Raw genomic sequence first — 72,089 nt, 5'->3', positions numbered from 1 at the left:
CCCGCTAGCTGTAGTAGTGTGACTACAAACTACTACAGTCGACGCCGGAACAGTGTGTACGGTGTGATTTGGCCAGTGTGATTACACACTCACAATCATTCCACCCACGCCGCGTGCTACGTTTCATACTACTCGCACGAACCCCCAATTTCTTTCTGTAAGCTGTAGTAGTGTGACTACAAAGTACTACAGCCGACGCCGGAACAGAGTGTTCTTATTTCTTATTTCGATCCCTGGACAGCGCTAGTTACCTCGGCGTTGTGACGGTTCATTACAAGTGGCGCCCGAGCAGGGCCCTACAAGTCAAGTGAAACTCAGTTTCCGAGTGGCATAAAAAACCCACTAGCAAGGTGTGATTTTGTAGTTTAAGTCGTTAAATTTCCGCGAGTGTTTCAAAGAAAAAAAAAATTTAATATTAGTGATCATGAGAGTGATAGCGACGCGTGCTCGCAGGAGATACCCAACCCTGGAGTTGGCGTGAAATGGATCTACTATCGTCGGCGCGAAGAACTAGAAGCATTGGCGCAGGAATTCAAGTTCTCGGTCGAAGGCAAAGTCGAGGACCTGCGGAAGGCGTTCTCGTCATTAATAACCTAAAGTAGGCTTGGAAAGAACGTCTGGGCTCTACTGGCCGAATTGGAAAGATTATACACGCGACCGCGCACTCCACAACCCGACGCGCATGCCACCACCTCTGGCTTGAGCCAGCAGTTTTTTTACACGCCCCGCCGTTTACCCAGCCCAAGACGGAAGCACGTACGACGTCTCACGTCCCGGTGTTAACTTCTACCCCTGCCACTTCAAGTCTACACAGGCCAATTCCCCCGGCACTCGTCGGCGAATCCCAGCCGAACCCGATCACTCCAACCCAAGCCCTTGGCCATACGGCACTCACCTGGATCGAATTCGGAAATGGGGAATCCAATTCGACGGTCTGGGTGATCCGTTGGCTTTTGTCGAGGCATTGGAGGAACGGGCTCAGGCATATGGGATCTCGGTCGATGCATTGCCAAGGAGTATGGCCGAAGGCTTGGTGGATCGTGCCGCGCGTTGGTTCCGAACCAGTGGGCTGGATCCAGTTGGCCACGGAGTTTGAATACATCCAGGATCGAATCCAGCCACGAACCTCACTGGACCACCCGAGGACAGGCCCCAGTGGGAGAATCGTGGCCAGGATCTAGATCGAAGGCATGCCCACCGAGGGAACTGTGGATACCGGTGCCACCACGAGTTTCATCAATGAAGAGTTGGCCGCACGACTTAGCACCCCCCGAGAACACATTGGCTAGGGATTCGCGAATTCGTCTCGCCGACGGCTCCGTTCGGGAGGTCACGAAGACGCTCACAGCGCGTGTCCGCCTGGAGAATCGAGAAGTTCGCATAGCCTTCCTAGTCCTGCCACATAATCTTGAGCCCGTGATACTGGGCCTAGATTTCCTCTGCTCCACAGAGACAACGATTTGCTGCGGTACAGCCCAGATTCGTTTAGATACCTCGTTAGCACCGATGAAAACACCTTTGTGCCATCAAGCTTCGCACTCCGAGCCTATCCTGGCGACACCCCCTTCTCCAGTTCCACGGAAACGAACATGCGTAGAGGCAGATCCAATGCCCCGACCGACTCCTAGACCCCGTCCCCGGCTTACAAGGCACAGCCCCGCTGCCTCAATTCCGCACCCGGTCACCTTGTACAGTGTAATTCCTGCCGTTCCGGACACAAGGGGACCGAGTGTCTATGACACGACCCATCTCCAGGACTTTCGACTTCAAACGTCCTCTCCAGCCCTCGAGATGGGGTCCGACCCAGACGAACAAGGACCTTCCCCATGGCCTGCAGACATTGCGCCAAGCATTCAAGGATTCCTACAAGAGGAACTCCCCAAGTTTGACGGGATGACTGGAGTAACCTCAATCGCGGAACATATTATAACGCTGCGCGACGAGCGGCCTATCAAACAGCGTTATTTTGCTAAGAACCCAGCCATGCGAAGGATCATCGACGAACAGGTCGATCAATTGCTGGAGGATGGGCTAATCGAGCCTTCCTATAGTCCCCACAGTGCCCCAATCGTACTAGTAAAGAAGAAGAATGGGCAATGGCGGATGTGCGTGGACTACCGACAACTCAACGAGCGATCAGTTCCTGATGCATACCCCCTTCCGAGGATTACCTACATCCTGGAACGCCTAAGACACGCAAAATTCATATCCACGTTGGACCTTAAGAACGGCTACTGGAAGATACCGATGGCGACGGGAAGTCGAGAGGCCACCGCTTTCACCGTGCCAGGACGCGGCCTGTATCAATCAACCTTGGACTCCGTGATCGGAGTCGACATGGAACCTTTTTGCCTTCGCATACATGGACGACATTGTGGTGGTCGGGAACTCCCTAGAGGAACACACTAAACACCTTAGAGAAGTGTTCAAAAGGCTCCGGCGGGCGAACTTACGTATAAACCAGGAAAAGTGTGCATTCTTTCAGCGGAAAATAACCTACTTAGGGCATGTGATCAGTGAGGAGGGGATTCACACGGATCCCAGCAAGGTTGCAGCTGTCCGCGAATTAATTCCCCCCGTCGAACTTGAAAGAATTACGCCAGTGCATCGGCATGGCGTCTTGGTACCGCAGATTTGTTCCTAACTTTGCTACGGTGGTGCAACCCATGTCACAACTCCTCAAAAAGGGGCGAAAGTGGACATGGGGCGAAGAGCAGCAGGCCGCGTTCGACGAACCAAAAACTCTTTTGACCACTGCCCCTGTGCTAGCGTGCCCGGACTGCCACGTGCAGTTCGTGCTACAAACTGACGCTAGCAACGTAGGAATCGGAGCAGTCCTGACCCAAGAAATCGACGGTCAAGAACGTGTGATATCCAACGTTAGCCGACGGCTCAACAAAGCGGAGGAGAACTACTCCGCCACCGAGAAGGAGTGGGCCATAAGGAAACTTCGTTGTTATCTGGAGGGTTACCGATTCGAGGTCGTCACCGACCATCTGGCACTCAAGTGGTTAAACTCACTTGAGTCACCACATGGACATGTGGCACGTTGGGCTTTAGAGCTGCAACAATATCAATACGACGTGCGATATCGACCCGGAAAGCAGAACGTAGTCGCCGACGTCCTTTCTCGACAACCCCTTACCAGGCTGGCCATGTTAAAGGAGGAGGCCCAACCTTGTTCTTGGTTATCCCGGCGCATTCAACAGGTGAGTGAGGAACCACAACGCTACCCGGATTATACCATCAGGGACGGGCAACTGTTCCGGCACATCGTGCATCGGTCCGATGACTTCGACGACGTTACATGGAAGTTGTGCGTACCCCGGGCCTTGCGACCTCGCGTTCTCCACGAGTGTCATGGCCAACCACCTGACGGCCACTTAGGAGTACGTAAGACTATTCTTCGAATCAGTCAGCAGTACTACTGGCCAGGGATGCATCGGGACGTCAAGAAGCACGTCTGACAATGCTTGAGCTGTCAAAAATTCAAGACATCACAGCAGAAGCCTGCCGGACCCATGCATACCCGGTCCGCAGAAGAACCCTTCGCCGTCATTGGAGCCGATTTCGTCGGCCCACTTCCTCGTTCCAAGCAAGGTAACACTATGCTCCTCGTTTTCTTTGACTTGTCTTGCAACTAGTGCCACTACGACGTGCCACTATTGCGAGCCTTCAGCGTGCGTTCCGAGAACGTATCATCGCTCATTTCGGGGTCCGCGACGTTTCGTATGTGACAATGGGACGCAATTCACTAGCCGGTCCTTCAAGGCATTCCTAAAAACCGCCGGAGTAGACCTACAACACACTGCTCCCTTTTCGCCACATGAGAACCCAACGGAACGAGCCAACCGGACAGTTAAGACCATGATCTCGCAACTAATCGACGGACCAGAACCAATGGGATGAGTTACTTCCAGAGATCACACTAGCTATCAATTCCAGCGTCTCCGAGTCCACCGGCTACAGTCCAGCTTTCCTAGTACAGGGTAGGGAGCCACGACTTCCCGGAGGATTATATGACGAGGTGACACCAGAGGCCCCCGGCGAACTAGAAGACCCCGACAATAAGTCAAAAAGACTGCAGGAGATCAATCGTACGAGGAAACCTGAACCAAGCGAGCCATGACCAGAGTCGGCATTACAATCTACGCCGGAGGCAAAGGGGACCTACTTTGGGCGGAAAGGTGCTTTTGCGGCAGCACCATCTCTCCAACGCTGCCGACGGTTTCGCAGCAAAGCTAGCTCCGAAATTCGATGGCCCGTACGTAGTAAAGAAGTTCATTGCAGCAAACATCGTCCGCTTACAACACACAACCAAAGAAGAGTAGCTAACATTGCCGATCTCCGGGAGTTCCAGGAGTAGAGACCCGAGTCCGAGGCCGAAAACTACGAGAACCGTACGTCGAGAACCGCGATCAAACCCTGATCCTATCCCTCCGACCACAACTTCCTCCGTCGCTCCACCAATAATCTCACTACTTTTCTTAATCATTACAGAACATGGAAGAGATCGATTTCACCCTTTCTTCTCCGCCACGCGACTACGCTGGCAATGCACCCCGGATGACGCCTGATCGTGCGGAGCCACACTATTCCCCGTGCCCCGAGGATGCACCCCGGATGACGCCTGATAGTGGGGAGCTGTACTACTGCCCGTGGCCCGAAGATGACCCTCTGTACTTGGCTGGCCTACGAGCTACGTACAACCCCGCCAGCGAGGGGGAATCGGAGGAGGAGAGGCCCTACGAGGAGGACGATGCATCCGAACAGGAGGAGAGCAGCGAGGCGGAAGAGCTTTTTTCTCGGCTCCCACCAGGCGCTTGGTCACCCAGGCCCAGACAACGCCGCGACCCGCGACTAGGGCGTGGGGTGTATGGTCTAGAGGTGGGCACGGGCCGGGCTTTTTTTCGTGGCCCGCGGGCTTACACAGCCCCGGAGCGGGTTCGGGCGGGCCCGGGCCTTAAAATTAAGATTCGTACGGGCTTTGTGCGGGCCCGGGCTTTAGAAAAATGGCCCGGCCCGTTAAAGCCCGAAATAGGCCCGAAAAAAATTTTGATTTGATCGAATTGGAACCGTCATTAATCGCATTTTAATTGCTTATCGATGCTACTATCGATTTGCTAATACAATATTTTACTTGTTTGCACACCACTAATTAAAAATTGGCGGTGAAATTACAATTGTGGTGAAATTACAAAATCTGTGAAAATTAAAATATGTCGCGACAAACAATTCAGGACGCTGTAAATAAAAAAAGTGAATGTGTAAAGCTTATTCAAAATGAAAAGGGCAGGAGTGAAGTTTGGAAGCTTTTCTATTGCATTAATTATAATGGCAATAATGTAGATTTTGTGTGCTGCCGGAGCTGTAAGACTGTGCTGGTGCATAATTCGAAACAAGGCACGGGCACCCTCAGCCGCCATAAGTGCATGTCTCAACAAGACGAGTCACAGCCCAAATTGGACATTTTTACCAAAAAAGTTGTTTCGACGCGATTTCGGGATTCTTTAGCTCGAAAGCAGCTAGCCTTAGTTGCAAAAGACTTGCACCCTTTCAATATTACCGAAGGTAAGTTCTATTCCCATTACACGTGCTTTTTTTGTGAATTGGTAGGTAGCGGCTTCCGGGAATATAGCCAAGCGCTTCTCAACATAGGAGCAGAATTTGGAAGGCAATCTTTTGATGATTTGGTTATATCCCGTAAAGTGTTAAGCACTACCAACATGGAGAAAAAGTACGAAACGTTGAAGACTCAACTTATCATAAGTTTGAAAGACCAACAACTGGCATACACGACCGACATGTGGAGTGACGACTATACGCAGCGAAATTTCATATCGCTGACTGCTCACTATGTGGATGATAGCTTCCGACTGAACGTCGCTCTTTTAGGTACTAATATAAATCAAATTTTATAATATATTTTTGTTTACGATTACATATAATGTACATGTTCATACTTACATATTTCTTTAATAATGTTTATGAAGCATTTAACTTACTTGTGTACCTTTTACAGGTATCAGGGAGTTCTTGGACGAGAAGAAAACTGGAGAAAATATTCTCAAAAATGTTCAGGAAATTTTGCATGATTTCAGCAGACTTGAAACTATGGATCGAACTCTGTTTGTTACTGACAATGGTGCAAATGTCGTTGCGGCATTTAAAAGCTTCAAGCGCCTATCTTGTGCTTGTCACAATCTAAACCTGGTCATGGATGACGTGATTGAGAAAAATCCTATTTTAGAAGTGAAGGCCTTAGTAGATTGCTGTAAATCTTTAGTTAAATATTTTAAACATTCTCAGCTTAACAGTAAGCTTTCCAAAACGCTGAAACAGCAAGTTAAAACACGCTGGAACTCTAAATTTTTTATGCTCTTGAGTATATTTGATGTAAAAGAGGAAATGAAAACTCTTTTACTTAAAAAAGATGAGCTACAGCGGATTAGTAGTTTGGATTTTGCATTACTTTTAGGCTTCTTAAAACCTTTTAAGGACTGCTCTGAAGCACTTAGTTCTGACAAAGAACCAACAATGCAAATATTTGCATTGTGGTCTGAAAAACTATGTAAACTTTGCAGAACTAGCTCACTTGATTCCCAAATAATAAGTGAGCTTAAAACAATGACCCTTAGCGCATTAGAAGTCAGGTTTCTTCCGGCAATCGCTCATTTGGTTGGGCTTTACTTGAACCCTCCTTATAAGGAGATGAATTTCCTCTCAGAGGAAAAAAAAAGAAAATGTCTTAGCTACGGTGAGAGCAATGCTCTCCGAATTTGTAGGAGATCATAAAAATAGTAGCCTTGATGACATGATGACTAATAACATAAACCCAAATAATTCTGAAAGTGGACTCTTTGCTGAATTTTTAGACTTAAGTTATGTAAAAAAACGAAAAGTTGAGAAAAAAAAAGCGATATTGACATAGAGCTTGATAAATATTTGGCCTATCCAGTAGCTCCTGGCACCCATATTTTAGAATTCTGGAAAAATGCAAGGGATTTGAAATACCTTTCCAAATTAGCTAGGACCATTCTGGCTATTCCAGCCAGTTCGTCAACGAGCGAAAGGCTTTTCTCAAAAACGCACTAGGCTAAAGAGCAAAAATTTAGACAAAATTTTATTTTTAAATAAAAATATGAATTAATTTGTTTTTTATTAAATACATAACAATAATAATAATAAATACATAACAATAAATACCTTAATAAATATATATATGTATATATAAATTACATGTCTTTTGAATTTCCTTATATGTGTAAATAAGTTTCGTGTTCGGCCGGGCCGGGCCTCTCAAAAAAAGAGTTTGTTTTCGTGCGGGCCCGGGCCTCAAAATACAGGCCCGCGCCCACCTCTAAGTGACTACTATCCAGAGCTTGCAAATAACTGTCGACCGTTTCTCGTTGTTCGCAAATATGTGTCTCTCTCTGACTCTTTACGAAAAGACTCAGAGAGCAACCGTTTCGTGGGTTCTCGAATGATCTCGCTCGCGCTCAGAGCGAAACCGTTTTTTTCTATTCTGTTTTGTTTCGGTTGTTCCAAGACCGTTTTGTCGTATTCAGTGAAAATAAAAGTCTTTTGCGTGTGTATTGGTATACATTCACACGCATAGGCAAGCAAATCGTTAAACGTTTAATTGCGATCGTGAATTGAGTGTGTGAAGTTGCGAAATAATTGTTATTGTAAAATGGGAAGAGATTCGAATAAAAATGTGCACCAATTCTTTAAATTTAATTTGGACGAGAACAAATCAATTTGTAATGTTTGTGGTATTAAATTGTCCGGTAATCATTCCACAAATTTAAGACGGCACTTAACAACTAAGCATATGGACATTTTCAATGAGTGGAATAATTCTGGATATACAAAGTTAACACAATGCGAAGAAAAACGAAGAATATCGTATCAAACTAGTGAAAAAGCAATTGTTTCTTCTTTGATCAAAATTGTAACCACAGACGGAAAACCATTCAAATTTCTAGACAGTGAAGGGTTCAACGAAATAATGGATCCAATATATAATGCACTTGGCATGAACTCTGTAACGTCGAGAAATATTATGAATTTTGTGTCAGTCAAAGAGCAGTTTGTCAAGGAAAATATAAGGGCACTTGCAAAGGGAAAGCTGGTGTCGCTGAAAATCGATGTTGCGACCAGAATGGATAAAGCTATTCTGGGAATTAATTTGCAAATGATCCACGCAAGCCTGGCTAAAACCGAGATTGTTGTGAAGACCTTGGGCATGATTGAGCTCGGGGAATCTCATACTGGAATATATATGAAGAATAAAATTCTAGAAATCTTAGATGATTATGACATATCACTTGATCAGATCTACAGGTAAAGATTGAATTACATACAATTTTTAAAATATGTGATTTGTTTTTTTTTAAATTTCATATTCATGTACACAGCATTACGTCTGATAATGGGCGAAACATGATAAAAGCCGTCCAGGTATTAAATGATGCGACAGAGGAATCCCTTTATGAAGAAGACATAGAAAGTGAGAATCTTCTGAATGAACTGGATTCTATTGAACTGGCTAATATACACCTAGTGAGATGTGCAGCACACACTCTGCAACTGTGCGTATTTGATGTAAATAGAACAAAGGAGATCGCCGATAAAATAAGTGCCTGTCGCACATTATGCAAATCGCTGCGCACAGAAACATATAGGTAATATATAAGTTATACATATACAAAAATTTGTTTTTATATATATATATATATATATTTATATATATATATATTATATATACATAATATTTATAAAATCTATGCAGACGTGTCTTAATTGAAAATGAGAAAAACATACCATCGCTCGACGTTGCTACAAGGTGGAATTCAACGTATTTAATGCTAAAGAAATTATTGGACTTAAAGGATTTCCTGGCAACGCAGTCTAATATAATATACATTGACGCTTTCAGTGACACATACCAGGCAACTTTAAAGCTACAAGACAAAGATTTAGTTTATAGTGAGTTCTTCGTAGTATGGATGGAACTTAAATTGAAATGCGAGAATAGCTACAATTTAATTAAAAAAAAACTATCGGCACAGATAAAAATAAGAGAGACAAAATTGTTAGAAAATGATGCATTGTTGGCAGCGATTTACATGGATCCTCGGGTAAATTGTATGTTGTCGAACTACCAGAAATCGTTAGCAAAGGCAAATTTGAAAAAAACAGCTTTTCGTTTATATGAGTTGAAAGAAGTAAGCTGTATGTCGTAGAATGTTTGAAATTTGGGTCCTGTTTTGTTTATGTTGTAGTTTTGAGAAACTAATTAAAATTGTCTTCGTCAAAAACTAATACTTGTACTAAACTAAAATCCAAAAAACATTTTTTACTTATTATCGCTTTATTATTTAAGGCACAAACACGAAATGTTCCAGCGCTCGAGACTCCTGTGCATGAAGAGATGTTTGCTTCCCCTGTCTCGTCAGTGCTTTCAACCGCATCCTCATCTGAAGAGAAGTCGCTGTTCTCGGCATTTTTGGACGATTTGCAGACAGTTTCAGAAAGCAAAAAAGATCCTGTTTCTACAAAACTTGCCAAAATTTATGCTGACATCGAAAACTTCGACGTAACATTCGGTCGCCTGCCATTAAATTCAAATATATTGGATTTTTTTAATGATTTGCAACTTAAGATTCCTCATATAAGTGCACTAGCGCAGGTTGTGCTGGCTACACCTGCAACTCAAGTGTCCGTCGAACGGGCATTCTCAGCACTACACTTTATATTAAGTGAACGAAGAAGTTCGATTAGTGCAGAAAATCTAAACTCCTTACTAGTTGTAAAGCTTAATACATAATATGTTACAAAAATATATATATGTATAATATATAAAAAAACAACAAAAAAATTTAAAAACAACATTGTCTGAATTTTTTTTCTTTTTTAATAGCATTTTGTTATATGGAATATGGAATCTAAATGAAACTTGTTAACAAAAATATTTGAAAATAAAATTAAATTGTTCTAATAATCAAATTGTATTATTTCTTTGCATATGTATTGGTATACATTCACAAGCGTTCGTTTTGCATACAAAATATATTAATTGCAACAACAACGAAAGTAAGAAGAAGAAGAAGAAAAAGACCGTTTGCGTTGAGTTTTTCGGTCAATCGGTCTTTTGCTGACTCTCTTTGTGCGAGCGTTTCTCGTTCTGCTCTTTACGCACTGCTCATTGAACGACCGAAATAAAAAGAGCTCAACGAAAAGCGCTCAACAGAAAACAGAAATGAAGACAGCAAAACTGTCTTGCTCAGAGCGAGAGCGAGAGAGTATGAACTTTTTCGGTTGTGCTCGCAACGAGAGCACAAGAAAAATAACGGTCGACAGTTATTTGCAAGCTATGCTACTATCACTGAAGTATTAGAGCTGGAAAAACATCGATGTTGGCCACAATCGATGTTGTCGATATTTTGGGATGAAAAATCGATTATAATCGATTATCGCCGTTTAAATTTAACTTATTTAATTGAGATCATAAAGGAAGCTGTTTTTGTTCAAACATAACGACACGTTAACTATTTTTGGTTTGAGAGAGCTCCTGCGCTCAATAATGACTTGGCCAGCTTTGCTGAAGATCCTCTCGGACGCCGTGGAAGATGCTAAAACGCAAAAGTATTGTCATATACATATATGTGTATGCATTTTGCATAAAATTATTTATATTTCAGTTAACTTACTTTTAATTAACTTGTCTATTACGCAAGCACTTTGCCACCAACTCCACCAATATTGTTCACTATAAATTCAAGTAAAATAGATTAGTTTTTGTAAAAATTTCACAAAAATTTGTTCTTCGCTTACCACGCTTTCTGTTTCTCGGTTACAAGTGACGATAATTTTGCTCCAAAATAGGTCCGGAATTCATTGGTCCTGGTTCATTGATGACGTCCAGCTCTGTTGGCAGAGGCTCCTCACAGCGTCGATTCTTTGCCTTCAGGGCATTTATTATTTTTTTACACTCAGGCCGGCTTGATCTCTGGACACTCATTTTTGCTTTACATTTTAAACACATCGTTACACTTTTTTTAAGCACTTTTTGTTTTAAATTTCAGTTGAAACACTTTCTTTAATTTAATTTTAAGCACTCACACTAACTAAAATTGTCAATTTTCGAACATTTTGCGCTAAGCGATCTGCATACCGTTATTTTAAGCGGTATTTTTACTTTGTAATTACTTACGGCAGCTCACACATATGAGCTCTTTTTGAGCCTATGTGGAGCAACAGCCAAATTCGCTCAGAAAATGCTCTTAATTATGTGCCTTTTCGAACACATAATTTAGAGCCCTCCTACTTTACATGCTAGGATGGGCTTGCACTCTACCAACAGAGCTATCGCAATGCTTATGAAGCCGCTATTTAACTCTAAGCATCTAAACCACCAGCAATTGTTGGCGTGTTTATCTGCGTTGCAAAACTACACATGCATACACATACCAATATAGGCGAGCATGAAGCAGGCGTTTTTGCCCATACAATAAGTATTTCTTTAATAACTTCCACAATTTTTATCTGATCCCAACCAAATTTTCGGGGATGACAATTACTATAGTTCTTATTGTATATATATTGTAACGAACCGTCACAACGCCGAGGTAGCTAGCGCTATCCAGGGATTGAAATAAGAAATTTATGTTTGCTGAAACCCTACAAGTCGAGTATCTCAAGGTGTGAGACGATCTTCGTAGGCAAATGGAGATCAAGATGTAAAGAAAAGACAGGAGTTTTCAATTTGTAACGTTGTTTATTTTTTATTTGTTATTTCTCTGGCAACAGATTTGTCAACAATGATGTAAATATTTCTGTTTCTGGGGTTGTTCTCGGGTCCAACGTCGATAGGGTTGTTATACGGGGGAAGTTGTCACGGAAGTCAGTGTGAAGCACACCGACTATGCAGCACTGTACACACTTTTCGGCGTCGACTGTAGTGGTTGTAGTCACCCTACTACAGCTAAACGGGAAGAGTTGTGGTTCGTGCGAAGAATATGGAAAACGGGGCACGCGGCGTGGGTGAAATGGTTGTGAGTGTGTAATCAGACTGGCCCAATTACCCTGTACACGCTGTTCCGGCGTCGACTGTAGTAGTTTGTAGTCACACTACTACAGCTAACGGGAAGAAACTGGGGTTTTGTGCAAATGGTATGAAAAACGGGGCACGCGGTGTGGGTGAAATGGTTGTGAGTGTGTAATCACACTGCCCAATCACACCGTACACACTGTTCCGGCGCCGACTATAATAGTTTGTAGTCACACTATTACGGCTAGCGGGAGTTAGGTATACCTCGCGGAGAATCGTAACCGGGATGTACGGTGTAGGTGAGGCGAGTATTGGTGTGTAATCACACTGACACGGCCGCACTATACACACTATTACAGTGTTGACTGTACTACTGTTACCGCGAACGGGCACTTTGCTTTGCACAAGCACTACGGGAAAAGACGAGGCACACAGTATGAGTGAGACAAATGCTGGCGTGTGATCACACTGGCACAGTCACACTGTACACACTTTTTCAGCGTCGACTGTAGTAATCTGTAATCACACTACTACGGTGAACGGGGAAAAATATGTGCGTTGTGTGAAAAGGTAAACAACGACGAGCGAAAGACGCGGCGAAAAGAAAAACAATATCTAGCGTATATCGTTAGTGTGGTTGTGTTAGTGCGTTGTCGCACTCGAAGGGGGTTAATACAATGACTATGCTAATGGCTATGCGTAATCGCATGTGTTGAACGGGGAGCAAAAGGGAATAATTAAAGTGTAAATGGGTATCAAGCGTTCAGCATGAACGTACCTTTAAAGTATTCGTGTGTTGCGTGATGGAACTGTTCGATGTATACTTGGCACGTGGTTCTAGACTTTTTCTTTATGACTCTCGCGGGTAAAAGTGTTACGCACTGGCAAGTTCTTATCAGAGTGAGAGATCCGCTCCTCCTACTCTCGCCTTTTTATCTAGGTCAAGGTCTTGGCTCTGCCAACTCGCTTTTACTTTCTTTTCCTAAATTTGTGCATGCGCTGTTAACTCGCTTTGCGTTGCACTTGCGCTGTTAACTCCCTTTGCGTTGCACTTGCGCTGTCAACTTGCTAGGCTCATATTTGCGTTGCGCATGCTCTGTGAACTCTCTTTGCGTTGCACATGCGCTGTTAACTTGCTTGGCTCATATTTGCGTTGCGCATGCTCTGTAATCTCTCTTTGCGTTGTACTTGCGCTGTTAACTCAGCACAGCTGGGTGAGTGACCATGTATGAGAGAAAAACTCTGGTATATACGTTTTGGGCTATTGTTTATTTTTGTGGCGCAGTATGGAGCGTCACACTCGCCCCTTTCCCGCCGGGCGAATAAAAATCCGGATACGTCCGGTTTTAGTCCGGTTCACCTGGTAGGTGGTGTCCAGGTAAGTATGAGTGAACCTTGTCCTGATTCCTCGCCCCTCGCTGCCGCGGACCTCCTCAACCAGGCCCCGGGGTAGTTTACGTTGGGGCGTTTCCACCTTCCCCACTTTCCACCTTCCCTTCCCTACCAGCTCGCTTCCTAGGGCTACCTCGGCCATCAGGGTTTGTTTCTCATCCTCTTCCAACGGCACCAAGTCCTGCCCCAAGACCTCCAGCAGGTCGGCGAGAGGGTCGGACTCCTCGTTGACTGGGGATGTCCTCGCGTACTGCCGGCGGAACCGAGGCCCGTCCGGCTCGTCGTCCGACGACGCAGACTCCCAGCGTGGACCTTCTTGCGGGGGGTCGTAGGAAGACATGGGGAGGGGGAACCTGTCGGGGTCGGACACATCCATTTCCTCCAGTCGGCATAGGATCGGTGTCATAGGGCGTCGAAAGGCTTGCGGGAAGTAGGGTGGTGGAACTGGGCGGTCAGCGATCGCTGGCCCCCGATAATTCCAGCGTTCCGGCAGCTCAAAGTAGGAGGTGGGGGTTTCCCCTGGAGGGAGGATAACATCCACCACCGCCCGGTCAATACGGGTTACCCGCATTCCCCATGGGCGGATGGCCGGCTCGTATGTTACCGTACGGTCTACTTCCTCGATGAAAAATGGTTCGTCGACCATACACCCCACGCCCTAGTCGCGGGTCGCGGCGTTGTCTGGGCCTGGGTGACCAAGCGCCTGGTGGGAGCCGAGAAAAAAGCTCTTCCGCCTCGCTGCTCTCTTCCTGTTCGGATGCATCGTCCTCCTCGTAGGGCCTCTCCTCCTCCGATTCCCCCTCGCTGGCGGGGTTGTATCTGGCTCGTAGGCTAGCCAAGTACAGGGGGTCATCCTTGTCCCACGGGGTGTAGTACGGTTCCCCACTATCAGGCGACATCCGGGGTGCATCCTCAGGGCACGGGGAGTAGCGCTGCTCCGCACGATCCGGCGTCATAGGGGGTGCATCGCCAGCGTAGTCGCGTGGCGGAGAAGAAAAGGTGAGATCGATAGGTTCCATGTTCTGTAATGATTAAGAAAAGTAGTGAGATTATTAGTAGGGCGACTGAGGAAATTGTGGTCGGAGGGATAGGATCAGGGTTTGATCGCGGTTCCCGACGTGTGGCTCTCGTAGTCTTCGGCCTCGGAGTCAGGCCTCTGCTCCTGGAACTCCCGGAGATCGGCAATGTTAGCTACTCTTCTTTGGTTGTGTGTTGTAAGCGGACGATGTTTGCTGCAATGAACTTCTTTACTACGTACGGGCCATCGAATTTCGGAGCTAGTTTTGCTGCGAAACCGTCGGCAGCGTTGGAGAGATGGTGCTGCCGCAAAAGCACCTTTCCGCCCAAAGTAGGTCGCCATTGCCTCCGGCGTAGGTTGTAATGCCGACTCTGGTCATGGCTCGCTTGGTTCAGGTTTCCGCGTACGATTGTAAAGATCTCCTGCAGTCTTTTTTGACTTATTGCCGGGGTCTTCTAGTTCGCCGGGGGCCTCTGGTGTCACCTCGTCATATAATCCTCCGGGAAATCGTGGCTCCCTACCCTGTACTAGGAATGCTGGACTGTAGCCGGTGGACTCGGAGACGCTGGAATTGATAGCTAGTGTGATCTCTGGAAGTAACTCATCCCATTGGTTCTGCTGTCCGTCGATTAGTTGCGAGATCATGGTCTTAATCGTCCGGTTGGCTCGTTCCGTTGGATTTTCATGTGGCGAATAGGGAGCAGTGTGTTGTAGGTCGAACCCGGCGATTTTTTAGAAATGCCTTGAAAGACCGGCTAGTGAATTGCGTCCCATTGTCACACACGAAACGTCGCGGGCCCCGAAATGAGCGATGATACGTTCTCGGAACGCACGCTGAAGGCTCGCAGTAGTGGCACTAGTTGGAAAACAAGTCAAAGAAAACGAGGAGCATAGTGTTACCATGCTTGGAACGAGGAAGTGGGCTGACGAAATCGGCTCTAATGACGGCGAAGGGTTCTTCTGCGGACCGGGTATGCATGGGTCCAGCAGGCTTCTGCTGTGATGCCTTGAATTTTTGGCAACTCAGGCATTGTCGGACGTGCTTCTTGACGTCCCGATGCATCCCTGGCCAGTAGTACCGCTGACTGATTCGAAGAATAGTCTTACGTACTCCTAAGTGGCCGGCAGCTGGTTGGCCATGACACTCGTGGAGAACGCGAGGTCGCAAGGCCCGGGGTACGCACAACTTCCATGTAACGTCGTCGAAGTCATCGGACCGATGCACGATGTGCCGGAACAGTTGCCCGTCCCTGATGGTATAATCCGGGTAGCGTTGTGGTTCCTCACTCACCTGTTGAATGCGCCGGGACAACCACGAACAAGGTTGGGCCTCCTCCTTTAACATCGCCAGCCTGGTAAGGGGTTGTCGGGAAAGAGCGTCGGCGACTACGTTCTGCTTTCCGGGTCGATATCGCACGTCGTATTGATATTGTTGCAGCTCTAAAGCCCAACGTGCCACACGTCCATGTGGTGAATCAAGTGAATTTAACCACTTGAGTGCCAGATGGTCGGTGACGACCTCGAATCGGTAACCCTCCAGATAACAACGAAGTTTCCTTATGGCCCATTCCTTCTCGGTGGCGGAGTAGTTCTCCTCCGCTTTGTTGAGCCGTCGGCTAACGTTGGATATCACACGTTCTTGACCGTCGATTTCTTGGGTCAGGACTGCTCCGATTCCTACGTTGCTAGCGTCAGTTTGTAGCACGAACTGCACGTGGCAGTCCGGGCACGCTAGCACAGGGGCAGTGGTCAAAAGAGTTTTGGTTCGTCGAACGCGGCCTGCTGCTCTTCGCCCCATGTCCACTTTCGCACCTTTTTGAGGAGTTGTGACATGGGTTGCACCACCGTAGCAAAGTTAGGAACAAATCTGCGGTACCAAGACGCCATGCCGATGCACTGGCGTAATTCTTTCAAGTTCGACGGGGGAATTAATTCGCGGACAGCTGCCACCTTGCTGGGATCCGTGTGAATCCCCTCCTCACTGATCACATGCCCTAAGTAGGTTATTTTCCGCTGGAAGAATGCACACTTTTCCTGGTTTATACGTAAGTTCGCCCGCCGGAGCCTTTTGAACACTTCTCTAAGGTGTTTAGTGTGTTCCTCTAGGGAGTTCCCGACCACCACAATGTCGTCCATGTATGCGAAGGCAAAAGGTTCCATGTCGACTCCGATCACGGAGTCCAAGGTTGATTGATACAGGCCGCGTCCTGGCACGGTGAAAGCGGTGGCCTCTCGACTTCCCGTCGCCATCGGTATCTTCCAGTAGCCGTTCTTAAGGTCCAACGTGGATATGAATTTTGCGTGTCTTAGGCGTTCCAGGATGTAGGTAATCCTCGGAAGGGGGTATGCATCAGGAACTGATCGCTCGTTGAGTTGTCGGTAGTCCACGCACATCCGCCATTGCCCATTCTTCTTCTTTACTAGTACGATTGGGGCACTGTGGGGACTATAGGAAGGCTCGATTAGCCCATCCTCCAGCAATTGATCGACCTGTTCGTCGATGATCCTTCGCATGGCTGGGTTCTTAGCAAAATAACGCTGTTTGATAGGCCGCTCGTCGCGCAGCGTAATAATGTGTTCCGCGATTGAGGTTACTCCGGTCATCCCGTCAAACTTGGGGAGTTCCTCTTGTAGGAATCCTTGAATGCTTGGCGCAATGTCTGCAGGCCATGGGGAAGGTCCTTGTTCGTCTGGGTCGGACCCCATCTCGAGGGCTGGAGAGGACGTTTGAAGTCGAAAGTCCTGGAGATGGGTCGTGTCATAGACACTCGGTCCCCTTGTGTCTGGAACGGTAGGAATTACACTGGCCAAGGTGACCGGGAGCGGAATTGGGGCAGCAGGGTTGTGCCTTATAAGCCGGGGACGGGGTCTAGGAGTCGGTCGGGGCATTGGATCTGCCTCTACGCATGTTCGTTTCCGTGGAACTGGAGAAGGGGGTGTCGCCAGGATAGGCTCGGAGTGCGAAGCTTGATGGCACAAAGGTGTTTTCATCGGTGCTAACGAGGTATCTAAACGAATCTGGGCTGTACCGCAGCAAATCGTTGTCTCTGTGGAGCAGAGGAAATCTAGGCACAGTATCACGGGCTCAAGGATATGTGGCAGGACTAGGAAGGCTACGCGAACTTCTCGATTCTCCAGGCGGACACGCGAGTTATACATTTGTCACCACTTACCACTTCCCCATCTCATTTGTTACCACTTACCACTTACCCAACACTAACACATACAAAGCATTCCATTAGATCGGGATTGCGATCGTCAATTATGTAAACATAAACATTCAAGCTTCCACTATAAACTAATAACCCAAACTGGGACTGCTAGCTTCTTTAACGTAAACATAAACAACCAAGCTTGCACTCTAAAGTCAGAATATGCTAACGTAATTATAAACAACTCAGACGGTTTGGCTGCCGCCAACATCCAAGTATAAAATAGCACTTCTTGCACAGCTTAACTTCAGTTTGTATCAATTCTCTGAATAAACCAGTTCAACTCTACGACACTGTGTACATTCTTATTTATTGAAATACAACTCATGTATATATATGTCAAACATATATAACTGGCGCAGCCGGTCTGAACGGACGGATAAATTAATAACACACTAAGAAGTAACATTTGAACTAGCTGAAAAGGCATAACAAGTGTTATCGAAAGTGAAAAGTTAAAACAAAAAAACAAAACACACACTAAGAAGTGATATTTGAACTTAGCTGAAAAGGCATAACAATTATCGCCGAAAGTGAAAAAGTGTAAAACAATAGTGGCATAAAAAAGGACAAAGTCATAATTGTGCAACTAAACTAAAAACTAAACAATCCAGTGGCAATTTAACAATCAAAGATAAAAAAAAATATATAAACTTTAAAATGGAAAACGAAAATATAAACGAAATGCAGAATTGCATTCAGGCTGTCACTCAAATTGTTGTTCAACAAATGCAACTACCAAATGTGAACTCAAGAACAAGAGCTAGAAACCAGATTGATAAGGAAACTCGATATCTTCCAACATTTACTGGACAAGATGGTACTCTCCATGCTTCAGTGGACCAGATTATGCAGGAATATGCAGATGATGCGGATCAGGTTTTCAGCGTTATATTCAACAAGAAGATTCAAGGACAGGCAAGAACAGTTCTCACCATCAATACACCGACAACGTGGGAGGAATGTAAGGAGAAATTGCGACATCATTACCGGCCAAGAATGGACCAAATGGGTTTGACTAGGAAGATCAACAATCTCAGAGTGACATCTATTAAAGATTTAGATATTAAGGTAAGGTACATAGTGGAAGAAATAACAGACTTTGCTGTATTTGAAAATAATGAAAGCTTAGTAAATATATTAAGTTCACTATTGATTCAACGAATAAAAGAATTAGCTGCAGGTTCCATGGCAGTCTCGCTAATGCCATTAACAACAGTGCAAATGGTTAGAAATGAAATTGCTAAATATATCGGTCTAAATTTTGGAAATTTAAATCAAAGATTGTTAATTCGTAAAAATACCGAGAATGACTCAGGTAACAATATTGATCAAAGAAATAATAATAATAACAACAATAATAATAATAATAACAACAATAATAATAATAAAACAACAATAATAATGGCAATTTTCCAAAAGTCAAAATACTAGGAGACAATATAATAATCAACAACAAAATAGGAATAACAATACTAATCCACAATACAATCATAACTATAACAATAATCAACAAAATCAGAATACTAACAATAATCCACATCAATATCCAAATAATAATTACAATAAAAATGAAAGTCAAAATGTTAGACAGAATCCCCCAGAGGCAATGAGTGTTGATAATATAATTGATGAGGATAATAAAAGTACAACAAGTGAAATCCCTAAAGATTTTTTTACCCAGTAGCCTCGGATGAAAGAAAAATTTTAATAGAAGGAACAATTGAAGATTGTAAATTTACTTTTTTGTTAGATACTGGATCCACAATTAGTATATTAAACACAAATAAGGTTAGGTTAGGTAGGACCGGCTGCCCCAGTACGGGGCAAAGCATAGACCAGTGGAGGTCCGTAGCTGAACCGGTAGCTTATCTACGTCTCAGAAATCGCGCAGTATGGATGCATTTTTGGCAAAAGCCAGCAGCATCCTAGGAGATAGCCGTGAGACTTCCCGAAGATCGTTGTGGCACGGCGAATTAAGGTATTTCAACCGGAGTCGGGATAACGCTGGGCATCTACAGAGAAGATGCTCAAGTGTTTCCTTAACCCCGGGTTCGTTGCATTTCCTGCACTGATCACTGTTCGTGATGCCCATCTTTACAGCATGGACAGCTGACATACAGTGGCCAGTTAAAATGCCTAGCATTAGCCTGCAGTCTTTCCTTGAAAGCTGCATGACGAATTTGGTTAAGTTTTTGTTAGTAGAGGCACACATCAGCCTTGCAGTTTTGCACGAGTTGGCATTACGCCAGCTCGCGTCCCACTGAAGTCTAGAGCGCACCTCAATTTCACTGCCTAGAGTTCGCAGGGATATCGGAACATTGCACATGTTGCCAACATCGAGCCCCACTCCCTCTTTGGCGAGAGTGTCTGCGATCTCGTTGCCATCGATGCCCTGGTGGCTTGGGATCCAATAGATTCGCACGACCGCAGATGCGTTCAGCGACTCTATTGCTCTTCTGCTGTCCAGGACAACTTTGGACTTGACCACATCAGAGTGCATTGATCTTATTGCAGCCTGGCTGTCAACAAAGATGTTAATAGAGGTGTGATCACGCTGTAAACCCCGAGCCAATTCGGCAGCCTTGCCAATGGCAAAACTTCCGCCTGGAAGATGCTGCAATGGTCTGGGAGTTTATAGGATTGTTTGGAGACCGGGTCCGGGCAGTATACGGCCGCTCCGACACCATCATCCATCTTCGAACCGTCGGTGAAGAGGTTGAGGGCTTCGGGAATGCATAACCCTTCCCGCCAGCACTCCGGTTCCAAGAATATAGTGTTAATATGGTCAGTACTGGTAAGGGGATAGTATAGTCCAAGTCTCTACTAGTCTCCCTACCAATGGCGCTGTGACCATAGCCTAGCAGACCCAAATTGCCAGTTGCGGCAATCCGTAGGGACGATTTTGCGGCTATGGATTGCGCGTATAGGTGTAATGGTTCCACACCAGCTATTACCTCGAGGGCTTTAGTTGGCGTCGACCTGAGAGCGCCTGTGATACACAGTAGCGCTTGACGCTGTGTCCTTTCCATGATGGATAGGTACGTCCTTTTTTCAGTGGCCTGCCACCACACTAGAACACCGTAGGTGAGGATAGGGCGAACAACTGAGATGTATATCCACCGCATTAGATTAGGAGAGAGGCCCCAAGTGCAACTAAGCATCTTTTTCGCCATGTACAAGGCTCCGGTGGCCTTCTTCACCCTTTCTAACACATTGAGCTTCCATGTCAGTTTGCTGTCCAGGACCACACCTAGGTATTTTACTGCTAGGCTCGGCTTTAGCATAGTGCAGCCTATTTTTGGGGACCACGCAGGTACCTTATACCTCTTCGTGAAGAGGATAAGGTCCGTTTTATCCGCGTTAATGCTGAGCCCGGCTGATTCGGCCCATGCTTTAACTTCCCGCAAAGTAAGTTCCATTACGGAACTAAGGGTGGTTGGGCATTTCCCAGTTATCAAAATGCTTATGTCGTCAGCATAGGCAATTAACTTGGGGCCCGTCTAGTAAATTTTAGAAGTAGGCTATTTACGACCAAATTCCAAAGGAGAGGCGAGAGAACCCCACCCTGGGGAGTGCCACCTCGCACTACCTTTGTAATGGCCGCATCGCCCCACGTAGCCACCACCCGCCTGTCACAAAGAAGGCGGTTGACCCATCTGTGGATCGCTGGTGCCGTGTTAATTGAGGTAAGGCCCTTCATAATAGCATCAGTGGTGACGTTATTGAAGGCGCCTGAAATGTCAAGAAATGCACCCAAGGCATATTCTTTATAGTGGTCCGCTTTTTCTATGGAGGCTACTAGAGCATGGAGAGCAGTCTCAATGGACTTGCCCTTTGTATACGCATGCTGATTTGGGGACAACAGATGCATTGAGTTGCTTCTGATGTGCAAATCAAGTAGCTTTTCCAATGTTTTTAGCAGGAAAGAGGTTAGGCTGATAGGCCGAAAGTCATTTGGGACCACATGACTGCATTTGCCCGCCTTGGGCAGGAAAATGACTTTCGAGGTCCTCCAAAGAGTGGGGATATGACCCCATGCGAGGCACGCCGAATAGATACCCGATAGCCACGGAACAATCGTGGGCTTGCTGGCTTGCAGCATTGCTGGCGAAAGTCCATCGAGACCGGGCGACCTGACCTTCGCAAAGGAGTCGATAGCCCAAATTATTTTGTTATCTGTAATTAGACTGGCAGGGAGTCTCATAACTGGGAGACTAGGAAAGAGCTGCCAGTCACTATTCTCTATTCCAATACATCCTGGGAAATGAGTTGAGAGCAGTGCTTCAAGAGTTTCAGCACTGCTCTCCGTCCACACTCCATCGCCCGACTTGAGCAGACTAGGACTGGAAGCCTGCTTGGACAGCAGCTTCCTCAGTCTGGAGGTGTCTTTGATGTTATCCAGGTCCGAGCAGAAGGTTCTCCATGAAGACCTTTTGGATGATCGGATCATCTTCTTGTACGACTTCAGGAGAGACCTATACTCGTCCCAGACATATTCGTTGTCCGCCTTCTTAGCAAGTTGAAACATGCTAGTAAGCTCTCCACGTAGCGATGAGAGATCTGGGTTCCACCAGGGTGGCTTCGATCTTCTCGTCGGTCTTGAGAGTCTACAAGATTGGCGAAACGCTGAAAGTAGTCCTGCAGAAAGGACATTGACATTAGTTTCTAGGTCCTGCACCGAGTTGATGTTACCCGGCGAACCAAGAGACTTGGAAACAAGGCTAGAGAATTTCGCCCAGTTCGTGTTACGGGGATTTCTGAACGGCTGAGCCGCAGGTACCCTGTTAAAAGGAATGGTAAATTGAATGTACTTATGGTCCGAGAAGGAGGGTCTGTCCAGGACCCTCCACTCTTCAACATTGGTACACTCAGTTGAAATCGTTAAGTCCAGCACATTACTGGAGGTGGGACCTACATAGGTAGATACCTCACCCCTGTTGGCTAGTCTAAGCTTATGGTTAAGGATAAAATCAAGAACTGACTCACCCCTGTCGTTGATGTCGGGACTTCCCCAGACGCTATGGTGGGCGTTGGCGTCCGTTCCGATAATAATATGCTTATTGGAGGAGCAGACCATGTCCACCAGCCTCCGCAGCTCGTCAGGTGGAGCCGGCTTGTCGTGGGCCATATAACAGGATGCCAGCAGCAAACATCCTTCACGGCTCTCCAGCACCACCACGGTTAGATCGTCGTTGCTGTAATTAGGTAGTAGATGAGCTTTTAGCCCCTTCTTTACAAGGATGGCAGTTCTCGATCTGCTTACCAATGTCGGGACGTATAAATCATAGTTGGGCGACTTCAGTCCAGCCACCGTGTTGCCCGACGCTATCCACGGTTCTTGGACCAAAGCCGCGTAGGCGGACACTTCCTCCAGGGCAAGGAGTAGCTCCGCCGAAGCCGTTTTAGATTTATGGAGGTTGAGTTGCAGCACACTCATTAGAGGTTAGCAAACTCGCGGGGGCCCGTCTCCATGGACAGTTCCTCCCCACCTCCTCCGTCTTGTCAGTCAGGCTGAGGTGCTGGGTGGCGTCGGTCACGCTCTCGAGACCGAGATCTGCCTCAACCTCCCCAGACCTCAGCGTGTGTGTGTCCTTGTCGTTCGGATGACGTTTCTTGAGGCGAAGGTACACGCTCCCTAAGCCCCACGCCATCTTCCCATTGCGTTTATATAGCAGATCCTCGGCCTCCTTGTTGATCTGAATGATCACGTGCTGCCCACCACTGGGTAAAGGTTCATCAACCTTCAGCACGGACCAATCACTCGTCGGTATGGCCGGGTTCTGCTTTTAAGCAGCTGAAGCGCCCGCTCTCCCTGGACAACTATTGGGAAAAGGACTTTCGCCTTCGGCATGGACGGAATATTATTCCTGTCCACCACGTCCAGCTTGGCCCCTCCCACAGCCCGTCCAGTTTGGGTACGGTCGCTTGCAGCCACTGCAATGTTGGGTCGTCCTTGCATGTCAGGATCTTGACACCATTCAGCCAGCCAGTGCCTTCGAATGTAGGCATTGGACTGTCTGGGACATTCTCCATCCTGACAAACAGTGCGTCGACCAGCTTGCTATGGGTCAACCGCCACCGCTCTGCAGACATTTTCCCGTTAGGGTCCCTCTGTCTATGAGAGCAACGGCGAGATGCCGCCTGGCAGTTTCAGCAACCGTTGCTCTCTGTTTCGTCCTGTTCGAGTCCGTGTTGGTGGAGCCAGGTGCTCGCAGCTTCTTGCTCACTGGAGCCCCTTGCTTGGGACTCTCAGCGGACCGTTGGCGCTTGCTTGCCATGGACTCCACCTTGTTGTTGGCAGGGCCGGTAGAACCGGTCTGCACTTTATTGTCTTTTGGAAGGGGGCTAAGTTGGTTTTCCCGCATCCACGTGTTGGCCCAGGCAAGCCTCTCCTGGTCCTTGACGGACAGGTTAGCTACGCCACTAAGCCTTGCGTGAATACGGGTCGCCGCCCTATTTTTGGCCTTCTCCTTCAGCCCCCCCGTGCCCCGCTGCGCAACCTTGGAGGTGCTGGCGATAGGCAGGGGTGACTGAAGAGGAAGACGTTCCCCTCCACCGTAGAAGTTGGCGCAGCGCTCTTTTGGTCCGTGTCGGTTAAGACCACAGCACCCGCGCGCACCAACCTCGAATTTTGGTGGCAGTGTTGTTACAACTGATACGGCCTGCTCCCGCCGCCTCAGAGGTGTGACCGCTGGCGACACGCAGAGAGGATCTCTCCCCCCCGTGCCCGCCGGTGGTAGCAGTCACGCCTTCCACCGACGTTTGGGCTGACATCCCAGCCCGAGTTGAATAGTTTAATGAGTCCATTCCGAGACCATAGTTGGCTAATTTTGTTCTTGGGAGCCCCCCATAGCGTTTTCAGTCTGACCGCCAGACACCTCGTACCATGGATTCTGCTACTTATCTTCAGGCAGATGCCCGAAAGATAAGGAACAGAGTCCTCAGCTAGATCTGCAGTTCCTGAAATATCGACGTATAGTAGAGATCTGCTACCCGTTGACACTGAGGTAATACAGATCCTACCCAGCCAGCACCCTCGGGGAGGGTTCAGCAGAGGATTTTTGCCAGCCTAAACACAAATAAAGTGCAGGAAAATTTTTACAAAATAATTGAAAAATATTCAAAAACAATTCATACAATTAATGCAAAGTTTGAAACTAATAATTACTTAGTTATGACAGAAGCACCAAGAGAATTTCAATATTCTCCACAAGTTCGTTCAAGATGGGTGGCTTTACCCCTGGATAAATCATACGATTTTCTATTGGGTATGGACTTCATCCAAAGAAACGTTCAATTTATTGATTTCAAGAAGAAAACAATTAAACTGATAAATGATGCTGAAATTCCATTCCATTCCAAGCATCCTGAAGAGGCTTGTGTTTTGGAAGTAAGTGAAATTGAAAGCTTTAATTTAACAGATTTAAATTTAGAAGAAAAGGAAATTATTACCAATCTAAACAAAAGATTTAACAAGTTATACTATAAAGAAGGCGACCAATTGACAAATACAAATACAGTGGTACACAATATAAGAACAATAACGGACCAACCGATCAATTCGAAAATTTACAGGTGTTCTCCAAAATATGAAGAAGAAATTCGAAAACAAATTTTAGAAATGGAAAGAAACGGCATAATAAGAAAAAGCAGAAGTAAATACAGCTCACCTATATGCATGGTGCCAAAGAAAATAGATAATTCAGGAGTACAAAAATATAGATTATGTGTAGACTATCGTCGATTAAATCATGTAACAATACCAGACAAATATCCGTTACCTCTCATGGACTCAATATTAGACAAACTTGGTAGGGCTCAATATTTCAGTACATTGGACTTAGCAAAAGGTTATCATCAAATCTTGATGGCTGAAGAAGACATAGAGAAGACAGCATTTGTTTCACCATTAGGACTTTATGAATACGTTAGAATGCCATTCGGACTAAAAACGCACCAGCAACTTTTCAAAGATTAATGAATGATGTTTTAAGAGATTACATAAACAAAATATGTGTAGTCTACTTAGACGACATTTTAATATTCTCAACAACGCTCGAAGAACACAAACATGCTTTAGAAAAATTTTTAAAAACTCCAAGAACACAGATTAAAAATACAAGTAAATAAATGCTCATTTATGAAACAAGATACAGAATTTTTAGGACATGTACTCAGTAAAGACGGAATTCGACCAAATCCAAAAAGATACAAGATATTTTAGCTATTCCAATCCCAAAAACAGAAAAACAACTAAAAGGTTTTTAGGCATGACTGGTTTTATAGAAAGTTCATAAAAGATTACTCAAAAATTGCATACCCTATGATCAAATATTTACAAAAAGGAAATAATATTAATAAAATGACCCAGAATTTATAGATTCTTTTGAAAATTTAAAAGAACTTATAAGCTCACATCCAATTTTGAAATTCCCAGAATTCGATAAACCTTTTACATTAACGACAGATGCGAGTGATTTTGCAATAGGAGCAGTGTTATCACAGCAAACTCAGCCAATAGCATTCGTATCTAGGACCCTAAACAAACACGAAAACCAATACAGCGCGACAGATAAAGAATTTCTGGCAATTGTGTATGCCGTAGACTACTTTAGGCATTACCTATATGGCACACAATTTACAATTATAACTGATCACCAACCAATTATGTATCTAAATAAAAATACAAAGGGAAAGACCTCAAGGACAAACATCAAAGATGGATATTGAAACTACAAGAATTTGATTGTGATATCAAATATTTAAAAGGAAAAATAACAAAGTGGCGGATTTCCTCAGTAGGCAGGAAACAGCCCCGCTTATAGACAAAGAAAATATTAATGAATCAAATTTAGCATTGACAGACACAATTCACTCAGCAAACGAGAACGAACCAATAGATTTTTATATAACAGATGATATAGTTAATAAATTCAAAACTCAAATCATTATCACATATTTAGCAACAGACAGTATAATTAAAAATAAAGGCAGAAAAATTATTGAAATTAATCCAGCAGACGACAATTTAGAAATAGAACAGAAACTCTTAAACAATATTAATAGGGAACTATTGGCATATATTCAGAAGTACCAGATTCCATTTACTATAAAGTACAATGTATTATAATAGACAGTTTTAAAGACACGAAAAATATAAAATTCTTAAAATGTACAAAACGAGCAGTAGACATAAATGACGAACAGGAACTCCACAAACAAATAGCTTTATATCACACAAAAGAATCCCTACATAGTGGCATGAACGAGACATTTTATAGTTTGAAAGACAAAATTTATTATCCAAAACTTAGAGAGCACATTAACTTAGTTATATCCAACTGCACAAAATGTAGAGAAATTAAGTATGACAGGAAACCGATCAAAGCAAAATTCAATATCACAGAAACTCCTCAAGAGAAAAATGAAATAATTCATATAGACATTTTCCATATCAAACACCGATCATTTGTTACAATCATAGATAAACTTACAACATTTGTAGCTGCATACAATATAAAAGATAGGAATTGAGGGCAAAATTGCAAATTATAATAGAGCAATTCACAAAATTTGGCAAACCCAACAAAATTATTATGGATAATGAATTTAGATCAGAACAGATTCAAAGTTTCTTAAATAAAGAAAAAGTCGAGTTACATTTAACAAAACCAAACTCGCACACAGGTAACGCAGACATTGAAAGACTTCACTCCACGTTAATAGAAATTGTCAATAGCATAGATGAAGACATCTCGATAGAATCAAAAATTAAAATTGCTGTTAACACTTACAATAATAGGTATCACACAACTATAAAATGCTCCCCAAACGAAGCTAAAAATACAAAGAACTCACAAGACCTTAAAGAAATAATAAGCGCTAACAAAGAAAAAATCATAACAAAACTAAATGAAGAAAGAGAACAGTATGAAGAAAAAAGAGAGGAAGGACCAATTAAAAATTACAAAAGATTAAGACATAAAGATGAGCCGTATTTTAGATACGCCAAACTAGAAGATATTCATCCATGTAATATCAAAAGACCATTAAAATGGAACAAAATTAAAATACATGCACATATACATTAACAGTTTTAGTAATAAATACATATATATATATATAAATTTTTTTTTCTTTTACTCGCACTTTCAGAATATTTTATTAATCACTTTAATGATTTTATCAATGACACATGCTAGACTGCATGTGGTTCCAATTCAAGAGGAGGCAGGATATGTCCCTATACATATGTATTCTACAGAAATTGTAAATGAAACTATTATAATTTTGCACATTATTGACATTAATCAAATCACAATAATAATCAATAAAATATACGACAATATAAAGAATATCGAAATAGCAAATAAGGAAACATTAATTGATGAAATAGAATTACTAAGGGCAAAAGTAAGTTCTATCACTCCATCAACACGAACAGAAAGAGGTATTTTTAATGGAATAGGCACCGTACATAAATGGCTATTTGGCATTATGAACAATGAGGACAGGGAAGAAATTATAGAACACTTAAATATAATAGATCAAAATAATCACAATGCAATCACTTACTTAAACCAACAAATTCACATTAACAACCATTTTAATAATACTATTAACACACTAGCAGGCATAAGCCATCAAGACAGAAATATGATAGAACTTCTTTCAGCCAAAATGAATAACCAAACAAAAGAAACAATAAAAACATATTATTCAATGATCAAATGAGAACTTTAAAAATATTGAAGAAAAATTAAATTATATTCAAGAAACCATTGCATCAGCAAAAACAATATATTTTACCAGAAATATTATCAAAAGACGAAATAAATAAATTTAAAATAGATTTTTATAAAATTAAATTAATCAGAATGGGCATATTAAAATACAAAAACAACGCAATTGTCATGGCAATCAAGCTACCCAAAAACTTTATAAAAACAGACATCAAACTCATAACTGCAATACCTAACAGCAACAATATTCAAATTGATCAAGAAAATTTACTAATTACTCAAATTTGTAATAAAATATACGATTATAAAGAAAATGTAATTTTAAGGGAACTAACATTAAGTAAAAGCTGCACAATAAACAACAATTGTAAATTCAAATTCAACAATAAATACAGTATAGAACAAATAGATGATGAAACAATAATTGTAAGAAACAGTAAAACGAAAAATTAAAACAAAATTGCGATCAAAGAAATATTACATTAAATGGAAACTACTTAATACAATTTGTTAACTGTAAAATTCAAATATTATCTGATAGATAGATTTTTTTACCCAACAAACTTATTGAACCAATCTTATAAAAACACAATAAACTTTGAACACTTCTCAATACAGAACTTTGAAAACTTACAAGAAATCACAGAGTTAAAATTTCATAAAAAATAAGTTATGGCATTTCAATTACATTTGCAATTATTATATTAATATTAATATTTTACTTGTGTATAAAATTAAGACCTAATAATATTCATGTTAATTTTAAAAGAATTCAGGAGAATTCAAATTCTGGCGATGGAGGAGTTATACATTTGTCACCACTTACCACTTCCCCATCTCATTTGTCACCACTTACCACTTACCCAACACTAACACATACAAAGCATTCCATTAGATCGGGATTGCGATCGTCAATTATGTAAACATAAACATTCAAGCTTCCACTATAAACTAATAACCCAAACTGGGACTGCTAGCTTCTTTAACGTAAACATAAACAACCAAGCTTGCACTCTAAAGTCAGAATATGCTAACGTAATTATAAACAACTCAGACGGTTTGGCTGCCGCCAACATCCAAGTATAAAATAGCACTTCTTGCACAGCTTAACTTCAGTTTGTATCAATTCTCTGAATAAACCAGTTCAACTCTACGACACTGTGTACATTCTTATTTATTGAAATACAACTCATGTATATATATGTCAAACATATATAACTCGCGCTGTGAGCGTCTTCGTGACCTCCCGAACGGAGCCGTCGGCGAGACGAATTCGCGAATCCCTAGCCAATGTGTTCTCGGGGGTGCTAAGTCGTGCGGCCAACTCTTCATTGATGAAACTCGTGGTGGCACCGGTATCCACAGTTCCCTCGGTGGGCATGCCTTCGATCTGGATCCTGGCCACGATTCTCCCACCGGTTAGATGCATCGTGGGGGTTACTGGCGGGTCGTGGTGTCTATCGTCCTCTGCTCCTCCCACCGGGGTAGAGGGCGATGACCGTTTCCCGTCCCGTTGTTCCGACAGCAATGGATCGTGCGTATGTCTCGTTTGCCGCAGTCCCAACAGAATATCACGGCAGGATTCTGACATGCTGCCTGTACATGTCCTGGTTCCGCGCATGGTCGGCAAACCCGGGCTACATCCGGCACTGAAGTTTGTCCTGTGGGAGTGTTCCGAACTGGTGGTTGGCGGGGCCTGTCCTCGGGTGGTCCTCGGAAAGGGTTATGCCACGTCGGTGGAGTCTGTGTTGGCGGATATGCCTCGCGGCGGGCCGGTGCCGGGAGTGAAATGGCAGTCGCCGTCGCCAGTGAGGTCCGTGGCTGGATTCGATCCTGGATGTATTCGAACTCCGTGGCCAACTGGATCAGTTGGGGAAGACTTGTGATCTCGTGTCGGCGGGCGTAGTACTGGTATTCGGGGCGGGCGTTGTCGTAGATTCGGTCCAACTCTTACATCGTACTGTAATCAGCATGGTGCTTGAGGAACCGAATCTCCGTTACGAAATCCTTGAAGGATTCGTTTTCTCGCTGTTTACGCTCGCGGATGTTATCTCCTAACCTTTCAAAATACCGCGTGGGCAAGAAAAACGCGAGAAATTTCTTACGGAACTCCGACCAAGGGACTGCGCTCAGCCCACTGGTTCGGAACAATGCATCGACCGAGATCCCATATGCCTGAGCCCGTTCCTCCAATGCCTCGACAAAAGCCAACGGATCACCCTGACCGTCGAATTGGATTCCCCATTTCCGAATTCGATCCAGGTGAGTGCCGTATGGTCCATGGCTTGGATTGGCGGTGATCGGGTTCGGCTGGGGTTCGCTGACGAGTGCCGGGAGAATTGGCCTGTATAGACTTGAAGTGGCAGGGGTAGAAGTTAACACCGGGGCGTGAGACGTCGTACGTGCTTCCGTCTTGGGCAGGGTAACCGGTGGGGCGTGTAAAAACTGCTGGCTCAAGCCCGAGGTGGTGGCTTGCGCGTCGGGTTGTGGAGTGCACGGTCGCGTGTATATCATTTTCAATTCGGCCAGTCGAGCCCAGACTTTCCTTCCAAGTCTACTTTTGGCAATTAGTGACCCGAACGCCTTCCGCATGTCCTCGACCTTGCCTTCGACTGAGAACTTAAATTCTTGCGCCAATGCTTCTAGCTCATCGCGCCGACGGTAATAGATCCATTTCACGCCAACTCCAGGGTTGGGTATCTCCTGTGAGTATGCGTCGCTGTCGCTCTCTGATCACTCATTATTTATTTTTTTCTTTGAAGCACTCGCGGAAATTTAACGACTTAAACTACAAAATCACACCTTGCTAGTGGGTTTTTATGCCACTCGGAAACTAAGTTCCACTTGACTTGTAGGGTCCCTGCTCGGGCGCCACTTGTAACGAACCGTCACAACGCCGAGGTAGCTAGCGCTGTCCAGGGATCGAAATAAGAAATTTATGTTTGCTGAAACCCTACAAGTCGAGTATCTCAAGGTGTGAGACGATCTTCGTAGGCAAATGGAGATCAAGATGTAAAGAAAAGACAGGAGTTTTCAATTTGTAACGTTGTTTATTTTTTATTTGTTATTTCTCTGGCAACAGATTTGTCAACAATGATGTAAATATTTCTGCTTCTGGGGTTGTTCTCGGGTCCAACGTCGATAGGGTTGTTATACGGAGGAAGTTGTCACGGAAGTCAGTGTGAAGCACACCGACTATGCAGCACTGTACACACTTTTCGGCGTCGACTGTAGTGGTTGTAGTCACCCTACTACAGCTAAACGGGAAGAGTTGTGGTTCGTGCGAAGAATATGGAAAACGGGGCACGCGGCGTGGATGAAATGGTTGTGAGTGTGTAATCAGACTGGCCCAATTACCCTGTACACGCTGTTCCGGCGTCGACTGTAGTAGTTTGTAGTCACACTACTACAGCTAACGGGAAGAAACTGGGGTTTTGTGCAAATGGTATGAAAAACGGGGCACGCGGCGTGGGTGAAATGGTTATGAGTGTGTAATCACACTGTCCCAATTACACTGTACACGCTGTTCCGGCGTCGACTGTAGTAGTTTGTAGTCACACTACTACAGCTAACGGGAAGAAACCGGGGTTCGTACGAATAGTATGAATCGTAGCACGCGGCGTGGGTGAAATGGTTGTGAGTGTGTAATCACACTGCCCAATCACACCGTACACACTGTTCCGGCGCCGACTATAATAGTTTGTAGTCACACTATTACGGCTAGCGGGAGTTAGGTATACCTCGCGGAGAATCGTAACCGGGATGTACGGTGTAGGTGAGGCGAGTATTGGTGTGTAATCACACTGACACGGCCGCACTATACACACTATTACAGTGTTGACTGTACTACTGTTACCGCGAACGGGCACTTTGCTTTGCACAAGCACTACGGGAAAAGACGAGGCACACAGTATGAGTGAGACAAATGCTGGCGTGTGATCACACTGGCACAGTCACACTGTACACACTTTTCAGCGTCGACTGTAGTAATCTGTAATCACACTACTACGGTGAACGGGGAAAAATATGTGCGTTGTGTGAAAAGGTAAACAACGACGAGCGAAAGACGCGGCGAAAAGAAAAACAATATCTAGCGTATATCGTTAGTGTGGTTGTGTTAGTGCGTTGTCGCACTCGAAGGGGGTTAATACAATGACTATGCTAATGGCTATGCGTAATCGCATGTGTTGAACGGGGAGCAAAAGGGAATAATTAAAGTGTAAATGGGTATCAAGCGTTCAGCATGAACGTACCTTTAAAGTATTCGTGTGTTGCGTGATGGAACTGTTCGATGTATACTTGGCACGTGGCTCTAGACTTTTTCTTTATGACTCTCGCGGGTAAAAGTGTTACGCACTGGCAAGTTCTTATCAGAGTGAGAGATCCGCTCCTAATACTCTCGCCTTTTTATCTAGGTCAAGGTCTTGGCTCTGCCAACTCGCTTTTACTTTCTTTTCCTAAATTTGTGCATGCGCTGTTAACTCGCTTTGCGTTGCACTTGCGCTGTTAACTCCCTTTGCGTTGCACATGCGCTGTCAACTTGCTAGGCTCATATTTGCGTTGCGCATGCTCTGTTAACTTGCTTGGCTCATATTTGCGTTGCGCATGCTCTGTAATCTCTCTTTGCGTTGTACTTTCGCTGTTAACTCAGCACAGCTGGGTGAGTGACCATGTATGAAAGAAAAACTCTGGTATATACGTTTTGGGCTATTGTTTATTTTTGTGGCGCTGTATGAAGCGTCACAATATTGTATTGTATATATTACGCTTTTTGTTGATTTGCGGGGGCGGGAATGGGCGTGGTAACAATTTGAAACAAACTTGATCTGCGTCCAAACATAACAAATGCTGTCGAAAAAAAGAGCTCTTTTTCTTATAGTCTCTGAGATCTAGGTGTTTCATACGGACAGACACACAGACAGACGGACATGGCTAGATCGTCTCGGCTGTTGATGCTGATCAAGAAGCCTTCTTCTACCTGTTACATACATTTCCTGCCGGCACAAAGTTATAATACCCTTCTACCCTTATGGATAGCGGGTATAAAAACAACGCTAGTAAACTCAACAGCCTCATGCCCAGCCTATAAGTAGGCAGCCTCACATTACCAACCACTTTAGCAGGATCGACCCCAACGTAAGCAGGAGCGATCCCAATGTTAGCTATGACAATACAGCAAGAAACGATGCCCCACAAGACACCATCCCACATCCCAACGCCAATTCAATCCCACCACGCAATCCACTGGACGCGGCAATGGCCACAATGAAAGCCATGTTCGAGCGCATGATGGAGAGGGTTATGAGCCAAATGACCCAAATGTTTGCTACCGTTTGCAAATCACTATGCAAACGGGATTAAATATGCTAACGGCCTGATTAAAAGTAGACCAGATGTGGCACACTTTATCCACACACACAACATAGACATACTGCTCATCTCCGAAACTCACATCTCTAGTAGATCATACCTTCGACTTCACGGATATGACGCCATGCATGCTGACCACCCCAGCGGCAGAGATCTTGGCAGAGCGGCAATAATTATTAAGGCGGGCGTAAAGTACAACGAGCTTAGTACCTAACAGGAAGACTGGGTGAAATGTGCCAAGGAGACCTTACAGTCGCCGCGGTCTACCTCCCCCCAGACAGTGTCCGAAAGGCACTTTGATCTTCTGCTGAGCAGCATGGGCAACAGATTCCTAATTGGGGGTGATCTCATCGCAAAGCTCCGATGGTGGAGCACTTGGGTGCATCTAGCTTAGGTGCATCTAGCACTTCTTAGGTGCATCTAGCGCAGGTGCATCGTATGCCACACCACAGCAGAGGCAACCTACTGGCGAACGCATCCGACCAAACATCCCGACATCTTTGACATGGCCTTCTCCAATGGATTTGATAATACCAAAGTTTAGTGCTCTTCTAACGCGGAGAAGACCGACCACAGCGCAGTGGAACTGCGCTTGAACCTCCCTGAATTCAGAAAAACTGCACATCCAAAGATGATCAAGAGGAGCACGAGACTGCAAGCCTGCAAAGCGTCCTGTCCAGAAATACATGAGACAAAAAAGCGTTCCATAGAGCCGCAATGCAGCTAAAGGATGAGCTTTTGAAGCTCAGGCAGAGCTCTTTCGAGGAGTTCTTGGCCAATGCCTGGAGATCCCATTCGAGGAGAAGAAGTACTGCTGCGCCGTAATGCTTGACGTGAAGCAAGCCTTCGACAGAGTCTGGCACCCAGAGCTACTGCTCAAACTAAAGAGAAGCTCAACCCCACTACGTATTGCTTCAATATTACCTTGACAACAGATACTTTTACGTTAGATGCGGAAATGCGCGATCCACCACGAAAGGAATCCAAACCGGGGTACCACAAGGCAGCGTTCTAGGCACTCTCTACTACACGTTGTACACAATTGTCAACGACAACCCAACGGTTGTCACATACGCCGATGACACAGCCTTCCTCGCCACTGCACGAACTCCACAGGAGGCGTCGGAAATACTACAGAGTCAGCTAAACACAATCGAGCCCTGGCTACTGAGGAGGAACATCTTGGCAAACCACGAGAAATCCACGCAAACTACATTTGCACTCCGCAACGGTAACTGTCAGCCTCAATGGCGATAACACTCCCAAAAATTCCAAGGCAAAATACCTGAGCATGACGCTCGACAGGCGGCTAACATGGCGCACACCCATTTTACGGAAGAAAAAGCAGGCTGAAGCAATTCCAATGGCTCATCGGAAGACGCTCCAAGCTTAGAAGCAAACGTAAACTGCTCGTTTATAAAACCATTATCAAACCAATCTGCACCTACGACATCCAGTTTTGGGGCACTGCCAGTAAATCAAACTGCAGAAACATTCATTCAACATTCATCGAACGCTCATCCCTATCACGACAACAGCACCATCCACGAGGTACTCAGGGTTCCCTGGGTGATAAATGAAGTCCGAAAAGTGAGCACGAATTACATCATCAGGCTCCATAACCACCCAAACGTACTGGCCATCAACGTCTTGGACAACAGTCAAACTGTCAGGAGGCTTAGAAGAAAACACCCCCTCGACCTGCCTATGGAGGATGACGATTAGCCCACTAGTACCCCACCAACCATCTCTTGTAAGAAGCTAATCGACAAGGCTACCTCCGTAAATGTAATTATTATCCAAACAGACAGATTTTAAATAAATAATTAGAGTAAAAAAACAAAAATCTTCGTTGCAAAACTTCTCATACACCAAACATACATACAAACACGTACAAAAGTATTTCTTTAATAACTTGGACAATTTTATCTGATCGCAACCAAATTTTCAGGAATATATCATTTGATATATTTTTAGTATTTTTGTAGTATTTTCGGTATATTTTGAAAATAATACCGCAATATTTTGCTTTTATTCAAAATGGTTAGCGGGCATCTCACAGTCGAGCACACTCGAGTGTAGCTTTCTAACTTGTTAAAGATACGTTTTGGTTGTCTGAAATGACGCATCTATATATATAGTTTTACATGAATTGGTGAATGTGGAGGATTAATTTAGAGGCGCTTTTCGATCCTTGTGACCTTTTTTTTAAGAGCCTCTAGCCTCTCGGAAGTTATTGTAGCCGTCGACGTTTTCATTGGATAATGAATGGAGTGAGCTCCTGCATCTGTCTGTAGGCTTTGGAGCATTGAGTTCGGTTTGGCACAACGACTGGTACGCAAAAAGCGGACCCAGAACCTGAGGCATCACCTCCAGCTACTGATCCATCGTTCATGTCAGTGACAACCACTAGAGAGGCTTCAAGCAAACCGAAACTAGAACCACTTGAGAATTGCAACAGGTAAATACATAAGTAAAATTTACTGTTTACGTTTTTATTTATGTAAACAAACCTGCAATTATGCCGAAATAGGCCTGAAAACAATTTTGATTTATTCGAATTAGAACCGCCATTTATCACATTTCAATTGCTTATCGATGCTACTATCGATTTGATTATACAATATTTTACTTGTTTGCACACCACTAATTCAAAATTGGCGGCCTATTGTGAAATTAACAAATTTGTGAAAAATAAAAATGTCGCACACTGGGCCGGATTGCCGATTCGGTGGTATAAAGTCCAAAATTTTACGGAAGAAAATTCTAATTTTTATTTTATACATTTAAACTAAATACTCTAGATAGAAAGTATCAATAAATATTTTTGTTAAAAATGCAAACTTGCAATTTTTATAGATTTTTAAAGTCAAGTGATTGAACAAATTGGTGGGAGACTTTTGGTGACTTTGTGCGCTTGGCAAATCCAAACGAAAGAAAAATTGTATACTTTGTAAAATGGATATTGATGTTGGAGGTATGAAAATTAAGAATAATAAACACAGTTTGTGTGATAATTTGTTAAACGTTATATACATATGTGTACTGTTTTGTGTTGTCCCAAGAAAACAAAAGTGTTCGTCTTCTCTATTTCCGTGTATTTCTGCGGTGTGTAATGTATATATATTAATCTTCATATTAAATTTTAATAACAGTCCGGTTTGCGGCTTTTGGCGGCTTTTCCGATGCTTTAATTTTTCAGAAGTGCTTGAGTTCTGTCATGCCACGTTGCTGGACGTGTGGATCGACAGTGGGCGCCTCTCTTTCGTGCTGGCTAAATTTATATTTGGTCAAATAGATGAAAAACATAGCTTGCAAATAACTATCGACCGTTATTTTTCTTGTGCCCTCGTTGCGAGCACAACCGAAAAAGTTCATACTCTCTCGCTCTCGCTCTGAGCAAGAGAGTTTTGCTGTCTTCATTTGTTTTCTGTTGAGCGCTTTTAGTTGAGCTCTTTTTATTTCGGTCGTCCAATGAGCAGTGCGTAATTGTCCGAAAAACTCAACGCAAACGGTCTTCACATTTACTTTCGTTGTTGTTGCAATTAATATATTTCGTATGCAAAACGATCGCTTGTGAATGTATACCACTACATATGCAAGGAAACAATTTGATTTATAGAACAATTTAATTTTATTTTCAAATATTTTTGTTAACAAGTTTCATTTAGATTCCATATAACAAAATGTTATTAAAAAGAAAAATAAAATTTCAGACAATGTTGTTTTAAAATTTTTTTTTTGTATTTCTATATATATTATATATATTTTTTGTAACATATTATGTGTTAAGCTCTACAACTAGTAAGGAGTTTAGATTTTCTGCACTAATCGAACTTCTTCGCTCACTTAATATAAAGTGTAGGGCTGAGAATGCCCGTTCGACGGACACTTGCGTTGCAGGTGTAGCCAGCGCAACCTGCGCTAGTGCACTTATATGCAGAATCTTAAATTGAAAATCATTAAAAAAATTCCAATGTATTTGAATTTAATGGCAAGCGACCAAATGTTACGTCGAAGTTTTCGATGTCAGCATAAATTTTGGCAAGTTTTGTAGAAACAGGATCTTTTTTGCTTTCTGAAACTGTCTACAAATCGTCCAAAAATGCCGAGAACAGCGACTTTTCTTCAGATGAGTATGCGGTTGAAAGAACTGACAAGACAGGGGAAGCTAGCATCTCTTCTTGCACAGGAGTCTCGAGCGCTGGAACGTTTCGTGTTTGTGCCTTAAATAATAAAGCGACAATAAGTATGAAATGTTTTTTGGATTTTAGTTTAGTACAAGTATTAGTTTTTGACGAAGACAATTTTAATTAGTTTCTCAAAACTACAACATAAACATAACAGGACCCAAATTTCAAACATTCTACGACATACAGCTTACTTCTCTCAATTCATATAAACGAAAAGCTGTTTTTTCAAATTAGCCTTTGCTAACGATTTTTGATAGTTCGACAACATATAATTTACCCGAGGATCCATGTAAATCGCTGCCAACAATGCATCATTTTCTAACAATTTTGTCTCTCTTATTATACCCGCTACCCATAGGGTAGAAGGGTATTATAACTTTGTGCCGGCAGGAAATGTATGTAACAGGTAGAAGGAGGCATCTCCGACCCTATAAAGTATATATATTCTTGATCAGCGTCAACAGCCGAGACGATATAGCCATGTCCGTCTGTCCGTCTGTGTGTCTGTCCGTCCGTCCGTATGAAACACTGGATCTCAGAGACTATAAGAGATAGAGCTATAATTTTTTTTCGACAGCATTTGTTATGTTTGCACGCAGATCAAGTTTGTTTCAAATTTTTGCCACGCCCACTTCCGCCCCCGCAAATCAAAAAAATCGAATAACAAGCGTAATTTTAATTTAATTTAATTTAATTTAAATTGTGGAAGTTATTAAATACTTTTGTATGAGCAAAAACGCCTACTTACTAGGGGTCTGAGTTGCTTTGGCCGACAATCTGGTACATTGTGCCGTCTATGGTATATTTTGAATGCGGTACTATATCATACCAATATACCATATACTATATATACCAAATATACCATTTGGTATATTTTTAGTATTTTTGTTAGTATTTTCGGTATATTTTAAAAATGATACCGCAATATTTTGCCTTTATTAAAAAATGGGTAGCGGGTATCTCACAGTCGAGCACACTCGACTGTAACTTTCTTACTTGTTTTTATCTGTGCCAATAGTTTTTTTTAAATTAAATTGTAGCTATTCTCGCATTTCAATTTAAGTTCCATCCATTCTTGTAGCTTTAAAGTTGCCTGGTATGTGTCAATGAAAGCGTCAATGTACGTCTCGATCCAATCCCGATCGGCCTCTACACAAATATTAGACTGCGTTGCCAGGAAATCCTTTAAGTCCAATCATTTCTTTAGCATTAAATACGTTGAAATAAATACGTTATATACAAAAATTAATTTTTATATACATATGTATAACTTATATATTACCTATATGTTTGTGTGCGCAGCGATTTGCATAATGTGCGACAGGCACTTATTTTATCGGCGATCTCCTTTGTTTTATTTACATCAAATACGCACAGTTGCAGAGTGTGTGCTGCACATCTCACTAGGTGTATATTAGCCAGTTCAATAGAATCCAGTTCATTCAGAAGATTCTCTCTTTCTATGTCTTCTTCATCTTCGCATCATTTAATACCTGGACGGCTTTTATCATGTTTCGCCCATTATCAGACGTAGTGCTGTGTACATGAATATGAAATTTAAAAAAAAAATATCACATATTTTAAGAATTGAATATAATTCAATCTTTACCTGTAGATCTGATCAAGTGATATGCCATAATCATCTAAGATTTCTAGAATTTTATTCTTCATATATATTCCAGTGTGAGATTCCCCGAGCTCAATCATGCCCAAGGTCTTCACAACAATCTCGGTTTTAGCCAGGCTTGCGTGGATCATTTGCTTTCCAGCTTTCCCTTCGCAAGTGCCCTTATATTTTCCTTGACAAACTGCTCTTTGACTGACACAAAATTCATAATATTTCTCGACGTTACAGGGTTCATTCCAAGTGCATTATACATACATTAGATCCATTATTTCATTGAACTGTATAGAAATTTGAATGGTTTTCCGCCTCTGGTTACAATTTTGATCAAAGAAGAAACAATTGCTTTTTCACTCGTTTGATATGATATTCTTCGTTTTTCTTCGCATTGTGTTAACTTTGTATATCCAGAATTAAATTTGTGGAATGATTACCGGACAATTTAATACCGCAAACATTACAAATTGATTTGTTCTTGTCCAAATTTAATTTAAAGAATTTGTGCACATTTTTATTCATATCTCTTCTCATTTTACAACAATTATTTCGCAACTTCACACACTCAATTCACGATCGCAATTAAACGTTTAACGATTTGCTTGCCTATACGTGTGAATGTATACCAATACATACGCAAAAGACTTTTTTCTTCACTGAACACGACAAAACGGTCTTGGAACAACCGAAACAAAACAGAATAGAAAAAAATGGTTTCGCTCTTAGCGCGAGCGAGCTCATTCGAGAATTCACGAAACGGTTGCTCTCTGAGTCTTTTCGTAAAGAGTGAGGAGAGACACATATGTATTTGCGAACAACGAGAAACGGTCGACAGTTATTTGCATGCTCTGATGAAAAAGTAAAAAACAAATTAAAATAAAATATCACGTATACGTCATGATGTCTATATGGGCAGTTAGAGTAGGCGTGGTGAAACTTACTTGGAAGTGTACTTAAATATTTAGAGTGGTCTGTTATTGAAGTATGCCAAGTTTCAGCTCGATAAATGCAATATTCGATTTAATGCCACCAAATCGGCAATCCGGCCCAGAGTGCGCTGTAAATAAAACAAGTAAGAAAGCTACAGTCGAGTGTACTCGACTGTGAGATACCCGCTATCCATTTCGAATAAAAGAAATATATTTTATGGTATTTTTACTGCAAAAACACTAAAAATATGCCAAATGGTATATTTGGTATATTAATAATGTACCGCATTCAAAATATACCATATATAGCACAATATACCAGCCAAAGCAACTAAGACCCCTAGTAAGTGGGCGATTTTGCCCATACAAAAGTATTTCTTTGATAACTTCGATAATAATCTGATCGCAACCAAATTTTCAGGAATCATAACTACTATAGTAATTATTGTATATACCAAAATTCGAAGGCTCTAGCTTTAAAATTGCGCTTGTTATTCGATTTTTTCGATTTGCGGGGGCGGAAGTGGGCGTGGCAAAAATTTGAAACAAACTTGATCTGCGTGCAAACATAACAAATGCTTTCGAACAAAAATTATAGCTCTATCTTATAGTCTCTGGGATCTAGGTGTTCATACGGACAGACACACAGACACCCAGACGGACATAGCTATATCGTCTCGGCTGTTGACGCTGATCAAGAATATATATACTTTATAGGGTCGGAGATGCCTCCTTCTACCTGTTACATTTTCTGTCGGCACAAAGTTATAATACTCTTCTACCCTATTATATATTATTATTTTAGATACCAGGAAATTAAGAAGAATAGAAAGAAACGGCTGATGATTTCGAGAAACAATGGAAATTCATAAATTGCATAGGAGCTATTGACGGAAAGCATGTGCATATTATTATTAGGTGGCACTACAACCCATTTCGGGTTTTGGCCGACCTCAGCGTCTCCCTCCAGGCGCCTCTGCTCTTTGCGAAGCCTCCTCCAATTGGAAATTCCCAGCAGATTAAGGTCCTGCTCTACTTGGTCCTTCCAACGAAGATTTGGTCGTCCCCTTCGTCGTCGCCCGTAGTCGACTCTCGCTTCGAATACCTTCTGAGCTGGAGATTCTTCATCCATACGCACAACGTGTCCGAGCCAGCGCAGACGTTGTATCGTGATGCGCCGGACCACGTCCACGTCGTCGTACAACTCGTACAGCTCGTGGTTCATCCGAATGCGAAAGTCGTCCCCAATCCGAACGGGACCGAAGATCTTGCGAAGAATTTTCCTCTCGAACACTCCAAGCGCTGCTGCATCTGTCATTGACACTACCCATGCTTCTGCGCCATATAAGAGCACGGGTAGGATGAGTGTCTTGTAGAGTGCTAATTTTGTTCGGCGAGAGAGGTCTCTATTGCACATTTGCCTACTCAGACCAAAGTAGCACCTATTGGCAAGTGTGATTCTTCGCTTGATCTCCAGGCTGACGTCATTTTTGGTGTTGATGGCGGTGCCAAGGTATGTGAACTCCTTGACCACTTCGAACATATAGTTGTCTGCTACCACCTGGGAGTCTAGTCGCCGCGCCTCCTGCTTGTCGACAGCATATACTTCGTCTTGCCCTCGTTTACCGCCAAACCCACTTTTGCTGACTCTTTTTCGATAGCGGAAAATGCAGCAGTGACATCACGCTTGCTGCGGCCAATGATGTCAATATCATCCGCGTAAGCAAGGAGCTGGATACTTTTATAAAATATAGTGCCAGCACGATGCACACCGGCCTTCCGCAAGACCCCTTCCATCACAAAGTTGAAGAGGTTGCACGACAGGGGGTCGCCTTGTCTGAAACCTCGAACGGTATTGAAAGGTTCGGAGAGGTTCGTTCCTACCTTGACAGAGCTGATGGTGCTGCTCAATGTCATCCTGCAAAGACGTATCAGCTTTGCAGGAATACCAACTCAGACATGGTGGCATATAGGCGTTCCCTTGTCGGGCTATCGAATGCAGCTTTGTAATCGACAAAGAGATGGTGTGTCAATTCCATTTTCGTGGGTTTTCTCAAGGATTTAGCGCAATGTGAAGATCTGGTCTATGGTGGATTTACCAGGTCTGAAACCGCACTGATAAGGTCTGATCAGTGTGCTGGTATACGGCTTCAGTCGTTCACATATTACGCTCGATAGGACCTTATATGAGATGGCAATCAGGCTGATTCCCCGGTAGTTGGCGCATATCGTTGGGTCGCCTTTCTTCAGCACAGGACAAAGGACGCTGAGATTCCAATCGTTGGACATGCTTTCTTCTAGCCATATTTTGCAGAAGAGCTGATGCATGCACCTTATCAGCTCTTCGTCGCCGGCTTTAAACAACTCTGCAGGCAGTCCATCAGCACCGGCTGCTTTGTTGTTTTGAGTCGCATAATAGCAACTCGGACCTCGTCATGGCTAGGTAGTGGTATATCCACATTGTCGTCGATTGGTGGTATCGGGTTGCTTCCTCCAATGGCGGGATTGGTGACGTCATCGCCTGCTAGCAGCTTGGAGAAATGCGCCCTCCATAACCTCAGCGTGCACTGCGTATCTGTAACCAGATTCCCGTTTTCATCTCGACAGTTAGATGCTCCGGTCTTGAAACCTTGTGTCAGACGGTTGACTTGTTGGTAAAATTTTCGAGCATCATTTCTGTCCTGCAACACCTCGAGTTCCTCGCACTCTCGCTTTTCTTTCTCCCGTTTTTTCCGTCTAAAAAGCCGCCTCTCTTCCTTCCTTTTCTCCCTGTAACGTTCACACGTAGCTCGCGTTGCGCCAGACTGCAGCGTTCTTCTGTAGGCGGCGTTTTTTGCCGCAGCTGCGACGCGACACTCCTCGTCATACCATTGGTTCCGTGTGGGTGGGCGCTTGAACCCAATGGCTGTTTCAGCGGCAGCTCGCATGGAGTGGGATATGTGCGCCCAGAGTCCGCCGGCGTCAACTGGAAGAAGGGTTGGTTGGTGGAGCAGTTCCGAGAGCAGTGGTGTCATTTCCGCTTTTTTCCCGTCAGATCTGGGTTTTTTTGAAGCGTGATTGCGGGAAAAATATGAAAACAGCGGGCAGCGGGAATTCTGGCTTTTTGAGCAAATTTACGCAGCTTTTTTTTTTAGTTTACTTTTATTCAAATTTTAGAGATGTTAAAATTGAGTTTAAAGTTCACCCCTAATTTTAAGCTTCTTGCATCACTAATATTGTGAAATTCGGTTGCGGCATATCAAGTTAACGATGCCAAAGGAATCATATAAACAAAAAGTGAGAGATGTCTGGCTGCAGAGTACCGAATTCAAGGAGTGGATGAGGAAGGATCCTACAGACGTCACGCGGGTGTTTTTCAGCTATTGCAAGTGCAGCATAACTGCAAAATTAAGTGACTTGCGTGCACATGCTGCAACAAAAAAACACACCAGTGCTATGGAGGGCTTTGTGCAAAAAAATAAAATAAATTTTGCTAAAACGCCTTCAAAAACAATTGAGCAGGAGGTAGCGCTGTGCCTATTTGTTGCTCAGCATAGCGCAATAACCCCTGTCAATCATTTAAGTGACCTTTGCCAAAAAAAGTTTGATGACAGTAGCACCGCGACAAAAATAAAGATGCACCGCACAAAATGCACATACATAATTAAAAATGCATTGGCTCCCCACTTCAATGAAGAGCTTCGCAAGGACATTGGTGGCTCCAAGTTTAGTTTACTTTTGGACGAATCCACAGACATTAGTGTCACAAAGTTACTTGGTGAGTTAATAATATTCAAATATAAAGTTATGTGTATATATGTATATTATTTATAATCGTTTTTATTTGGTTTGTGTTAATACATGTTAATATTATTAAAATTTAATGTTTAGGTGTGGTCATTAAGTACTTTTCTGTAAAAAAAGCAACAGTAGAGTCAACATTTTTAAGCTTAGTAAAGCTAGAAGCTGGGGACGCATTGTCCATCGCAAACGGTCTCAAACAGGAGTTAAAGCGTTTAAGTCTTGATATAAAGAATTTAATTGGCATCGGAACAGATAACGCAAGTGTGATGATTGGAAGCAAGAACAGCGTTTACACAGAACTAAAGAAGGAGGCCCCATCTCTTATCTTAATCAAATGTGTTTGTCATTCGGTGCAACTGGCAGTAAACTACGCCTGTAAGCACTTCTTTCCGGATGATTTGGAATTTTTGATTTATGAAACTCATAATTGGTTTTCAAAAAGTTCAATTCGCCAGTCGCTATATAAAAAAATATATGAGTCTATCAATAACGAAAAGGTATTTTTAGTAGAAATGAATGTCTGTTTTATATGTGTATATCTATCTTTTTATGTATTAATATTTCTAAATCGTTAAAAAAGTCTAGTTTCTACTAATTCCACGTGATTGTTTACCTATAGTAAGTGTTTGATACTTGTAGAAGTGATTGTCCCAAAAATATGTAAATATTCAAAATTAATTAGCATATTTTTAATTAAAGGCCCCCTTAAAATTCCAAGGGTTTGTGATACTAGATGGTTATCCATTGAAATGGCAGTAACTCGAATTTTAGACCAATGGCATGAACTGAAAACTCACTTTGGAATTGCTGCTATGAGTGAAAAATGCAAAACCGCAAAAATCCTGTACGAATCTTTCTGCGACAAAAAAAACTATTTGTACTTGGTATTTTTAAAGCCTATATTGCAGGACATGCAAAAATTAACTTGTGCTTCCAAAGTAATTCGGCTAATGCGACGATGCTTTTAAGTGATCTTATACTCTCTATCAGAGCATTGCGACAGAAAATAATTCCTCCTGATATTGATGTTGACATTATTAACGACGATGACTTCGAAAAGCACGTCAAAAGCGATTTAGGCCTCGGCTACGATTTTGAAAAGAAGTCAAATCAATGAATATAGAATCCGTCGAAGAAATGGAAATAAGAGAGTGCTGTTCCGGTTTTGTAGTAGAGCTAGCCAAACAGTTGAAGCAAAGGTAAATATTATCTTTATTTTTATTTATATTTTGTAGTATATAATTTTTTATTTAATTTCAGGCTTCCGGACAATTTTAACATATTAAAACAGATTGATGCATTCTCTGTTGAAAATATTTTAAAAATTCAAAAGAAACAAATCTCTCCAATCCTTGAGTATTTTCGTACTCCTAATATAGATAAAATTGAACGACTGTACAACGACATAACCCTGGTAGAGTGGGAAAATGTCGATGATACTGTTAAGTTCTGGGCTGAAGTTCTTAAATATCGGGATTCTGGCGGAAACTGCCGTTTTCAGGAATTGGCTTCAGTTGCTCTGCAAATGCAGTCCCTGCCTTGGTCGAATGCCGACGTCGAGCGGGTGTTCAGCCAAGTCAATTTAATAAAAACGAAAATTCGAAATAGCATGAGCGTTGAAACGTTAAACGCTATACTGAGTATAAGGTCCATATTTTAATTTATTTGTATCTTCAAATTATAAATTAATTTACTTAAAATTTTAGGTACGGGCTGCGTCGACACAATATGTGCTGTTTTAACTATAATGTACCACCCAGCTGCCTATCTACAATTGAAGACAAGAAATTTTATCCAACTGATGATGATGATAATATTGACGACATCTTAAATATAATATAGATCTTAATTTTTGTACATTATTGTTTTTTTTTTGTTTTCTTTGTAATGATATCCGTTAGAGAATTACCCATATATTTTATGTTAAGTGGAACTGAGGGTTTATTAGTGAATAACATGCAGTACATTGCCTTATAAAAATCAGTTTTTTTCTTAACTTTTTTTCTCTGGTATTCCGCTTTTTTTAGCTTTTTTTTTTCGTTGATCCAGCTTTTTTTGCTCAGAAAAAAATGACACCACTGTCCGAGAGGTGAGTGGAGTAGGCTGTTGCTGTCCGTTGTGATCGCAGCCTAGTGACGTCAAGCTTTCGTTGCGTGATGGGGCGTACGTTTTTCGCTCGGCATAGCCGCATGCGTATCTTGGCTGCGACAAGATAGTGGTCCGAGTCTATGTTGACTCCACGGAACGTACGCACGTCCATCACGCTTGAGGCATGCCTTCCGTCTATCACAACATGATCAATCTGGTTTCGCGTTTTCTGATCAGGGGACAGCCATGTGGCCTTGTGGATGTCGAGGTGCCGAAATCTGGTGCTACTCACTACCATGTTTCGCGCCGTGGCGAAGTCAATCAGCCTGAAACCGTTGTTCGAGGTGGTCTCGTGGAGGCTGAATTGACCGACGGTGCGGTCAAAGATGCGTTCGCGCCCAATCTTTGCGTTGAAGTCCCCGAGGATGATCTTCACGTCGTGGTTTGGGCAGCGGTCGTATGTGTCCTCGAGTCTCGCGTAGAATGCATCCTTAACAGCATCGTCCTTCTCCTCCGTCGGGGCGTGCGCGCAAATTATGCTAAGATTAAAAAATCTAGCTTTGACGCGGATTGTAGCCAGCCGTTCACTCACTGGGGTGAAATTGGAGACGTGGTGGCGAAGTCTCCGGCTTACTACAAATCCGCATCCAAATTCGCGCCTCTCCGCATGGCAGCTGTAGTAAATATCACAGTTTGCTCGCTTGGAACAACCTTGTCCTGTCCATCTCATTTCCTGGATGGCGGTAATGTCAGCCTTTAATTTCTCGAGGGCATCCGCCAGTTGGATAGAGGCACCTTCCCAATTAAGGGTTCGGACATTCCAGGTGCATATCCTTAAATCGTAGTCCTTTTTCATTTTGCGGTGGTCGTCAACATAAGGGGGGATCCTTTCCGAGGCTTTCGCTTTGGTTTTCCTTGGGCTTCTTTTTTCCGAGGCGGGTTCCAAACCCTGCGCTCAACCATTTACCGTCCGGATGACTCGCTGCACACATTAGCTCGCTATCTAGCGGATGCTAAGATAGCTACCCAGGAGGTGCCACGAGGAGGCTGTGTGTCAACTTGCAATCATTCGTAGACAGAGATCGCACTGGCGGCCACCAAGTTGACCGCAATCAGAAACTTTACTCTGTACGAATGAAAGCCATCCCATCCCATGTGCATATTAAGAGACGAAAATCATCAGGATCATTGTATTTTAATTATAAAAAAACGTTCAGCATTGTCCTGATGGCGATAGTAAACGCACAATATGAATTTATTTGTGTGGAAGTTGGAGCAAATGGCAGGCCATCAGATGCTGGTGTATTTGCACAATCGGAATATTAAAGGCGCAACGATGACCAATCGCTATTCATTCCGAAGCCTCGCCAAATACCAAATACTTCATATGAAGTGCCATATGTCATAGAAGGGGACGACGCCTTTCCATTGTCGCAAAATTTGATGAAGCAAGAGCTAGGCGTATAGTGGAAAATGCATTTGGCATTATGGTCAACAGATTTAGAATACTTTTAAATACTATCCCTTTAAAGCCGGAGAAGGCTTCTGTGATTGTTCTATGTTGTTGCTATTTGCACAACTATTTGTCGAAGAAGAATGGCGCAGTATATTTGCGAGATTCAGCAGATGCAGACAATTAATTTGCAGGCAGTCATTCCAACCATCAAATGGACGATTTGGAACCGTTGAGAGGTGGCAATTGCCCAGAAAATGTTAAAAAATTCGTGATAAATTTTGCGAGTATTTTAACACAATTGGAGCAGTACCTTGGAAGAATGACCGAATTTAATATAAAAATATGTTCTTAATATGCACAATAAACTTGCTTGTAATTTTATTAAAATACTTACTGTTTCATTTTCCTGGCGTCATCAAAACTGGTGATTCCATCGACCGACGATTCTGTGTCATGAAAGTTCGCTGGAGTACCACAGGTTCGGCTGGTACACATCGTCCATTCCAGCGCCAGATTTTTCACTTCTTATTTTTTGCAATTCTCGTCTATATGACGCACGCAACGAGTTAACTTTTTTTTCACTGTGTCTATTGTGGCGTCCTCATCGATTTCTTTATATTTCTTCAATAGCACTTCCCGTGCCTTATTTCATAAATTTTTATTTTTATAGGCCTCGCATTTTGCATGCCATACAGCAGGCTGATTTCTCAGGCAACATATGAATTCTTGTAAAAATTTGTTGCTCATTTTGCGCTGCGCAAACACGAGTTTTCTCTACTAAACGATTACGCAAATGATAATCGTGACAACGTTGCCAACCATTGGCGAGCATGTTGTTGCCAACATAGACAAAATAGAATAATTTTAATTCCATGCGAGCATTTTGGCGAACACGAAATTTGACGACGAACACTATCATCCACAAAAACATTTTCGTCGATCACAACATGTTCGCCAACATGCTCGCCTGTGGATGGCCTGCTTCAGGTAAATACGCATATCCAACCGTCACAAATCAATGGTGCCGACGGCGAGTTAGCCGCTAGTCGATAAGTATGTACTCTTTGATGGCGTCAGTCTTAATTACGAGGATATCGTTGAACATCGACGAGAACAGCAACAGCTCAACGCTAATGACGAGATGACGGCTGAGAAAATTTAAGTTGCGCAGTCCTCGCAGCAATGTGTCAATACCAGCAACAATTGCAGAATCTCCTCGAAGGCTGGGGGTTTGCCCAAGTGCAAAAGGGGCCGACCCCGCAAGCACCCTCAGGAGTTTTGCTTCGTCAGATGACCAAAAAACTCAGAGTGCGTGTTGCAAGTTGTGCGCATTGAGAGTGGACAGCCCCTTAACTTTAAACTAAACATATTTAGATCAGTAATTCTTCGACACATACATAGTTTAAAATAAATACAACAAATTTTAGGGTTGCTTTTCTTGAATTGTCGATTGGTATATTGGAATTCAGCTTGTGGTCACACCGACAACTCACAAAAAATATTCGTTAAAAATGTTGTGGTACAGTTCAATTGAAAAGAAAACATGCGAAAATTTAAATTAAGGCGTTATCCGCCGCGCAGGCGGCTTGATGCGGATTCTCGAGAAGACAACGAGAACAGGGATATAACAATGGAGGCCAATAACAATGGAGGCAATGGGATGTTGTTGACTCAAGTAAATACATCGGTATCCTTATATCAGGGGTGCTCATTGAGCACTGCTCAACGCCTATACCCTGAGTGCACTTTTGTTTTTGTATATGCCCGCCCTGTGCTTATAGGTAGTGCGCCCATAAGCACCGTGCATATGGGCTTCGATTTGCATGCGAAACAAAAACAATTTTGCTTGTTTCTCCACTCCATTTCCGTCGGTAATCTCTCGCTTCAGCCAGCTCGCGCTTGATACGCCGATACATACATATGTATGTGCACTAGATGGGTGGAACACTATGCGCGTCACACCGGCGAATTAATGTCCTATCGAGAGATAATGTCCAGAACCACTTGAGAATTGCAACAGGCGAAAAAATAAAATTTACTGTTTACGTTTTTAATTGATGTAAACAAACCTGCAAATATGTCATACAAATTTGTAATTGGAGAACGAAATATTGCATACTTTTAAGCTGATCATTCAAGAACACAAAAAACAAGAATGCTACCGTCAAGTGTGCTCAACTCTGAGACCCCCCGCTATCCAACGGTATTGGGTATAAAAAGTCTCTAGTAAGGAGGTTGTACGATTTCGAGAGAAGCAGAAAATCGTGCGCTGCAGATAGATAACAGATAGTCCTATACAAACAGGCACCGCTGCGCATTTACGACTTCACACCATCTGTCAGCACGGATGATTTGACCTGCATGCGTCATAAACTTAAGCGATATAAGATAAGGTTATCCTATTTTACAACTGTTCAGACTATTAAACTATGAGATAACTATTGATTATCAGGCTACCCATTGTAAACTATAAACAGATAAGATTTTGACCTAAACAAACATTAGTTCTTAAGATATTGTATATATAAACCCTGCATATTCCACAATAAAATCAGTACTCAACGAACATTCGTGGTATTCACTTCTCCGAGCTCAATTTGTTTCAAGTACAGATTGCGGCAACAAATTGTTACTGGTATCAAGAACCGGTGGCAGACAAAATTAAACTTTTCAGCTAACACATCTTACATTTGGTGACCCCCGACTTCTGGACACAGGATTAATTTGGAGAATCCTACACATATAATTGGTCAACTGGGCGACCAATTTAAAAACCAACAACTGATCAACTTGGCGATCTTGGACATCACTGGATAGTCAACTTGGCAGAAACAAAGAAGGAGAAAATCAAGCTCCATAGCCGTAATATTTAAAAGTATACCTTGACCGCCTATTTGGTTGTGAGTAGAGGCACAACCTGTCAAAGCGACAAAACAAATACCTCCAACGGGTCAGGTATTACTTTAAATAAAAAATGGCATCATCGAATATCAGCGCATTGCTGGACAGGCAATTAATAACAGGCGAAGAGATCCAAAACGTAATAAGGAATTACAAAAGGACTCGCCTGAGCGAAAACTACAGCATGACTACTTCCAAAAACGCATTGAGAAGTTAGTTAAGCTGTGGGAAACATTTTCTAAAGAGGATTTAAATATAAAAAGTAAAACAGAAGGTGCTAAAATTGAGCACAATTACTTTAAAAATGACTACTTCAATCAAATAAGAGATTTGGTTGTATCCTACAAAGGAGAATTTAATAAACAATTATCCACAATACAAATGGATACTGGATCGGTTACTTCCAGTGAAGAAGAATCAGAACTGGAGCCAATGATTCGTGAACAAAGGGTTCTGCTGGATAGCTTGGAACGCATCATGAACAAAATGACGAATGAAACTCGTCAAGGATTTATGCCAATCATAAATCAGTATTGGAATAAGATAACAACGATCCACATAGAAATTTATAAAAATTTGAGGATCCTGCAAAACTTGGATATAGCGACCGGAGATATTTATCAGCTGAAGACGCCGTCATAGGAGTCCAAACTATGACATGTGACGAAAGTTTCTCTCGTCCTGCTAACATACCCCAAATGCATGCCTCATTGCCGTTGCCGAAGGTTGAAATTCCCAAATTTGATGGGGATTATTTAAAATGGCAACAATTTCATGACATCTTCAAGAAAATGATTCATGAAGCATCATTACCCATCATTCAAAAGATGTGGTACTTAAAAACTAGCATCATTGGAGATGCTGAGCGTTTAATACGCCATCTATCCTTAACCGAAGGAAATTATGAAACAGCATGGAATATGCTACAAGAGCGTTTTAGCAACAAAAGAGTGCTAAGTAACGCATTAATACAAAAAGTATTAGACCAACCATCAATAACAAATGATGGCAAGTCTATAAAGGCAATGCATGATAATATCAAAGAAACATTATCTGCACTAAATAACATTGGAATTCAAACTGAAAACTGGGATCCAATACTGTTATGTAGTTTGACAAGGAAATGGATCGTCAAACTCATATGTTATATGAACAATCAGTTGTAGACTCAAAGAAGCTGCAGAAACTGGATCAGTTTTTGACCTTCTTGGAACATCGGTTCCTTACATTGGAGGCTACCGGCAGTGATAAGATAAATCACACCAAAAAAGGCACATGCGCTCAGATTGGTACAGAGTATACATGCTATTTCTGTAACAAAACCAATCACATTATGTATAAGTGCAACGAATTTTTGAAGAAAACAACAGCTGAACGATTGAATTGGGTTCAAAGGAACAAGTTATGCGTAAAATGTTTCAAACGCGATCATTCAGCAAAGGAATGTCAGAAGAAAAATTGTTTTAAATGCGATAAAAGGCATAACACTCTTCTACATTTGGAATCGAAGCCTGACTCCAAAACAGCAGCATCAGCAAGTGGAGTACAAACCAATTATGTACTTTTAGCCACTGCTCGAGTTATTATTGAAGGCAATAATGGACAAATGGCCGAATTCAGAGCCTTACTTGACTCAGGTTCTCAAGTCAATGTAATCTCTGAAAGAGCATTAAATATATTAGCTCTCAACGTTAAAAAATCAGAGCTACAAATAAATGGAATTGGTGGACGAACACAAACATCGAAGGCACGTGTTAATGTTATGCTCAAATCACAGCATAATAATTTCAACTCTCGATTGGAGGCTATTGTATTGCCTCACATTGTTGCAGATCAACCAGGACAGTCAATTGATATTGCTCGTTGGAAACTTCCAAAGCATATTGAATTAGCAGATCCTAACTTTGACAAAGCAGGAAAGATTGATCTACTCTTAGGAGCAGAACACTACTACGATATAATGCAGGACAAGCATTTATCGTTGGGTAAGGACTGCCAAGATTACAGAAAACCAAACTAGGATGGATTGTGGCTGGAAAATTAAAACATAATTCATCAAGATCAACTACTTGTGCAGCTCTAACCGAAGAAGATAAGGTAGACCAACAAATTACGAAATTTTGGGAACTGGATTCATTCTCAACCGATACACCATGTCTATCACCACTGGAGAAACAATGTGAAATGCACTTTCTCCAGAACATTCAGACTGCAATTGATAAGAAACCGATTGTTAGTCTCCCATTCATGGATAATGCTTCAGCCCTGGGGGAGAGTCGTGATCTTGCGACACGACGATTCCTTTCTTTGGAAAAACGGCTATTGCGAGATCCACAAACTAAGGCAAGTTATGTGGATTTCATGAAAGAATATGAAGCTCTTGGGCATATGAAGGAGATGCACACAAATGAAATAACAAAAGCACGGTACTTCATACCACATCACTGTGTGCTCAAACCTGAAAGTGCAACAACCAAATTAAGAGTGGTTTTCGATGCATCTGCAGTTACGTCATCAGGAAAATCGCTCAACGACTTACTGCACAAAGGACCTACGGTGCAAAACTCTATATTTTCAATTTTGCTGCGATTTAGGACTCACAAATATGTTTTCACGGCGGACATAGAGAAAATGTACCGTCAAATCTGGATAAAACCCGAGGACCAATATTTCCAAACAATTGTTTGGCGCAATGATCCATCTGAGGATTTGCGGTACTACAGATTAAAACGGTTACCTATGGAACAAAAGCTGCACCATATTTAGCCACAAAATGCTTGCAGCACATAGCACAAAAAGGCAGAAAGGAATACCTAATGGTGCTGCCGCATTGGAAAACGACTTCTATGTAGACGATTGCTTAACCGGAGCCGAAACTATACCAGAAGCTCTACAGAGGCAACAACAGCTTAACAAACTTCTGCAAAATCTGGATTCAAGTTAAGAAAATGGTGTACTAACAATTACCAAGTTCTACAAGGAGTTCCGAGGGAAGACATCACTTCAAATGTACAACTGGAGGAGACTTCATATGAGGACTACACGATTAAGACCCTCGGAATCACCTGGACACCAACGACAGATCACCTTTGTGGGAAAACGGAGATAGCAACAAAGGCCAACATATCAAGACGAGATGTTGTGTCTGAAATCTTTAGGATATTTGATCCTCTTGGTTTATTTTCCCCAGTTGTAATGAAAGCAAAAATTTTCATGCAACACCTCACAAAGGAGGGTTATGGGTACAAAGACGATCTGCCGGCTCATCTTCAGGAGGAATGGAAACGCTACAGGGAGGAGCTAAAGGTTCTGAACACCATAAAAGTACCACGTCACGTATACTCAGGAAAAACACCTGTGACGGCAGAAATCCACACATTTGTTGATGCCTCGGAGAAAGCATATGGAGCTGCTGTATACATCCGAGCAACATATAAGGACAAGCGAAGAACGATCCAGTTATTATGTGCAAAATCTCACTTAGCACCAATTAATACAATAACTCTACCACGTCTGGAACTTAAGGCTGCTGTATTAGGAGCACAGTTGACTTCCAAAATAAAGGAAGACTTGGCCATGAAAAATGCATCCACATATTACTGGTCTGATTCACGGATTGTACTGTCATGGATTAATTGCTCATCATCCATTCGAGATAAATTCGTTGCCACTAGAGTTGCAACAATACATGAGCTATCCATACCAAAACAGTGGAGACATGTTGCATCAGAACACAATGCAGCAGATGTCCTCTCCAGAGGAATGACAGCTTCAAAATTCGCGGAACATGCCATGTGGTTCTACGGCCCTATGTTCCTACATGGTTCATCATCCACATGGCCGTCTCCTTTTATTGCTACCAACGAGGAATTAATAATTATGAATCCGCCAAAGGTTAGTCAACCATCCGTGATGACTATCACAAAAGAGGAGGACATAATATACACAATACAGCATAATAATTCGTTTAACAAGCTACTCAGAGTAATAGCTTACATGATGCGCTTCCGACGTAAGAAGAAATACATAAGCCACACCATTGAGTTTGAAGAAATAATGGAAGCCCGAAAAATTGTTTTCCGCAACATTCAAAATATCGACTTCAAAGATGACATCAAACATCTCAAGAGGCAAAGGGAGACACTAAAGGGCAGTTCAATCAACTCACTATCACCATTCTTAGATCAGAATGGAATTTTGCGTGTAGGAGGTCGACTGGAGGCGGCAAATATATCATTCGACTCCAAACATCCGATACTTCTGCCATACAACGACCCTGTTGTGAAGATGATTCTTGTGCAAATACACAAGGACAACATGCATTGCGGACCTCAGGCTCTATTGACTACATCAAGGCAGCAATTCTGGATTCTTAAAGGAAAAACTATGGCTAGGAGCACGGTAAAAGCCTGTGTCAAGTGCACTAAAGCTAAGCCAAAATTAATGGAGCAGATCATGGGAAATCTGCCACCACTTAGAGTAACGCAAGCTCGACCATTTTTCAACTCTGGCGTCGATTATTGTGGACCATTTAAAATCCACTACAAAGTGAGAGGAAAGAAGCCTAGCACAGCTTACATTGCCATATTCTGCTGTTTCGCGACTAAAGCGGTGCATCTCGAGCTGGTTAGTGATCTCACAACAGAGGCATTCTTGGCAGCACTTCGTCGTTTCATTGCTCGGCGAGGGAAATGCCAAGTTCTTCACTGCGACAACGCAACAAATTTTGTGGGAGCAAAAAACAAGTTGCAGGAATTACAGGAGGCTATATTCTCCGATAATGCGAAAACCCAAATTCTCCAGGAGTGTAACAACAAGGGAGTTCAATTTAAATTCATTCCACCTCGTGCACCACACTTCGGAGGATTATGGGAAGCTGCAGTAAAATCGGCAAAACATTTATTACTGAAAAATGTGACGACAGCCGATCTTACTTATGAAGAACTGGAAACAGTTATAGTCGAAATAGAGGCCATATTGAACTCTCGACCATTAACACCACTGTCCGATGACCCAAATGACGTTACAGCACTAACGCCTGGACACTTCCTAATTGGAGAGCCGCTAACTGCACAAGCTGATTGTGAACCATCGCAGCAACCAAAACGTTAGGCAATCGATGGCAGGCCGTTTCAAAACTGAAACATGCATTCTGGAAACAATGGTCGCAGGAGTATTTACAACAGTTGCAGCAACGTCAAAAATGGAGAAGATCCTCAGCAAACATAAAGGAAGGCACTTTAGTAATAATAAAGGAAGACAATGTTCCGGTATTACAATGGCCCATGGGAAGAATTGTTCGAGTCTTCTACGGGAAGGACAACTTTGTACGAGTGGTTGAAGTTAAAACGACCAAAGGGATCTTTAAACGTGAGATTCAACATGTTGCTCCACTATTTAATGAAGAAGAACCCACTGACAAACATCCAATTGAAGAAGATGAAGTGGAAGAAGAAAACAAAGCAGTTGAAGACCGACAGATGAGAAAAAGGAAACAACCAAATCACGCTTCGATAACCAGTGTTATGATTGTCATGCTATTATTACTACCATTAGCCTGGGCCCAATCGATTCAAATAACTCAGTTTGGATCAAAACCAGGAATATTTTTCGAGAAAATTGGTACAACCCAATTAGCAGTGGCTGACTGGACCATAGTGGCTTACTTCGATCTCAAGCCATATTGGAGTGACATGGCTACATTTTCAAAAGGAACAACAAAAATTGGTGAAATGTGCGCTACACTTAATGACGCCCACTCATGTGAAGGAATGTACCAATACTTCCGACACATAGAGAATGAACTCATCATGGAAAATATGCTATTGGCCAAATCACGGAAAGTTCGAGCACCATTGGACATCGTGGGAAACATTGCAAGCAGTCTATTTGGTGTATTAGATTCTCAATATGCACAAGACATGTCGAAAACAATATCAAAGGTCAAGGACAATGAAGACCATCTTTTGGAGTTATTACAAAACCAAACATCCTTAGTTGATTCAACAATAAACATAGTGAAACGAGATGAAATTGCATACGCAAAACGACTCAACCTAATTGAAAGTCAAATGAATGCAATAATACAAGATAAATATCACTGGTACATCACGCTGACATCACAACTTACGTTGCTCGCTGCTAATTTACAACGAATGCAGAATGAAATCATCAAAGTGTTAACAGACGTGCGCCACAACACTATTAGCCCACTTCTATTATCACCACGACAACTAAAGGAGCAATGTAATCAAATAAGGGATCATTTGAAGCCTGATCAAATGCTACCTATTAGCCAAGAAAACATACTCATGGCATACAAACTGATGCAAGCTGAAGGCACCATAGTAGATAATCATGTGATTATAAAAATAACAGTACCATTAATATCGGCACAGGTATTGGACATATACAAATTAATACCGATCACAGCTGCAAATATATATGGATTTCATCTGTTCAAAATTAAAACACCATTCATTGCAATTAACAACTATCGAGATAAGTTTGTTGATATGACGACGGAAGACATAGCAAATTGTCGTCCAAGATCGATAAATGATTTCATTTGTCACAGCAAGCAATCAATGTTCTCCACAGAAATGAGCTGCGAAATGCAACTATTCCATAATAAAACAGACACTTCATGTCATCTGGAAATCACAAATAAAACGTTCATTTGGCAAGAGATGCATAAAAGGAATCAATGGATTTTTGCGACAAGGACGCCAATAAAACTCTCAGCTGTTTGCACCGATGGAACATCAGATATCTGGTTACGCAACACGGGGCTACTGACAGCAAAGGCAGGATGCACCATACGCAACTCCCTAATAACAGTAATCAGTCAAACTGGTATAGAAACATCGACGTTCACCTCATACGCCCGTTTTGGAGAAATCGATGTTAACAACACAACGATTAAAAGACAAAATATTACCTCCAGGAAAACAAATAAATTTGGTTATACCGAACTACTGGATCTTCAACGGGATCTTGTACCAAACCGAAGACTCAGACTACCACATAGACTTGAGACGATCAAGCATCATCACATCGCAATGTACATCGGCCTAACATTCATCATAATAATATTGACCATTCACTGGGTAAGAAAATGGTACAACAGAGACAAGAGACCACAGCAAGTCCAGATACCAGCGGTGGCAATGAGGAAAACTGATACGACTTCGAGTCCGCCGTTCACCATTAACATCGATGATGGTTGAAACTGCGTTCAACGGCCGGGAGGATGTACGATTTCGAGACAAGCAGAAAATCGTGCGCTGCAGATAGATAACAGATAGTCCTATACAAACAGGCACCGCTGCGCATTTACGACTTCACACCATCTGTCAGCACGGATGATTTGACCTGCATGCGTCATAAACTTAAGCGATATAAGATAAGGTTATCCTATTTTACAACTGTTCAGACTATTAAACTATGAGATAACTATTGATTATCAGGCTACCCATTGTAAACTATAAACAGATAAGATTTTGACCTAAACAAACATTAGTTCCTAAGATATTGTATATATAAACCCTGCATATTCCACAATAAAATCAGTACTCAACGAACATTCGTGGTATTCACTTCTCCGAGCTCAATTTGTTTCAAGTACAGATTGCGGCAACAAATTGTTACTGGTATCAAGAACCGGTGGCAGACAAAATTAAACTTTTCAGCTAACACATCTTACAGAGGTGTGAGACCATATATTGTGAGAACATTTGTAAAGTATGCTTAATAATTATTTTATGGAATCTTGCATGTTCTTAAAACATAAAGCCACTGCACTATGGGGCATTTTCCATTTTAGCTGGCATTTAGGCGTTTTTGAAAAATGTTCCAATTAGAAAAATGTTAATGTCAATGCAATAACAGAACATCAAACTGTTATGGCTCATACCAAAAACATGTATATCTAACAGCTCTTTTGACCATAACAGCTGTAAAGTCAGCTGTTGCATCCGAAAGCACGCGCGCTAAGTTGGCATATTTTTATATACCCATATGGTAGAAGGGTATTATAACTTTGTGCCGGCAGGAAATGTATGTAACAGGTAGAAGGAAGCATCTCCGACCCTATAAAGTATATATATTTTTGATCAGCGTCAATAGCCGAGACGATCTCGCCATGTCCGTCCGTCCGTTTGAAATACTGGATCTCAGAGACTATAAGAGATAGAGCTATAATTTTCTTTTTCGACAGCATTTGTTATGTTTGTATCAAATTTTTGTCACGCCCGGCAAATCAAAAAAAATCGAATAACAAGCGTAATGGAGATAAACCAAACTCATAGCGTGCTTCATGAACCTTCTTTTTCAGACAATTTTCCAAATCGTTCATCTCTGTCGGCTTCGCCTCACACACGTATGTAGCACTTAGAAGATGACGTGTGACTTAGGGCACTACAACTTTTCCCATCAACCATGGTCAACTGCAAGCTTTGTTTAATTTTAATTTCTTTACCGGACACATTAGATGGCGTGGTATCCAACACTTCAATCTTAGCTTTGAAATACTTTTCTTCGTCTTCAAATAATTGAGCCGTTTCTTTTGCAAATTGCAATCTTAATGGTCTGCAGTGTCCTGTAGATGAAGATCGCGGATTCTTCCAAATGTATGTAGATCGACTTCAGCTATTGATTCACTTACAATGATTTTGTCTGGATAGGTTAATTTCTTAGCTTTTAATTGAGTTCACATAGCTTCGAATAGGAAAATATTGATGCTTGCCTCTATGAGAAGTGATAGGACTTCAGGCTTGGGATAAAACTTGGGAACTGGAAGAGTGGAAAATAGTTATATGGTCTGATGAAAAGAAATTGAATCGATTCCAGTCGGATTGTAAACAATATTGTTGGAAGAAGCCTGAAGAGTCGCTGCATGGACGCCACGTACAAGAAAATGCGAAACACTGAGGAGGAAATGTCACGGTCTGGAGCTGTTCTACTCGGTGGAGCTTTGAACCAATTAAGAAAATAAATGATACTATGCAAAAGAAAGACTTTCTAGATATTTTGCAGACCCATATTTGCGATTTTGTTGACAAATGTGCATATAACGAGAGAGACATCACATTTCAACAAGATAGAGATTCAAAGCACACGTCCAAAATCTTCAAGGAATGGATCGCACAACAACATTTTAAGTTAAAGGAGTGGCCAGCACAGAGTCCTGATCTCAATCCGATCGAAAATTTGTGGTCGATAATGAGAAGATGATTGGGACTCTACGAATCAGTACCAGCAAGCTAGCGCGAGATGCAGCAACGTGTCCAACAAGAATGGAGAGCTATTCTAAAATAAATAATACCAAATTTGGTAGAAAATATACCAGAATGAATAAATATCACAATTACAAATATCGGTCTTTGGACCAAGTATTAAAAAAAAAACGTTTCTTGAAAAGTGTTCAAAATAAGCATAACTGAGTACATGCGAGTTTTTTTGTTTTTTATTTCTTAAATAAACCAATTAAATTTTTTTAGTATATTTTGTATAAGATTTTGTTAATAAATATTCAAAGAATAAACATAAAAAATTTTGACTCATTTACTTTACTAATCAGTTTTTTTATGCGAACCCAAAGTCAGTAGTTGCAAACATGTACTCAGACTTGCACGCCACTGTACATATTTTTGGGACAATCACTTCTACAAGTATCAAACACTTACTATAGGTAAACAATCACGTGGAATTAGTAGAAACTAGATTTTTTTTAACGATTATTAATAGACACATATATTTTTTACATAGCGACTGGCGAATTGAGCTTTTTAAAAACCAATTATGAGTTTCATAAATCAAAAATTCCAAATCATCTGGAAAAAAGTGCTTACAAGCGTAGTTTACTGCCAGTTGCACCGAATGACAAACACATTTGATTAAGATAAGAGATGGGGCCTCCTTCTTTAGTTCTGTGTAAACGCTGTTCTTGCTTCCAATAATCACACTTGCGTTATCTGTTCCGATGCCAATTAAATTCTTTATATCAAGACTTAAACGCTTTAACTTCTGTTTGAGACCGTTTGCTATGGACAATGCGTCCCCAGCTTCTAGCTGTACTAAGCTTAAGAATGTTGACTCTACTGTTTCTTTTTCTACAGAAAAGTACTTAATGACCACACCTAAACATTAAATTTTAATAATATTAACATGTATTAACACAAACCAAACAAAAACGATTATAAATAATATACATATATCCACATAACTTTATATTTAAATATTATTAACTCATCAAGTAACTTTGTGACACTAATGTCTGTGGATTCGTCCAAAAGTAAACTAAACTTGGAGTTCAATGTCCTTGCGAAGCTCTTCATTGAAGTGGGGAGCCAATGCATTTTTAATTATGTATGTGCATTTTGTGCGGTGCATCTTTATTTTTGCCGCGGTGTTACTGTCATCAAACTTTTTTTGACAAAGGTCAATTAAATGATTTATAGGGGCTATTGCGCTATGCTGAGCAACAAATATGCACAGCGCTACCTCCTGCTCAATTGTTTTTGAAGGCGTTTTAGCAAAATTTATTTTATTTTTTTGCACAAAGCCCTTCATAGCACTCGTGTGTTTTTTTGTTGCAGCATGTGCACGCAAGTCGCTTAATTTTACAGTTATGCTGCACTTGCAATAGCTGCAAAACACCCGCGTGAGGTCTGTAGGATCCTTCCTAATCCACTCCTTGAATTCTGTGCTCTGCAGCCAGACATCTCTCACTTTTTGTTTATAAGATTCCTTTGGCATCGTTTAGGGGGGAAGTTACTCGATATAAGTAAATATCGATATTTTATCGAGAGGAATACATTTTTAACATTTCAGCCGTTAAATTCAATTTAAACGTCTCTAAAATTTGAATAAAAGTAAACTAAAAAAAAGCTGCGTAAATTTGCTCAAAAAGCCAGAAAAAGCCAAAAAGCCCGCTGCCCGCTGTTTTCATATCCTTCCCGCAATCACGCTTCAAAAAAAACCCAGATCTGACGGGAAAAAAGCAGAAATGACACCACTGGTCACAGCCCAAGTTGGACATTTTTCCCAAAAAAAAATTTGTTCCGAATTGTTAAAAAAACGCCTACTTACTAGGGGTCTTAGATGCTTTGGCTGATCTGGTATAGTGTGCCGTCACTGGTATATTTGGAATGTGGTACTATATCGATATACCAAATATACCATTTGATATATTTTTAGTATTTTTGGTATATTTTGAAAATAATACCTCAATATTTTGCTTTTATTCAAAATGGTTAGCGGGTATCTCACAGTCAAGCACACTCGACTGTGGCTTTCTAACTTGTTAAAGATTCGTTTTGGTTGTCTGAAATGTCGCATCTTCGAGTGCTCTAAGGCTGTCAAACACCATTGAATAGTGCTCTGCAGCTCCTGAATAGCGGAACCCGACTCTTGCCCAATGGCGGGCAAATTAAACAAAATTCTCAGCTGACTGTTTACGAACAACCGTTTGTTCTCGAAACGCTCCGTCAAGTTGGACCAAGCCGACTGAAACCCTTCATTTGTCAAAGGAGACTTTGAAACAATTGCATGGGCTTCACCGCTGGTCTTGGAGTTGAGATGGAATAATTTCTCAACTTCCGACAGTCTCGGGTTCTGGATGTAGATAGCCGTAAATAAATCCCGGAAGGTAGGGCAGCGAGTGTAATCGCCTTCGAAAACTTCGATGCCGCACGGTGGTAATCGACACCCTGTGGGCATAAATTGCACGGCTTGTGGTTGTACGGGTGTACGGGGTGTGAGCGCCTGGAATGCGTTGGATATTTACTCACCTAACTGAGCTGCACACTGTAGGGAGCTCTTCTGCCGCCATCTCCTCAAACATGACGCAAGCGCAAGCCTCATACTCTTTTTCGACCTTTTCCCACAAGGCACGCATCTGGTCCCTTCGGACTTGGCACGTGTATAGGAACAGGCTATCAGCCGAAAGCTTGTTGACTCGTGCCGCATAGTGACTGATACGATCAGTCGGGGCGATGAATTTTGTCATCGCTGTGTCTACTATATTTTGTGCCATCCTTCCCTGATAGCGAGTGACAATTGGTAGTCGAGGGATTGGGTCGGAAGGAACCTTGGTCTTAGAATCAGACGGAGGCTGAGTAAGATCAGAGGCTTGGATTTGAATTAAAGCCTGGTACCAGAAGCGGGCGAAACGCTAGCGGACCGTGCGGGGACTTCCCTTTTCGATTGCGAATGAATCGTCGATGTGCTGGATGCACGAAGAGCCGAAGGGGGCTGATAGAAGTTCTAGCGGCGCTAGTAGAGGGCACGGATAATCAAGCTTTACTCTTATCGGGGTTGCCCGATGACATGCTAAGCAAAGAGGATGAAATACTAACTCGGCGCTCTTACAGTCCGACAAGGATACGGACTGTATACTAAATTCTCTCAAAACCGAAAAATCAAGAAAATATACCAAAAAATACCAAATGGAAATTGGTTTCTTTTGCCTGAAATCGACCCAGATAGTGAAAACGATACGGAAAGTACGTAGCAAACAATATTTAAATAAAAAAATAAAATAATATTTAATTTCGGGAAGGGGAAGTTTGGGTACACCTGCGCCACCACAACATTTGATATGCATGTGTGTTTTTCGTGAGCGCAAGTGCAAGTGCAATTATAGTGAAAAGTGGAAACCATTAAAATATATATATTTTAATATATATATATATATATATATACTACATATGTATATACATACATATATGCACAAATATTATAACTCCGATCCAAGCTGTGTAGTGTGCAAGCATTATTTCCTTGCGTTTGTCCGATTTACATATGTACATACATAATTGTATGTCACAATAAGCGCCGGGCTTGAAACATACACAGACACTTTTTGTATTCTCTCTTGTTCGCAAGCGCACCGGCTTTCAGCAGCCCTTGCTCTCTCTCTCTCCATACATACATACGTGCACTCCGCCTACTCAAACGTTTGGCAGCTTAGTGAAGACATACATACATACATACATACGTACATACATACTGCTTTGCATGCTGTAACCAGGGTTGCCAATTTGTGGGGAATTCCCCAAAGTGCGGGGAATTTTAAGTTGATTGGTGATTTATTGGGGATTGGCATTATGCGGGGAAAATGCGGGGATTTTTACATTTTTTGATTTCCTGTCCTTTATAAATTTGTGACAGCACAAAAATTAGACGATGAATGGCGAGCTCACGCAATGCTGGATTTTTGTCAACATGGGCTTGAACTTCAAAATAACATTGATGCTGAATGATACTAGAGTAAAGTGTTTCGTCTGAAAAACGCTGCGGGAGAATACTTGTTTCCAAATATGAAAATTGTTATTTCGTCGTTGCTGATACTGCCTTTTTCAAATGCATCGGTCGAGCGCAAATTTAGTGTTCTTAAGAATTTGAAAACGGAAAACCGGAATCGAATGAATACAGATACTGTTGTATTATTTATGGCTGCAAGAGAAGGCATTAAAAAAACTAGGCGGCAGCGTCAAGTTCAACCCGTCAAACAAAATTCTATCCACAAAAATATGGAAAACAATATGAATGCTAACTGTTTGAGTTTTTATTTTAATTAATTAAAAATACTAATATGAGTTATACTCAGCTTTTTATACTTTCATTTAAAAAAAACCTGTGTGGGGAATTTGTGGGGAATCAGCGGATTTTTGTCCCCAAATTGGGGAATTTTATCCCGATTTTTGGGGAAATGTATAAATTTACATTGGCAACCCTGGCTGTAACAGCGTGCACAAGCACTTCTGCGAATGAAGTGATAGATTGGCAGGGCAGCGGTAGTCGCACTCGACATACCCTACCCTTTTCTTCCAAGTCATATATTCTTTGTGTGTTTACCATTAGAGCGAATCTCAGATCATTTATCCGTGTATGGGCTTTACTCTAGCCAGTGCGCAAACATACACAGACACACACACGCACATAGACGTGTGTGTTGAGTTTCCATAACCCGGTCGCGTGTTTAAGACGCTCCACTATGGTCCAGCCGACCACTTTTCTTGATGGAAATTAATAACTCGCAAACGAAGCAAGATATTTTGATTCTGTTTTTTTTATTGGATAAACGTAATTGGAAGAAGATTTAAAAAAAAAATTATGGGTGTGACACCGCCTTTTTTTTATTCACCTTTGAATTTCTAGAGTAAGTAAAGAACAATTGTTTTAACATTTTACTATAAAATAAGGATGTAATATGTCATACAACAAAAAAAATATATTTTCAAACATAAATCTAGTAAATAAAATAAGGCTTCCACAAAGAAAAATCAGTTTTAGTGAAGGGGATCTGAAATATGCAAATTTAAAATTAGTTCTGAATGTAACGAAATTTATTTATCATATTCTTCACACCTGAGCTATTTTAATCCTCTTGCTCTTTGTTATCAAGTAGAATATTTAATTGTGATTCCACATTGCTTAAAAATTCATCTTCAGTGCCGTCAGGGTCTTCTAGAGGAGGGCTTTCGCTTAATAATAAATGCAATACTTCGTTTGGAAGTTTACCTTTTTTCTGTCTTCGAATTCTTTTATCGACGTTTACAGAAGATCTAATTGGATCTGCGTTGCACTGTGGAAGACATCAAAGAAATTATTAATTCTGCTGCACTTGCTTGCATGATGTAACCGATCAGATTTATACAATTTGTTCCGTGCTTCGGCGCCCTCACCAATATATTCTACAGGAAGGACAGTATTCTCAATAATATCTGTGGAATGTACCAATATTTTGTGCACCGTCGCAGTCATAGGAAGCCAGGGGTATTTTTCAATAATTATATCGGCAGTTTTATGGGAAAACTCTTTAAATTTTTTTAATGTGTATTAGCATGACAGGCATATTAGCACCATTCCCAAATTGCTTATGAGTTGCTCGTCAATGCCAGTAATATTAGAAAATAATTTAGGATCACCAAAAGCACGTCGAGCTGTATTCCCATCAATTGTGCTGCCAAATCCTCCAATCTTTGGTTGATCAACTTTAAGGGCAAGTTGCTGCCATAATAAGTCTTGAATAACCTTCTTTATTTCAGCAACTTATTTTTTATCAATTGGCTCACATATTCTCAATTTTTTAAGATTACACTTGTAACCCACATGCAGAATAAATTCAAACATGCGAATCCAGCAATGTAATGGGCTAAGACCAAATTTTAAATTGTCCATAAAAGGCAAGAACTTCTCGCATGCGTAATGTTTATTGTTTAAGAAATCGGATGACACTGCCCCACTTATAGGACAGGCGTGAGTTGATTTCGTTCCTGTTAATGCGTTAAGCACTTTGCCATCGATGACAGTTACATAGATATGAGTCGAACCTTATATACACAAATTTTCCGCAGTCCATTGGTATTTTGCAGGGTTGTAAGTATTTTATTTGCTCTTGTAAATCTCCATTTCCTTTGTTTCTTTTAGGGTTGTCGAAAATTTTAAAAAATATCGTATCGATGATATTGTTTTTATCAAATAATATGATAATAATATTTCTAAATATCACCGAAAAATATCGATGTATTTGATTAGTTTTTTAATAAAAATGTTTCTTTCCTGGATAATAAAAAGAAAATAAGTTTTATAAACTTACATTTTTAATTATATTTTAATCAATATATATATATTTATACATGTCTTATATCTTATATGTATCTAAATGTAACATCAAGCCCAATTGGCAGAATTTAAAGATTTTAAAAACACTCTTTACTTTACGTGTATGTCCGTCAAAAATTGCAAAAATTTCGCTATGCTTATTGCGCAAGTGCGACGACAGATTCGATGAATTACCGCTGGTTTTAATTGTTTTCTCACAATGAATGTACTTCGCGGTGCCGCCTGTTATGTTTGTGTAATTTGATTTAACATTCATTTTTCCCTTTATTCTTCTGTCAAATTTCAAATTTAATTTAAGTTTAAATTGAAAGTTTCAATCGACGCTTTGAATTTAGAGTGACCAAGGAAAAATATCAAAAAAATATCGTGATTTCGATATTTGGGCAAAAAAAATATCACGATATAAATATATCATTTTTAGAAAAAAATATCGATATATTGATATTTTGATATATTATCAACAACCCTAGTTTCTTTAATGAAAGCAAGTTTAAGTGGTCGAGAAAATCTAATCGATTGCGGTGTTCGGTTATTCCACAATATATTTCCGGAGGAATCTACCAGCCTTAATGGTGTTACCGTTGTCGCAAAAAGACTGGAGTCCATTTCAATTGCTTGTTCTCCAGAATGCATCTGATTATAGTTCGATTGCCCAGAGCTACCATCGAATCCATAGCTTAAGGTTAAATTTGCCATCAAAAAATCCACACCTTGGTCCTGCATTATAGTGAAAATCACTTCGTTTTGCAAAGATACAGCGGAACTTTTGCTCGTGTCTCTGAAACTGGAATGCTATCGGGTCGACTATACTTCTCCTCTTCCACAATTTTATTATATGCAGGAAAAATATCGTAATGGTTTCTTTTCGTCAGGTCCCTTATAGCGCAGTACTGTTCTTTACAGAGATTTTCGTTCAGAAGAAAAGCTAACGCTTCGTTGGGGGAATCAGTTTTGGCTTTATGATGGGATCTTTAACGCTCTTGCGAATTTGTTTTGCCTTATCTGGACAGAGGGATAATTATTTTAAAACAGCTGCTAGATCATGCAGGCCTTGTTTTCGAGCGGTCATGCTGGCAGCTTGAATTAATAAATTTGTATTCCCTCTTTCGGAAACTACCAGATCTGCAACATACTGTCTTCGAGTGTTATTTTTGCTCTGGGAGTATGCAAGTGTTGGTCGTCCTGCTGAAGTTCTTCTTTTCCAATTGGAATTATTGTTTTCTCTGTCAGCCAATTCGCATATTTTTGTTTAAACAAGTCTTTATCGCTTTTACATGATCTCAATTTTGCCGTAAAACGATAGTCAATTCTCTTACTATAAACTTTAAAAGCTTTAGTAATAGCATCCGAAATACCGCCAGTTATTGCATTTTTAAAAATTCGAATATTGCAATCTGCTTGCTTGTTGTTGTCTTCCCTGTTATCCACACGCCAAACAAGTCTGAATTGTTGAATTTGAGGTTATGGTCTAAAATTAAAAAATTCAAAGAAGAACGGCGCTTATGGCATTGCTAACTATATACAATCGAACAGGAATTAATTTCTCTACAACACACAATTGGTCTCTTGCCTGAACAACCTTGAACACAACTTCATAAGTCTATTTGAAAATGAGATTTATTTTCAAATTGGCCCATGTTGGACGACACACTTTGACATAAAATTACGAAGACATTACAACTGTTTTATACGCCGCACATAATAAAACACGTAGAACAAACCACACTCTTTATAATTCATCTCAAAAATTTCAACAAATTATCGTTTTATTTAGATTTATACAAAATTTTAAATTGCACTAAATTCTGCACTTTTCTACAACACATCTGTTTGCATCAGATCAGCTGTGTTTACAAGCTGATTACGCGAAAGTGGCGCCCTATATTGAAATTCTTGGTACGCAACTTTAATGGTCATTCTTTTTCTGGTGCAACGCCGTCAAAATCGCGGACTTCCGTTAACTTTCAAAAATAAAACAAGTCGCAACATTAAAAAAAAAAATAACAACGAGTGAGTTTGAGCTATGTCCAAGCCTTGCTTACTTACGGACGGTCGGGGCACCTGCTGCTGGACGTTGAAGGGAGCCGCGTTACCAAGAGGCGCATTGGCAGTGTTGACGGCTGCGAGGGAAATTGTTGTGGCGGATTTATTATAATAAACCGCAACAAGTGCAAAAGCAAAACGCAAGTGCACCAGCTGACGATGAGGGCTGCACTCATAACAGCTGCTCTGCCAGACTGGGCGCTCTGGTGTTGCCAGACGGGCGACCCTGGGCACCGTGCAGAAGTTACTTGCATACTCAGGAGGGTCAGTAGCTCGACGTGGACGCTGCTGAGTGATTTGCAGTTGCATACTTACTTACACTCTTACAAGAGTGCAGCTGTTGTGGCGCAGTGCATGAGGTAGCGAACTTTTCACTCACCAGTGATCCCCGGTGCGAATCCACCAAGAACCAAAAATGCAAGAATTACTATAAGTGGTCGAAAGCAGCGCGTGTTGTCGCTTGGCGATGCAGCGCACACCACTACCAGTTAGGCCGAAGTTCCCGTGTGGCAGCGTAGAACTAACATGCCATAACCAAACGGGCGACAGCAGCAAGTCAGCAAACTCGATTGCTGTGCCTGATCCTGATATGGTCACACGCACCGTGCCTGTTGCTGGCCCAACCAGCGAGAAGAGGTCAGTTTTTAGGAGTAGATTTTGCCATTGGGTTACATTCAACAGTGAATGTTCGGTTTGTGAGGTAGTTTCCTATTATGAGTGAAGTTTAGGGGTTAGAATAGGTTTTAATTTATAAAGGAGGCCAGGGTGCCAAACTCTATCAAAGGCTTCTTGAATATCTATGAAGACAAGAGAGCAGAATACGTAATTTTCATATGCTTAGAGTATGAATTTGGTAATTCGTGCAAGTTGTTGATCAGTTGAGTGTTTATAGCGAAATCCAAATTGATGGTTCGGGATAAAGTTTTTCAACGGTGGGTGTTCGAACATACGCTTTAGTAGTATTTTTTCAAAAATTTTCGAAAGTGCTGAGAAGAAGCTGATTGGTCTGTAGGAGTCAAAGTTTCAGTGGGTTTTCCTGGTTTTGGGATCATTGTGACAATAGCTGGCTTCCATTGGTTGGGGAAATGGCCTAGGAGCAATGAGTTGTTAAATATCAGAGTTAAATAAAGCAGGACTCTGTTTGGTAATTTTATTGACTATTTTGTCTAGACCTGAGGCTGTGTTATTGGGTAGAGTTTTAATTATTGTTTTAACTTCGTTAAGAGTTACTGGGCGAAAGGTGGGATTTTAGTAATATTGATGGATTCTTCAATTTGCTGCCTTTGTTGTGGAGTATTTAGGAGAAGAGGTTTTAATCTTGATCTTAGTTGCATCGAGAAAGCCTCTGCTCTTTCATGGGCTGTCTGTGTAGTGTTTTACAGTCAAGTTTGAGGCTGGTTGTCGTTTAATTTGTTTTGTGAATTTCCATTATTTTTGGAGTCTTTGCAATCAATGTTGGAGAGTGTGTTGTTTAAGCTCCTTTTTTACTGTTGATAAGAGCCTTCTTTAACTGATTTGACGCAATTTTATGGAGGTTTCTGGCTGAGTTATTTCTAAGTAGGTGTGAGAAAGGGTTCGATGCAAATGCAGCAGCTTGGTGAATATTGCGGGTAAGTATGTCTTCTGCATCATCTATGTCGTCTGTAGAGGTTATTTCTGTGTTCAGGTGAGTATTTTGGTTAAGACAAAGAAGAAATTTTTCGACAGAAGCGTTTTTATGTAAAAGAGGTGTTTTAATTAGTATTATTTAAGGTGTTTTTGTAGGTTAATGAGTAGAGGAAGGTGGTCGGAGCCTAGGTCAAGAGTGGATTGGATTTGAAAGGATTCCACCGTAAATACAAAAATCAATGGCTGAGGGTCTTTTTCGTTGATCATAGGGGAAATGTGTGGGAGAGCCAGTAGAGAGGATATTGTAGTTGTTATTTCTTATACAGCTTAGCAGTTGGATGCCTCTCGGGCAGGCAGGGAATTTCCCTACCATTGGTGTTTAGCATTCCAGTCACCTGCCACTCTGCATTGTACTGAAGGCTTCGCAGGTGAGTCATCTGAGTGGAGGGCAGTAAAAGGCTGCGATGTATATGTTGGGTGCATTCTTCAGGGTAATATTTATGGTAGTGCACTGTATTCCTTGAGTGATGAATGGACATTGTGCTGTGTGGTTTATTATAATCATGGTTCCGCCTCGCTTTTGATTTGATGGGTGGTTGGCATGGTAGGTTAGATATCCATTAATTTGGATGAGGTTATCTGAGGTTGTGAGATGGCTTTCAGAGATGAATGCTATGTCTATTTTATGAGATAGTATGTGGTCTTCGAGTTCTGAGATTTTGTTCATGATACCAGCTGCATTCCAGGTAAGAATCCTAATGTTGTCTGGTTGAAGTGGGCGATTGGTAGACATTGTAAAGCCTGTATATATTTGGTTATTTTGTAGTGTAAAGGTAGTCAGTCCGGATTAGTAAGTTTCCCAATTTGAATAATTATATTTATAGGTTCAAATCTACTCCCATAATCCCTAAATCAAAATGTATTTGTAAAGACTTCAATGTAATTCAAGTATGTTTTAATTGTTTCAAAGGTATTAGCTTATTATCTAGAAGAAGTACAATGTTAAATCAAATTCGATCAAATTCATATAAAATCTAATCAAGTTTAATCAAATCAATCAATCACGTAAAATCAAATCTAACTAAATTAAATCAAATCAAAACAAATCAAGTTGGATCGAAACAAATAAAATAGAATCAAGTCAAAATCCAATGTAATACGAAATTTTAAGACGAAATTTTTCGGGGTTGGATCATGCATGTGAGGGGTGCTTTCCAACGTATTTGAAGCATGTGAACTCTCTTGCCTTGCAGTCCTTCAGCACATGATCAAAACCTTGGCACTTTTGACATTGATAAGCCTTTCTTTTGGTGTTTGGAAGTTTTATTGTGACTTTGTATGTGCCAAGGGTTTTTATATTTAGTGCGCTTTTATTGTTTTATTGGTTAACGAGGTCTGCTTTAAAGGCATTGGTAGGTTGACCTGAAAAACCTCCCTTTATGTTTGTGATGTGGCAAGGAGTATGTCCGATCTTTTTTAGTTGCTCCGAAATCTAGTTTAAATCTGTTGAAGCATGGAGTCCTTTTATTATGATTCTATATCTTTGTAATTCATTGCTATTTGGTATTTTATAATTGATTCTCTCGTCGAATCAATGTTTTTGGATCCCAACATGGGTGGCCGAGTCTGTAGCTCAAGACCAAGTCCCGTGTTTGCTCTAGCTTGGAACTTGTTTCCAAATAGCTGTGCGGCCTTACTTATGAGAACTGTCGCGTCGGCGATGTATGGGATGATTATGTTTGGGGGTCTATTTTCAACATTGTCATTGCTTATATCAGATTGGAGTCCCAGAACGACAAAAGTATCGCCGTCCTCCTCCCCACATGGCTGGCCCCTGCTGCTTTTTTAGGGGTTTTTGGGGTGGGCTGGGAGAAATAGATCTCCTTTTGGGAGTAGAGGCTCTCTTAAGGCTTCGCTCCTTGGTTACCTTTTGGGAGTAGAGGCTCTCTTAAGGCTTCGCTCCTTGGTTACCTTAGCCTCGACTCCCTCCGTGTCCCTGTCCCTATTAGCATTGTCAGTTTCAGCTTTAATAACTTTAAAATCCG

The 72,089-nt window shown here is 41.8% G+C and overlaps 5 protein-coding genes across 5 annotated transcripts; 3 read left to right on the top strand and 2 right to left on the bottom strand.

Annotated features, from left to right (window-relative positions):
• The first annotated feature begins 7,705 nt into the window (after positions 1–7,705).
• On the top strand, positions 7,706–8,691 carry LOC132797866 (uncharacterized). Its single transcript, XM_060809624.1, has 2 exons — positions 7,706–8,346; positions 8,421–8,691. The coding sequence occupies exons 1-2, from the start codon at positions 7,835–7,837 to the stop codon at positions 8,689–8,691; spliced, it is 783 nt and encodes a 260-aa protein (XP_060665607.1). The 5' UTR covers positions 7,706–7,834.
• Positions 8,692–17,334: 8,643 nt separating this feature from the next.
• LOC132797865 (uncharacterized) lies at positions 17,335–23,071 on the bottom strand. Its single transcript, XM_060809623.1, has 3 exons — positions 22,944–23,071; positions 22,009–22,875; positions 17,335–17,512 (listed from the first exon to the last, which is right to left on the bottom strand). The coding sequence occupies exons 1-3, from the start codon at positions 22,964–22,966 to the stop codon at positions 17,335–17,337; spliced, it is 1,068 nt and encodes a 355-aa protein (XP_060665606.1). The 5' UTR covers positions 22,967–23,071.
• Positions 23,072–45,019: 21,948 nt separating this feature from the next.
• Positions 45,020–46,160, top strand: LOC132797864 (uncharacterized). The gene is made up of 3 exons (XM_060809622.1): positions 45,020–45,517; positions 45,579–45,965; positions 46,025–46,160. Exons 1-3 carry the CDS (start codon positions 45,432–45,434, stop codon positions 46,158–46,160), a joined length of 609 nt encoding a protein of 202 aa, XP_060665605.1. The 5' UTR covers positions 45,020–45,431.
• Positions 46,161–46,377: 217 nt separating this feature from the next.
• LOC132797863 (craniofacial development protein 2-like) lies at positions 46,378–47,262 on the bottom strand. Its single transcript, XM_060809621.1, has one exon. It carries the CDS (start codon positions 47,260–47,262, stop codon positions 46,378–46,380), a length of 885 nt encoding a protein of 294 aa, XP_060665604.1.
• Positions 47,263–51,886: 4,624 nt separating this feature from the next.
• LOC132797862 (uncharacterized) lies at positions 51,887–55,875 on the top strand. Its single transcript, XM_060809620.1, has 4 exons — positions 51,887–52,052; positions 52,596–52,748; positions 52,841–53,477; positions 53,709–55,875. The coding sequence occupies exons 1-4, from the start codon at positions 51,887–51,889 to the stop codon at positions 55,873–55,875; spliced, it is 3,123 nt and encodes a 1,040-aa protein (XP_060665603.1).
• Positions 55,876–72,089: the final 16,214 nt, after the last annotated feature.

This window comes from Drosophila nasuta, unplaced genomic scaffold (genome assembly GCF_023558535.2).
Source record: "Drosophila nasuta strain 15112-1781.00 unplaced genomic scaffold, ASM2355853v1 ctg28_pilon, whole genome shotgun sequence".
Classification (NCBI taxonomy): domain Eukaryota; kingdom Metazoa; phylum Arthropoda; class Insecta; order Diptera; family Drosophilidae; genus Drosophila; species Drosophila nasuta.
The sequence above is the reverse complement of the archived record's forward strand: the minus strand, read 5'-3'. Positions and strand labels throughout refer to the sequence as shown.

What these genes read in the sequence shown, in the direction of transcription:
- LOC132797866 (XM_060809624.1), top strand. Translation starts at nt 7,835, where the DNA reads ATGGACATTTTCAATGAGTGGAATAATTCTGGATATACAAAGTTAACA. An exon ending in TCACTTGATCAGATCTACAG is followed by an intron (nt 8,347 to 8,420) that starts GTAAAGATTGAA and finishes TCATGTACACAG; the next exon opens with CATTACGTCTGATAATGGGC.
- LOC132797864 (XM_060809622.1), top strand. Translation starts at nt 45,432, where the DNA reads ATGAATATAGAATCCGTCGAAGAAATGGAAATAAGAGAGTGCTGTTCC. An exon ending in GCCAAACAGTTGAAGCAAAG is followed by an intron (nt 45,518 to 45,578) that starts GTAAATATTATC and finishes ATTTAATTTCAG; the next exon opens with GCTTCCGGACAATTTTAACA. An exon ending in AACGCTATACTGAGTATAAG is followed by an intron (nt 45,966 to 46,024) that starts GTCCATATTTTA and finishes TTAAAATTTTAG; the next exon opens with GTACGGGCTGCGTCGACACA.
- LOC132797863 (XM_060809621.1), bottom strand. Translation starts at nt 47,262, where the DNA reads ATGAAAAAGGACTACGATTTAAGGATATGCACCTGGAATGTCCGAACC.
- LOC132797862 (XM_060809620.1), top strand. Translation starts at nt 51,887, where the DNA reads ATGGATCGTCAAACTCATATGTTATATGAACAATCAGTTGTAGACTCA. An exon ending in AGGCACATGCGCTCAGATTG is followed by an intron (nt 52,053 to 52,595) that starts GTACAGAGTATA and finishes ACATTGTTGCAG; the next exon opens with ATCAACCAGGACAGTCAATT. An exon ending in GGACAAGCATTTATCGTTGG is followed by an intron (nt 52,749 to 52,840) that starts GTAAGGACTGCC and finishes CTACTTGTGCAG; the next exon opens with CTCTAACCGAAGAAGATAAG.
- LOC132797865 (XM_060809623.1), bottom strand. Translation starts at nt 22,966, where the DNA reads ATGATTTATACGTCCCGACATTG. An exon ending in ATTTATACGTCCCGACATTG is followed by an intron (nt 22,876 to 22,943) that starts GTAAGCAGATCG and finishes ACCTAATTACAG; the next exon opens with CAACGACGATCTAACCGTGG. An exon ending in TCCAGTCCTAGTCTGCTCAA is followed by an intron (nt 17,513 to 22,008) that starts GTCGGGCGATGG and finishes TCTGCTCCACAG; the next exon opens with AGACAACGATTTGCTGCGGT.